The 72,089-nt window shown below is 42.2% G+C and overlaps 2 protein-coding genes across 11 annotated transcripts in view; one reads left to right on the top strand and one right to left on the bottom strand.

Moving 5' to 3' along the window:
• The first annotated feature begins 12,190 nt into the window (after positions 1-12,190).
• Positions 12,191-50,830, top strand: Atf7ip2 (activating transcription factor 7 interacting protein 2). 10 transcript variants are annotated; one of them, XM_048789176.1, is made up of 12 exons: positions 12,191-12,252; positions 17,057-17,889; positions 18,818-18,898; positions 19,506-19,630; positions 23,420-23,554; positions 25,785-25,883; positions 28,408-28,568; positions 36,184-36,257; positions 37,410-37,471; positions 38,178-38,244; positions 42,760-42,845; positions 43,437-44,475. In XM_048789176.1, exons 2-12 carry the CDS (start codon positions 17,067-17,069, stop codon positions 43,848-43,850), a joined length of 2,127 nt encoding a protein of 708 aa, XP_048645133.1. In that variant the 5' UTR covers positions 12,191-12,252; positions 17,057-17,066; the 3' UTR covers positions 43,851-44,475. The 10 variants fall into 10 exon arrangements, 9 of the variants coding, with proteins under 9 accessions (XP_048645133.1, XP_048645136.1, XP_048645137.1 ...); XM_048789179.1 differs by lacking the exon at positions 17,057-17,889 and having other exon boundaries at positions 12,202-12,252; XR_007342595.1 differs by lacking the exons at positions 12,191-12,252; positions 42,760-42,845; positions 43,437-44,475 and adding exons at positions 45,043-45,229; positions 45,444-50,830 and having other exon boundaries at positions 14,859-17,889.
• Positions 50,831-66,886: 16,056 nt separating this feature from the next.
• Positions 66,887-72,089, bottom strand: part of Emp2 (epithelial membrane protein 2) — a 31,272-nt gene continuing 26,069 nt past the window's right edge. The window contains exons 4-5 of the mRNA XM_015490725.2: positions 71,543-71,689; positions 66,887-69,971 (exon numbers count right to left, since the gene is read on the bottom strand). Of these exons, the coding sequence (XP_015346211.1) occupies positions 69,784-69,971; positions 71,543-71,689 (335 nt within the window). The 3' untranslated portion in view covers positions 66,887-69,783. The remainder of the gene's footprint in view (positions 69,972-71,542; positions 71,690-72,089) is intronic.

The raw sequence follows: 72,089 nt of genomic DNA, 5'->3' as shown, positions 1-72,089 counted from the left end.
TCTACGTCCCCATCCCCCATTTACTTTTGAAACAGGGTGTCACAACATTGCTCAGCCGGTCTTGAACTTTCAATCACCCTGCCTTAGCCTCTTGAGGCTTTGGGATTACAGGTGTGCTGTACTGCATGTTTCAGCCTTGGTTGGACAGATTGTCGTCAGGTGATATCTAGAGAGAATGAATTCTTAAGAGTGAGGGGAGATAATTAGAGATAACTTTGATTTTTGAATTTCTGATCAAGCATTTATACTAAATGTAACCATTAATTATATACAGGCACTTTTTAAGTGTGGCAATTTCTATTAATATATTTATGAGGCTCTACTGTGTATGGTGCTGTTGATGTGAAAAATCTTTTTTTTTTTTGAATTTTAATATTTTATTTTTTAGTTTTCGGCGTACACAGCATCTTTGTTTGTATGTGGTGCTGAGGATCGAACCCTGGCCGCATGCATGCCAGGCTTGAGCCACATCCCCAGCCCATGAAAAATCTTATGTGATAAAAATGACAAGTTGCTAAGGCCTGTTCTGGTATTCTTTATTAAGGAGAGGCCCTGGGTTCAATCACCAGTACTGGGGTGGGGTGGGAGGAAGGAAAAAATAAATAACTCTAGGTGGTTTTCTACAGGTTCATTTTTATAAGTAAATATTTATTAAACATCATTTTAATACTTTGAGCCTAGTGCTATAGTATACACCTGTAATCCCAGATACTCCTGTATCTGGGATTACAAATTTAAGGTCAGCCTCAGCAACTTGGCAAGATTCTGTCTTAAAGCACCTGGGATATAGCTCAGTGGTAAAGCACCCCTGGGTTGAATCCCTAGAATCCACCCCACCCCCAAAATCATTGTGAAATGTTTTTCACTGAGGATATAAAGACACATCTCTGCCCTGAAAGCTTGCGAATAAAAATGCATTTGTAACAGGAAATTTAGATAAGGAAGTAGTCCTCTTGGGGAAGACATTTTTGAAGGGTCTTAAACTTGACCATTAAAGGAGTGTAGCATAGGGGGACGTGTTAATATGTGACAGTTCTGATCAGTTTAGAAGAAAAGGAAGATTTGGTCAGTTCCAGGAAAAATGAAATATTATGTAAGAAATAAAATGCAATCATGATATTGTCTGGTTTTATAAAAAATAATTTACCGTAATAAGTATGGATGCATCTGAAAGTGTGATGAGCTGTAACAGGCATGTGGAGTATAGAAAAGAACTAAATCATCAATTTGTCATTGGATTAGTTCCATAGTTTTGGTGGTAGTTTGGTTATCAGACTCCCACACAAATACTCAAATCTGCAAATGCTCAAGTCCTTTAAATAAACATGGTGAAGTATTTGCATATAACTTACACACATCTTCCTGTATGCTTTAAATCACCTCTAGATGTCTTATCTAATACTATGTAAGTGCTATATAAATAGTTGTTATACTAAGGGACTGTGGCAGAAGAAGGACTGCTTACATTCTGCACATGTGCAATTATTTTCCATCCATGATTGGTTGAAACTATGGATATAGAACCTACAGATATGGAGAACTGGCTGTATTTAGAAGTAGGTAAATTTTTAACTCAAGAAATTTGAATGTGAACATATTTAAATCAGATTTAAAAAATAAGTTGTTAAAATTAATTGAAAGTGATTGCCATTAGGCATTAAGGTTATGCTAGCAAACAAATGCTTTGTTTATTTTTTAGTAGCTGGGTTGAACCCAGTGGCACTGAGCCACATCCCCATCCTTTTTTTGTATTTTATTTGGAGACAGGCTCTCACTGAGTTGCTTAGGTCCTCACTAAGTTGCTGAAGCTGGCCTTGAACTTGCAATCCTCTAGCCTCAGACTCCTGAGATGCTGGGATTACAGACATGTGTGACCATGCCCAGCTTACAAATGCTTCATTTTGTTATGAGCATTTTATACTAATTAATTTAATACTATTACATTGATAAAATTTAGCAGAAAAGGAACAATTCTGCTAGTGCTCAGGTGACACCAATGCTACAATTCTATGGACCACACATAGTGTAGAAAGAAATAGCCTGTGCTCATGAGAATAGGAGTAGGTCATACTCATGAATGTCCCCTGGCACAAGTTGACCCCTAAAAGGAGCTTTGTCGTTTTGTTGACTCCCTATTAATGCAGTCCTGTATCTTAACAATACCTTATGTGGTTAGATTAGTTGGGTTTTTTTTTTTTTAGCTTTTACTTTTAAAAATTAGGAAAAAGGTAGATTATTGCCAGGTGTGGTTAATTTATGGAATTTTCCATTTAAACTTACTGGACCAGGGACAAGAAAGGGACTGTTGTATAGATCCATCTCTCTTGTTAGCATTATATAAAAATTCTAAACAAAATATTAGCAAATCAAAGACATTATGATCAAGTGAGGTTTATACCAGAAATTAACTAGAATTAATATTTTAATATATTAATCAGTATAATACAAATTAGTGAAGAAGTGAAATCTATGGATCCATCTCAGTAGATATGGAAAAGCATCTGATAAAATTGAACCTGCATTTATGATAAATTCTTAGCTAGAAATAGAAGGATAATTCATTAATACAAACCATCTAGAGAAAGACAAGCAAAAAGTGTAGCAGAACAATGAAAACCATATATCTTGTCTATGGTTGGCAATGAGAGAGGGATAATCATATCAGATTGGAGGTTCTAATGCAATATGACAAGAAAAAAATGAATGGGAGGATTGGCAAGAAAACGTCATGGTTTTCAACATATATAATTCATTTGAATTTAATGTATTTGTTGAAGATGTGATTAATACAAAAAGCCCTGATTACATTTGATCACATTACATGTATATAAAGTTTTAAAGTTAAACAGCAGTGAAAGAAAAAGAACTCAGTGAGGCATGTTAAACTAAAAGTAAAACGAGTCGAAGCCAGGCACTATAGCACATGCTTCTAAACTCAGTAACTCCAGAAACCAAAGTAGGAGGGTCACAAGTTTAAGGCCGGCCTCAGCAACTTAGTGTGATCTTATCTCAAAATAAAAGTTATGAAAAGGGCTAGAGATGTGGCTCAGTGGCAAAGTGCCCCTGGGTTTAATTCCTAGTACTGTATTTTAAGAAAAGTACACTAGAAGACATGAATGCATTTATCAATAATGTCAAATATAAATGAATTAAACAATCCAGTCAAATAGAAGAAATTGTCATACTGGAGGAAAAAATGGCATCCAACTATATACTGTCTAAAGGAAACCCATTTTAGATTCAGAGTTACAAAAATTGTAAGTAAAGTGACAAAGATGTGTTATCAGCGACCATTAGAAAGCTAGAAAGGCTGTACTAATATTAAAGTAGATTTTAAAAAGTATTTCTAGTGACATAAAGAGGGACCTTTTATAATAAGAATGTTCTTCAGGAAAGTGTCACGATAATGTATGCACCTAATAAGAGCACCACAATATATATAAAGCAGCTGTTGGTGGAATTTAAGGGAGAAATACACAATTTAACATTTTCGTAGTGGAATGGAAATCTAAATCTATCAGCAAGAAAAGAGAAGAATTGAACAACCAACTAGAATCAAGTGACATCTTTTGAGCACTCAGCGCCTTTAACAGTAAAATACACATTCTTTTCAAGAATACACAGAATTTTCTCCATTATAGCCATGCTAGGCCATGAAACCAAGAAATTTGAAAAGAATACAGTGAAAAAAATAAAGTACATTATTTGACCACAATGGAATGGATTTATAAAATAGTGCCAAAAGGAATTTGAGAAATTGACAAATGTGTAGAAAATTACAGACTTAAATCCCTAGGGGAATTAGAGAATACTATGAGATGAATGAGGATGAAGACACAAAAGACTCAGGAGTGCAATGTGACAATCCTTAGGAAATTTAGTGACAAATGCCTACATTACAAAAGAAGAAAAATCTCAAATTAAGACCTATTTTTAACCTATAATTCAGAAATAGGAGAGAAAACATCCTTGACTCAGCAGCACAAAGAAAAAAAATCAAAGATTAGAACAAAACAATAAAATAGAAAATAGGAAAAATAAAGGAAACTTAAAGCTGTGTTTGGGAAAGATCAACAAAATAAACCTTTAGCTATACTGATCAAGAAATCATTAAGGAGAGTAGATTTAAATTACTAAAATGAAAAAATGAGAAGACGTTGCTACTGATTTTCTAGTTCTTAGAATTGTTGACAAAGGAATAATACAAGGGGCTGGGGTTGTGGCTCAGGTAGAGCGTTCGCCTAGCACGGACAAGGCCCTGGGTTCGATCCTCAGCACCACATCAAAATAAATTAATTAATTAAAGATATTGTATCCACTTTTTGAAGGGCAAGAAACTGGCAAAAAAGAAACAATCGAGGAATGAGAAAAACCTTGGCAACTTTTGACAGCTTGTTCTAAATAAAAAAATAAAACAACTCTTTATCAAGTCCACTTTACCAAAACAGCAGCATTGTTATTACTCCCAGGAACTGTATTGTATCCTAGTGACTACCTGATTTTACCCCCACAATTAAAGTTGAAGGAATTCTGAACAGTTTATAAAAAAAAAAAAAAAAAAGATATTGTATCCAACTACAACTAAAAAATAAATATATATAAAAAAGGAATAATACGAAATGATGCAGTTATATGCCAGGGCATTAGATTAGTGAAACAGACAAATCCTAAAAATACACAAGCTACCCAAACTGACTGCAAAAGAACATGTGAGCCAGGCATGATGGCATTGCTTGTAGTTCCAGCTATTTGAGGCTGAGGTAGGAGTATCACAAGTTTTGAGGCCAGCCTGGGCAACACAGTCATGCCCTGTCTCAAAAATGACTGTGGATATGGCTCAGTGGTAGAGCATGCTGGGTTTAATCCCCAGTAAACTACCCCCAGACACACAAGGATGATAAAGAAAATATGAATTGAGCAGGCCTATAGAAAGTGATGAGATTGGATTAAGACACAAAAGCCCAAATCAGTTAGGCTTAATTGATGAGTTCTACCATAAATTTAGAGATTCTGGTTCTTCACAAATTCAAAAGAGTAGGTATGGAACTACCATATAACCTGGTTATCCCACTCTTGGTATCTTAGGTAAAGAACTAAAATCTGCATTTTATAGTGATACATGTATGGATACCAATATTTTTAGCAGCACAATTCAATAGCCTGGGTGCTTCTCAACCAACAAATGGATACAGTAAATATGATACACACAAGCGGAAGTCTTACTCAGCCTTAAAGAAGAATGAAATTATCATTTGCTGATACATGGGTAGAACTGGAGAATACCATCCTAAATAATAAACCAGACTCAGGAAGTCAGGGTGAATGTTTTTTTCTCATTTGCAGAAGCTCAAGAGAGAAAATCAGGAATAAACAAAAAATGGGTATCATGAAAAATAGCAGAGAAGACCAACAGAGTAATGGAAGGGGGGAATCACGAGGGAAGGAGGAGGAAGGGCATGGGGAAGTACTGGGGAATGCAATCTAGCAAATGATGCTGTGTTCACGTACAGATGTCACACACAGACACACACACGCACATGTATGTATAACATGTACTGGTTAATAATAACAGGGAGATCAGTGGAGCAAGCGGATCAGGGAGAGGGAGTGGGGGGGGGGTAAAGGGAAGGTACAGGGAAAGCAGATTGAGCCAATTATGTGCATGAATGAATATGACATGAATCCCACTCTTATGTATAATCATAATGCATGAAAATAAGTATTTAAAAATTAAGGACTACTTGCCATCCCATCAAGTTTATCCCAAGAATGCAAGGTTAGTTTCACATTAAAGAATCTCCTAATGTAATGAACCATGAAGCCACAAAACATTTTTTAAATACCAGATCTTGTATGTCTTCATGATGATAAACACTCAAAAGTAAGAAAGGTAAGTTGTAGGTTAAGAAAATCAGTGTACAAAAACCTATCATTATTGCATATATTAGTAGCATTCTACTTATAGTAATCCAACAATGATTTTGTTTTTATTTCTGGTTGTCAATGGATCCTTATTTATATGTGGTGCTGAGAATCGAACCCAGTGTCTCATACATGCTAGGCAAGCTCTCTACCACGGAGCCACAACCCCAGCCCCCAACAATGATTTTCTGACTTCATAATGAGTTTATTGGAAAGAACCTCATAGAAAGTAAGCATCTATCTACAGTTTTTCAAGTTATATAGTTGAAATATTATGTAATTATAATGTAATATAATGATATAAGTTTTTTAAATTATAGCAGGTTTATCAAAGTATTAAATGTGTTTTCTATTTACAAGTGGTTTATCAGAATGTCCCATTGTGAGTGGGGACCATCTGTATACAATGAATAAAAATGATATTAAAACAGTTGGATTTATAATACTATTAAAAGGAAGTGTAAAACATTCTGAATACTATAAAATGTTACTGAAATATTAAATTTTTTTTTTGGTACCAGGAATTGAACCCAGAGGCATTTCATCACTGAGTCACATCCACGGCCCTATATTGTATTTTTTATTAGAGACAGGCTCTCACTGAGTTGCTTAGCACATTGCTCTTGCTGAGCTGGCTTTGAACTCTCCATCCACCTGCTTCAGCCTCCTGAGCTGCTGTGATTACAGGTGCATGCCACTGCCCTCAGCTAAAATTTTTAAAAAATGAATGACACACCATGTTTAAGATCAGCAGACTAGAGAGTATTAAGATAACTATATTCCCTTATGTGCTGAACATTAACTCCTTATCAGATACGTGGTTTTGAATATTTTTTCCCATTTCATAGCTTGTCACATCACTCTGTTGGTTGTTTGCTTTGTTGAAGCATTTTGATTGATGTCATGCCTTTGTCTATTTGTGGTTTTGTTGCCTGTGTTTGGGATCGTATAAAAAAATCATTGCTCAGACTAATGCCATGGAGTCCTCCTCCACTTTTTTCTAGTAGTTTTACAGCTTGAGGTCTTAACATTTAAGGTTTCTTGTTTTTTTCCTCCCCATCCCTCTCTGTACTGGATTGACATCAGAGGCTCTTTACCACTGAGCTATGGTTGCTCCTTTCTGGTTTTTGAGATAAGGTCTCCATGACTTTCCCACGCCAACCTTGAACTTGTGATTCTCCTGCTTTCGCCTCACAAGTAGCTGGGATTACAGGGATGTGCCATCACACTTGACAGTTGATGTATGTGTATGATAAATTGATAAATTGATGTATGTGTGTGGTATGAGAAGATAGCATAATTCTGTTTGTGGATTGTCTATTTTTACCAATGCTTAGTGAAGAGATTGCACTTTGTCCATTGTGCGTTATTGCCTACTTGTCAAATTTGTTGTTTACTGTCCATGTGTGGATTTATTTTGGGGTTTTCTATTCCATTTCATTGGTCTGTGTGTCTGTTCTTTACTGCAGTGCCATACTGTTGATTACTATGGCTTTGTTGTATGTTTTGGAATTAGTGTGATGCCTTTGGCTTTGTTTTTGTTTAGGATGCCTTTGAGTATTTAGGATTTTTAAAAAGACTTCTGTGAAAAAATGTCATTGGAAGTTTTGAAAGGCTGCATTGATTCAGGAGATCACTTTGGACAATAATTTTAACATTTATTATTCCAAAAATTTATAAGGAACTGAAAAAACTCAGTTGAGAGAACAAAAAACCCCAATAACCTGAATAAAAAATGACTAAGGGACTCGAATAGACATCTTTTCAAAGAAGACATATAAATAACAATAGGTCTATGAAAAGCCCTCAACATCACTAGTCATGAGGGTGAGAAAGGAAAAACATCACTAGTCATGAGGGTGAGAAAGGTATCACCCATACCTTTTATTTTGGGTATTATCAAAATGATAAAGGATGAACTTGGGCAGGGTGTTGACAACATGGAACCCTGAACAGCACTGATAGGACTGTAAATTGGTTTAGCCATCATAGAAAGAAATATGAAATTTCCGCAAAAAAATCAAAAGTAGAACTACTACTATATTAACCCTATAATCCCACTAATTGCTATACATCCAAAGGATGTGAAATCCCGATGTGAAAAAGAAATAACTATACTTTTGTGTTCATTGCAGCGATAACAATAGACAAGATGTGGAACCAGCGTAAGTGTCCATCAGTAGCTGAGTGGATAGAGAAAGCCTGAGCCAGCTGCAATTCAGCTACTCAGGGGGCTGGGGCAGGAAGATCACAAGTTTGAGGCCAGGGCTGGTCATCTATTTAGACCCTGTTTCAGAAAATAAAAAGGGCTGGAAATACAGCTCTGTGGTAGAGAACCATTAGGTTCAGTGCTAAGTTACTAGTAAGAAAATAGAGAAAGAAAGAAAATTTGGGGGATGTGTTAGTGTATATATTTATTACACAGCACATATCAACATAAATTTAATGCAATATAAATATACATATGAATACATATACCACTGTCTTAAAAAAAAGAGAAGGAAATCTTATGATTTGTGACAACATGGATGAGCCAATAGGACCTTGTGTTAAGTGAAATACGCTATATGTATACAAATACTGTACGATCTAGCTTACATATGGACTCTAAAAATGTTTAACTCAAAAGCAAAGAGAAGGTTATGAGGGGTTGTGGGAGAGGACAAAGTGGATGATGTGGGTGAGAAGATATATCATTAAACTTAGGAGGAATAAGTTCAAAGGCTAGGTACAGTGGCAAGCATCTGTAGTCCCAGTGTCTCTTTGGAGGCTAAGGCAGGAATTTACTTATAGTTTGAGACTAGTCTGGGAAACAGCTAGACACTGTCTCAAAGAGAGAGAATGGGAATTTCAAGATCTATTTTATAACACCATGTTACAAGTTAAAAACAATGCATTCTTGGGTCAAAAAATAAACAAAGGCAATTAATGATAAAATTCACAAATAGCGAAAATTTTTTGTATGTGTTTGTGTATGTGTGTATTTGTGTATGTGTATGTGTTGCTGGGGACCGAACCCAGGGCCTTGTGCACACAAGGCAAACACTCTACCAACTGAGCTATATCCCCAGCCCACAAATAGCAAAATGTTAATTGAAATAAAAATATAATACTCCTAAATTGTTTTACAAATTTAACATAGTTCTTTGTTCTTTATCTTCCAATGTTACTGAGGATTGAATCCTGGGACTCAAACATGCTAAGCAAACTCTCTATAACTGAGCCACATCCTCAACCCTTTTTATTTTCTTTTTGAGAAATTGCTGGGTTTGGCCTTTAATATTACATCTGCCTACTCACCCTCCCAAGTAGCTGGGATTGCAGATGCGCACCTGACCTCAGTACAATTCTTACCAAAATCTTACCTGTCTGTGGGCCCAGTGGTGTATGCCCGTAATCCCAGCAGCTCGGGAGGCTGAGACAGGAGAATTGGAAGTTCAAAGCCAGCCTCAGCGGTGGCAAGGTACAAAGCAACTCAGTGAGACCCTGTCTCTAAATACAAAATAGAGTTTGGGAATATGGCTCAGTGGTTGAATGCCCATAAGTTCAATCCCCAGTACTTCCACTCTAAAAAATCCTACCTATCTTTGCAGAAAATGATAATCTGGTCCCAATTTTTTTATGGGAACATAAAACAATTCTAAAAAGAATAAAACGTTAAGAGAACACACAGAGATCTTGAATTCAAAACTTAGCACACAGCTGCAGAAACCAAGACTGTCCAGTAAGTATAAGGACAATCCAGAAACAAACTTGCACATTTATGGACAATTTGTTTTTGTGCAAGAGTATCCAAACCGTTCAATTGGGGAAGGAATGCCCTTTCCAAATTGTGCTGAAACAACTTGCTGTTCACATTGCAAAAGAATGAATGTGGACCACTACCTCACACCATATACAAAAATTAACCCAAAATGCATAACAGATCTATACATAAGAGCTAAAAGTATAGGCTGGGCGTGGTGGCACCTGCATGTAGTCCCAGCGGCTCGGGAAGCTGAGACAGGAGGAACAAGAGTTCAAAGCCAGCCTCAGCAATGGTGAGGCGCTAAGCAACTCAGTGAGACCCTGTCTCTAAATAAAATATAAAATAGGGCTGGGGATGTGGCTCAGTGGTTGAATGCCCCTGAGTTCAATTCTGGTTCCAAAAATAAAAAGTAGAAGGTATAAAAAAAAAAATGGGCAAATTATCACCATCTTGGATTAAACAGTGATTTTTTTTTTTAGATATGACACCAAAAAAAGTACAACCAACATGAAAAAAGATGAACTTGTATCAAAGTTTAGAAGTTTAGCCTGTGCTGCTGGTGGGAGGTGGTGGAACTCTTAGGAGGCGGGGTTTAGGGGAAGGAATTTAGGTCATTTGGATGTGCCCTTGAAAAGGACGTTGGGACCTTAGCCTGTTCCTGTCTGTGTCTTTGCTTCCTGGATGCCATGAGGTGAGCACTTTGCTCCACCAAGTTCCCCCTGCCATCATGTTCTGCCTTGGTACCAGCCCAAAACAATGGCACCAGACAGCCATGAAACTGTGAGCCAAAATAAAACCTTTCCTCCTTTTAAGTTGTTTATATGAGGTATTGGGCCACAAAGACAGAAAGCTAATAACATCAGTAGCCATCAGAGAAATGCGGACCATAATGACATCGAGGCCCCACACCGATTGCACTAGGATGGCTATATGAGAAAGATAAATCTTGGTGAAGAAATGTTAAAACTGGAACTTTCAGTCACTCCTAGGATAAATGCAGATTGATCGAAATGCTTGGAAATTTACTCCTGTGGTAAATGCAGATTGATCCAAATGCTTGGAAAAAGGGGAGGGGCATGGGGGCAGGAATGATGGTGGAGTGAGATGAGCTTATTACTCTAGGTGCGTGTATGACTGCACATGCGGTGCGATTCTACACTGTGTACAACCAGAGGAATGAAAAGTTGTGCTCCATTTGTGTATAACTAATAGTGTGCTCCATTTGTGTATAACTAATAATATAACTCTCATGTTTAACTAACTAGAACAAATTTAAAAATGCTTTGAAAAACATTCTGGCTATTCTCAAAAGGCTAAATATTGAGGCACCATAGTAGGTGAATGGGTTAATAAGTTGTCTCAGGATTGGGTTTGCTGTAAAAGCCTGTTGGGCTGGGTCTCACATTGATTCCCTGTCTCTTGCCACTTAATAACCTGCAGCACCTTGGGATTCCAACAGCTACAAGGACTCTTGACCTTGTATCATAACTGTGAGCCAAAATAAACCTGATTATAGTTTGTGCAGTGCCGCGTCCGGCCAAGGGAGCCGAGTCCGGCGAGGGACGGCGAGGTTAAAAGACACACAGGACACCAAGGTTCTTCATCCAGGAGTCAATACCCTTTATTGCTAACACACTTTTTTTATACCCCAAGCAGCAGAAGTGGAAAACAACCCAAAAGCAGGAGGGAGAGGGGAGAAATTTAGTTTTAACATCTATTATTGTCAGGTACCGAAACCTCCCTTAACAATAAGTCCATCAGACCAGAAAAGGTCAAGGCATTCCCGTGGGATACATATGTCTCAGACGGACAAGCAGGAACAGAAAAACCGCAAGTTCGCCATGGCCTTGTGAGCTGGCCACACTGGCATGCAGAACAAACTAGTGGAGGTAGGGCTCCAGGGGCCAGGGTGGACCTGCTGCCAACAGTGCAGTCTGTGGTATTTTGTTATTATCAGCAGAAAATGTAACAAAGAGAATATATAAATTATGAAGTATAATAACATTAAAATCTTTGAACCAAAAATGGAGAATACTACCAATCACTTGAATTTGCCTTCTTGTTTCTCCATACCATGCTTCCTATACCTCTTTGCCATATTGCATTGATTTTTTTTATAAAGAGTAATTTTATTATAAATGTCACACATAACATTGTTTAATTGTATTTATGAGTTGAATATAGTTTTCTAATAATTTTTTTTTTTCATAAATATTTCCAAAATTTATCCATGTGGTTTTATATAGTAATAATTGATTCATTTTCATGGCATTGTACTGATCCATTGGATTAATATACCAAAGTTTGTTTATCTGATTGTATCTAAAGTTTGTTTGCATAATGTGCAGTTTTTGTTGTTGTTGTTATTGTTATTGCTGCTGTTGAACTGTTTTTTTTTTTGTTGTTGTTTTGTTTTGATTTTTGCCCCTTATAGTAATGGGGATTGAACCTAGGGGCATTCTGCCCCTGAGCTATACCCCCATCCCTTTTTATTTTTTGAGACAGGGTCTTGCTAAGTTGCCCAGGCTGACCTCCAACACATGATTCTCCTGCCTCAGCTTCCTGAGTTGCTGGGATTACAGGTGAGCAACACCACACACAACTGAACATTTTTGTGTTAAGGTACATAAGTATAAGCTTTTGTTGTGTGGGTTTGTTGGGCATCAATAAGGTATACAATGCTCAACTTTTTAAGATAGCCAAATTGTTTTCTGAATTAGTTTTTTTCCAGTTCACACCGTAAAAAAACAATGTGTAAGAATTACCACTGATCCATACCCTCTTGAGCTTCGGTACTAACCATATTGGGTTTTACCAGTTTATCTATTTGGATATAGAATTATATCGGTCTTAATTTGCCTTTCCCTAGTTCATGGCATGTCTTCATTTATTTTTTGTCTATATGTTTGTATTTCTATAAAACTTCCTGCTATGTCTTGTTCATTTTATCTTGAGTTGTCTTATCTCATTTATTATTTGATTGGTTAGCAAACAGATTAACCCAGGCCTAGCACATGCTAGAAAAGCTCTGGACTGCATCCCCAGCCCTTTTTATTTTATTTTGAGACAGGGTCTTACTGAGTTGCCAAGTCTGGCCTCAAACTTTTGATCCTCCTGTTTCAGCCTACTGTGTTGCTGGGATTACAGGCACGCACCACCACACCCCCTCACCCCACCCCAGGACTCACACATTAGGCAAGTACTTTACCACTGAGCAACCCCCCACTCCCAGCTCTCTCATTTAATTCCTGTTCAATACTTAATGAACAGGAATTACAGGTATCTCTGTGCATTTTTGGTTTCTCTTTGCTCTTCCTAACTTCAGTATTGTCAAATTTATTCTCTCTCTCTCTTCCTCTCAATGTTGTTTTTCTTACCACATGATGACCTGTGAAGTATTCAGGCTTGCTGTTGGTACAGAAGCACTTACTGATCTGGTTTATCTGAGGTTATGTTGCTATATATCATGGCTGTGCAATGACAAAAATATATAGTAATGCAGAATGTCTGCTAACTTATAGTTAGGCCAAAGTTCACAAACAACGTGAAATAACTAATCATTAATGTGTTTATACTTGATAGTTGATCAAATTTAGGGCATTGAGGAGAGAGGTAAGTCACTTGGAAAATTTTGTGCATGAGATTGCTTACAGAAGATAAGCAAAACTGCCAGTAAAAGCATAGGGAATGTAAATATTGGTAACTGTTGCATAACATTTAGTAAAATTCAGCTTATTTCTGGAAGAATAAAAATCAACTAGTTGGTCTAATTTTGCGCATCACCAGAATTTCTGATTCTTTTCAGCCAGCTTAAATCCTTTGCTGTCACATAAGCCACATTTTCGGAGATCTTTGGAATCAGGATACTCTTCATGTGGTACTTGGTGTAAAAGATAAATTTCCTATAATTTTTCTTCAAGTTTAAGAGGTTTGTCTTAATCATCTAAGAATTCATTTTAGCATGTAGAAAGAGGAAGGGATCTAGTTTCATTTTTCCCCTTAGGTGTGTAATTGTTTTGCTGTATTCTGTTTGTTTTTGTTTTGATATTGGGAATTGAATCCAGGGATGCTTTAGCCCTGAGTTACATCCCAGCCCTTCTTTGAGACAGTATCTCACTAAATAGCTGAGGACCTTGCTAAATTAATGTAGTCCAGAAGACGCCTACCACAATCATAACAAGTTTCTCTCCTTGTAAGCAAGATTGTTAAACCAAAAACAAAACAAAGAATATCAACAGGATTTTTGCAGAGAACTCATTGTGGATTGAAGCTTCCTCTTTTTTGTAAAAGCTTTCCCTTTCTATTTTCCTTGGTAGAAATTTGTGAAACCTCTGTCCAATGTAAGAATATGGAACAAAGAGTCGCTGTTATGTAACCAACCCCTAAGTATAAATGTCAAAGAATTTCCATACCCTGGGTCCATAGATTTTTTTGTCAGCAGCCCCATTGGAACACTGCAGCATAATTAAGCCTGCTTCTTGAAAGTTCCTTGGGTATCCAGCTGCTGGGTTTCTGTTCTCTCTCCAGGTAAACTGGGCTGACTAGGCTGCACGAAATAACCACACAAGAGACACAGATACGGACAAATGAATGTCAGTAGAGGGGGCAGAGAGAGAAGAGGCGAGGGGAGGGGAGGGGAGGGGGGATAGCAGAGGATACGAAAGGCAGCAGAACACAACAGACACGAGTATGGCAATATGTAAATCAATGGATGTGTAACTGATGTGATTCTGCAATCTGTATATGGGGTAAAAATGGGAGCTCATAACCCACTTGAATCAAAGTGTGAAATATATCAAGAACTATGTAATGTTTTGAACAGCCAACAATAAAAAAAAAAAAGAGACACAGATACCTTTTTCTTTGGGGTCACTATGACGGCTCCTCTGACTTTAAGGGTCCACAGAAAGAGAGAGCGAGAGCATACACTGACCCCTTTTATTGAGAGAGAAGCTATTTAAATGAGGCAAGGGGTCAGATTTCAGGGGGCTGAGTCTATCTTCATGATGTCCACTGTCAGCAGTTGACTGACACCTGGGTAGGCCACACCCAAGGGCACAGTAAGAGAAGGGGACACACACAAGGCACTTCCATGGAAGATTCTATCCTAAACAGGGCAAGGGGTTATATTACAGACGAACAGGTGAGCCTAGCTTCACCCATGGGGCTGTAGCAAGACACACCCATGCACCCTCGAACCCAAGAAGGGTGGGGAAAGCTCTACCACATTTCTGTGACTGAGCGCCTAAGCACCCAGCCGGGGAGTATGACTCAGTCACATGTAAGGTTGGTCTCCCACATCCAGCCCTATCTGTCCTGCATCAGAATGACTGAGGCTGGCTGCAAATTTGTGGTCCTCCCACCTTAGCCTTCTGAGTTGCTGGGATTACAGATGTGTGCCACTGATTCAGCTTCACCATTCATTTAAAATTTTAAAAACATAAAGTAATATTAATTAATTTTGTTTTATCTGCTGAATATTAATATTACCCATCCTTTTACCTTTTAACGTTTTTATCAGTTTGCTTTTTTAGCTGTCTTTTGTAAACAATACGAATACTTTAACCTCATGTTTTTTAGTAGAATTTAACCCATTTACATTTATTAGAAATGACAAAATCTTCATCTTTGATTTTTATGCCTTCTGAGTTTTATTCACTGTTATTTTTTTGTTTTACTTTTTTCAATTGTTTTTATGTTAATTTCTCTATTACTTAATACAATAGTGCCATTTATGTGTTTATTCATTCATTTATTTGTTTATAAAGGCATAGACAACAATTTATTGAAGAAAGTAGGTCTATATTAAAGGGAGAATGAGGGAAGTCCCAGGATATGCCTTTAGGGTAAAGCAAGGAGTAGATACTCAAGAGAGAATGTTTGCTCTCTCCAAAGGGGGAGAGAGCAACTCTGTGGTGTGTGGCCTCAGTGTTATAGAGATAGTTGTTGGGGTCGCTGTGACAACCCCAACACTAGAGGTGGATGCAGGGTGGAGCTACACAATATCATGCCAGTTTTCCCTGGACTTGAGCTTTGTCCTGTGTTACAAGGGTGTGGGCAAGGGCATGTGGATCAGGGGGTGGGCAATTGTTCCCAGGTACTTTTGCATCTCAGTGGTTCATGGGTTTTTCCTTTGAGACTCAGTATCTTTTTCTTTATTCTCAAATTCCTATCCCATTCGTACCTCTCAGACATTTATCCCTTTATCTTAAGGGTTGTTGAGGGGTGAAGATTTATTTACTATGGGAACTTGAGACTGGCATGGGACGATGACCCTGCTTAGTGTAAAATGTTTCATTTTGACTTATCTAAAGGAGGTAGACATTGCTCTCAGCTGTGTGGATGGATTGTAATTCTTGGGTTGCCATCCACTTAATGTAGAATTTGTAATCTGGAAGATATAAACCCTGTCTCTAAGTAAGAATAAAAAAGGGTTGTAGCTCAGTGATAGAGTGCCTGTGGGTTCAATCCCCAATGTGAGGCAGGGGGAGATTTCCTAAAAGCATTCTTTGAGAGCATTTCGCTAATGATTGGGGTCAAGAGTGAAACAGTATCATCTGACTGTATCCTTATCTGAAGTAAAGAAAGCTACCTTTTCCTTACTTTCAACCTTATCCTTTTTTTGCATCTTTGTTCATTTAATTTAGAATTTTCTGCCCCAGATTTTACCTTACTTTTATATTACATACACATTCAAGAATAGCTTTGGATATATTTAGTTCTGCTGTAGAGCCAAGTCTACAATTATTTTGATATGTGTTTTAAGTCGCTTCAGAGCAAACTATCAGATTTTCTTTTTCTTAAATGTTGTACATAATAAGAAAGTACACAAATTCTCATTGTGTTTGATAATTTTCACAAACTGAACACATTCATAAAACCTGCACCTATATCAACAAACAAATTTTCCCAAAACTTAAAGAGGTCTAGCTGGTTCTCTTTCTGGTCGATATTCACTTTGATTTTTTTTTTTTTTTTAACACAACACGGTAATTGTTCTTGATCTTTGTTAAGATGAAATTGGGCAGTGCACACTGGTCTAACTTATTTAAACTCTAGGCTTTTGCAACTCATACTATTGTATATAACGAAAGAGCAGTTATTGTTGATTATACTTCACTGTGCAACTATCCTATACATCAGTGTTCCAGTGTGCTACTGATTGGCATGTGGATTCTTTCTATTAATGGGGTGTTATAATGTTGCCAAAGAAAACTCATACTTGTTTTTTGGACTGTAAATAAATATTGAATTCATTTTTTTGTTTTCATTGACAGGTGAAAATGTAATTAATTAAATCTGTAGAGATAGTCTTTTAACACTATTTTAATATTGTAAATAAACTTAGTGGAGAAATGCATTTGAATATGATATCTTAAATTCTAGGATATGAAAGATGGCAAGTCCAGATAGAAGTAAACGGAAAATATTAAAAGCCAAAAAAACAATGCCTACAAGTTGCCGGAAGCAAGTAGAGATCTTGAATAAGTCTAAGAATGTTGAAGCTCTGAGAACAGCAGAAATTGGGAGTAATGTTCCGAGTGGTAGTCAGAATTTAAGTACTGGGGTTTTAACTAGCAAGTGTAAACATTCTGAAAATGTTGATTCCTCACTCAATTCTAACAAAAATTCAGTGTTCTCACAGAAAAGTATAGTGGTTCCTAAGAATTTAGTAAAACCAGTAGAAGAAATTGTTGATTCAAAAACAAGACTGGAACATAATGATGAACAAGTTGTGTGTCATTACCAAAAGCCAAGAAGAACATTAGATTCTCCCAGCAGATTGTTTATACAAAGGGCAGAAGATTCCCAGAACACTTCTGAAACTCATCTTGAATACCAGACAAAAGTAAAAGGATCTTTTTTTGAACTGGAAGAGAATTATAATCTAAAACCTATTTGCTGCCCGCCCGACATATTGAGTGATGTAGTTCAAAATACCTTGAATGATAAGAGAATCGATAAGATGGTTTCCAATTTAGAGGCAAACTCCAATTCAGAGTCACTTGATAAGAGGCAAAATGACATCTTAAGTCCAAACTCACATTTTCTGCCTGTTGAGAAAACATCTTGCATCGTAAATTTAGTTAATTCCTCCAGCTGTATTGCTGACATTTTGAAAACAGAAGAATCCAGTAGAACCTGTCATTCCAGCATTTCATATTGTGAAAGTACAGACTCAAAGTGGCAGTCATTACTCGACACTGATGGTAATAACAGTAAGTGTATATTTTTGCCTCTTTTATAGAAATTAATTTTTCTTTGGGGATTTTAAAACCTCAAATATACAAATAGGTGAGTTTGTATAGACTATATTTAAAGAAAAAGTGAATGATGACTATAATTATTTCAGAGTAACTTGTTTATGAACTCTTTTTGTTGGGGAGGAGGAAGAGTATTGTGAAAAGAGACTATTTCAACAAATCTAGCTTTGCTGTTGCTAATTGGCTTTATTTCCAGTTCTTGAATTAGGCAGCAGTCAGGACCAAAAATGTTTCAAGAAGCTCTTTCCCACTACACAACAGGTTGTATTTATAGCCAAAGAAAAGGCAGCAACATACAGAAAAGGAAGTGAGGTACAAGAGACAGCCTGATCTGATTGGTTATAGCTCATTTCCAGTTTTGATCAGGTGGCCACTTCTGGTTTCCAGACAGGTACTTTTTACATGAGTAGGTTGCTGAGTATTCAACACATCAAGTTAGGTTGTAATTCACTGCACATCCAAAAATGTTCAGGCCATCTTTTAACTACACAAGTGGCTTTAGACCAAAGTTGATTCATTTTAACTGTATATAAAGGAAGTTATTTTTGCTGGGCATGTTCTGCTGGGCGAGTTGGCTCAAGCCTGTAATCCCAGCGGTTTGGGAGACTGAGACAGGAGGATTGCAAGTTCAAAGCCAGCCTCAGCAATAGCGAGGCACTAAGCAACTCAATGAGATACTGTATCTAAACAAAATATAAAATAGGGCTGGGGATATGGCTCAGTGGTCAAGTGCCCGTGAGTTCAATCCCTGGTACCAAAAAAAAAAAAAGGAAGTTACTCCTGACAAGGAAGGAATCATTTTCCTGTGAGAGCAAACAATCTGAAAATGTGGCTTATGGCAGTTGTTTGGTTCATTTCAATCATGTCTCTTGTTATTTTGAAGTTTTGTTTATTAGAAAGAGTGGATTTTCAAAATTGTTGGTGAACTCATTTCCTTCCATGGACTTGGCCTGTGAATTACATGGTAGGTAAAAGATGATAGATAATGTTATATACACACATACATATATATGCTTGTGTCTGTGTGTGGAGAGAGGAGAGAAACACCAAATAGTTAACAAATGAAGTCCTAGGTTGTAAAACTATTCAAACAGCAAAAGTAAACTTGAATATTTATGTTGGTTATTGAAATACAAGAAAATACTTATAGAATTTCGAGATTTTTTTTCTAGTCTCAGAGTAATAATTTAAAGGATGAATTTAAAATTGTTTAAAAATGATAGGTTCGCCTGTTAAAAAATATATAGCATTAAGTAATTGTAAAAGTAATGTAGGATCACTGAATTACCTAAGCAAAGGATTAAATGATGTAGTTTGACTGGTTTTTGTTGGTATATGTGTATTACATAAGTCTGGAGTGGGAGTGTATCTGAGATCAGAACCATACTTTATCAAAATAGTCTTTTTTTTTTTTTAAACAAGTTTGTGGGAACATTTTTATGCATCAAATTTTCTTAAAAATTTTGTTACATTTTAGTTTTTCCATTTGCTTAGAGTGTCCCCAAATTAGGGATTCCCATTTTCTTCTCAAGAAAGAATATTTTTATTTCTAATCTTTCCATCTCCCCAAGGCCATAATCAAAAGAAGAGGACGCTTTCAGAAAACAAAGAAAATGTTAAACGCATGAAAACTTCAGAGCCAATTAATGAAAACATTTGTGTAGCTCTGGAAAAGCAAACAGCAGTACTGGAACAGGTAAAATATTGGGGTTTAAATATTTGCCTCAAAAACATTTTTTGATTAGTTACAAAAACATTAAATAAATACATTTTTAAAAATATTCAATGTTAACTAACATCTCTCCACAGCGACATGGTACAGATGATTTTCACTTGATGCAAAGCTGGTGCATGAAAATCAAATGAGCAGACAGATTAATTATGTCCCTTACCAAAATATTTCTAGGTTCTTGAAAGTGGGGGAATTGTGTAGATAGTCTAGTTGTAGGAAAAAATTCTTTTTTAGTCAACCTTACAGTCAGATATGTGTGAGTCTGACATTGAACAATCTTGAACTCTGCGAAACAACAGGAGCTTTTCTGCTGGTTATGGGTTCCTTGGTGGCAGGTGGCTGTTTGTAGACTTCATCATGATTGTTCAGTTGAGATCAGACTGTCCAGAGTCCATTGCAGAGTTCTTCTGAATTCAGGTTCACTTACTGAGACTTCCACAGCAACGTGGATGTGCTGCTCTCATTTCTGCCCCACTCATCTCATTGTTTTGTGGCCTCCACACGTCTTCTCAGCTCTGAAATGAGGTTCATTGAGCTCTGATTCTGTGGCTGTAATGAGATCCTGTTTTGATGATCCGGCTTTGCTTTTTCACTATCACTGGCATCTTATCACTATCAGAAAGTATGTGGTAGAGCAGATGTTTCAGCCATAGTGAGCCAGAATTTTCCACACCACGTGATCGGTGTGTTTCGGGGGGGGGAGAAATATATATTATATATTTTATCTCAATAAGCACTACTGCATTCTAAAACGGACCATCACAATTATATCGATATATGTCCTAGGACCATGTATTACCTATTAAAGGAAAACTTTTTTAAAAGATTGATGCAGAACCAGCTTCAAAGGTTAGTTAGCAGTTTTCCTCTTTCTATCTCCTATTTTCTTCCAAGAAGATCAAAGTAGACACTAATTTTAAAAAGTATGCAATAGCTGGGCAAGGTGGTCCACTCCTAAAATCCCAGCTTTTGGGAGTCTGATGCAGGAGGATCACAAGTTTGAGGCCAATGTAGACAACTTAGCAAGACCATGGATATACCTTAGTATCAAAGCACTTCTGGGCTCAAGCACCAGGAACACCAAAAGAAAAAAAAAGGTGATTGTTCTTTTGCTGGCAGAGAAGGGCAATCAGACCTAAGGACCATGTTATCAGGAAGAAGACTGAGGCTTCCCAGTGATGGGTGGCTGCATTCAGAAACAGTGGGAATGGACAAAATGTATCCCAGACTTTGGACATTTTAATTTCACTGGCATAGAGCTGTCAGTACCCTTGTCTACTTCACAAAACGGTTCTTCTCAGTGAGTTGAAGGCATCTGGTTTCTTTACATTCTCCAGAGAAAACTTGGATTTAGCAGTCCTCTTTTCCTAGGTCAAAACAGCTAGCTTTCCCCTCATGTTATTCCTGTCCAGACATTTCTCTCTCTAAACCTGTCTCTATGTTTATCTTGTTTGAATCTCATAGATATAAGGCCCTCCCATCCTGACATTCTTTTTCCCTGTTGAGAGTCCTAGAGCTGTTGTCTCCTGAGATCTAGGAAGGATCTGGACCTAGCTGACTCTGTTAGGTTAGAGACTTGGAAGGTTTTTCCTCCAGAGTCTAACTGCCCTCTTTAAAAAAGTGAGGGCAGATTGTAAATTTACATTTTCTACAAACTTGTGGCCAATTTGGTTGCCACTGCAGGTAGACCTTCCACCAGATTCCATAATGGTGCATACATTACCATTGGTAAAACACATTTAATAGGCATTTTATGGAATCCATTGTGCCTTCCATCTGTATAATAAACATCACAAAGTGAGGACAAAAGTTCACTCTAAAAAGAATTACCCCTTAATGGGCAAGTCATCAAGTTTAAGGGTCTCCCTCAGATAGAGGTTTTTTGAGCTCATTAATAGTTGAAGATCATTGTTTTCGCTTACGGAACCAGGATGAATCATTGGTGGTGCCTGTTAATTGTACAACTTTCTAAGCCTCTTTCCTGGAGATTCTATTTGGATCCAGGATGAGGCCAAGTAGTTGTGATTTAAACATATATTCCATTTGATTCTTCCTTTCCAAGGAAGTTTTTCAGAAACACATGTTCAAAGCATTTAGATATGTTTCTCTTAAGATTTATCTGAGCATGACCTTCACATATTACCCCAGCCAATGAACTGGCAAGCACATAGTAACCCACACTGTCAGTAAAAATAGTATGTGTTTCTGAGAAGTTTTTTTACAATTATATTTTGAGTGATATGTGTGTGGATAGACATATATATATATACATACATATGTATGTGTACGTGTGTGTGTGTGTGTGTGTGTGTGTTTAGTAAGCACTACGGAAAAGACCAAGCAGACATAGACAATGTTGAATAATGAAAACAACTGAAAATAAAAACGAAAAATCTTGGAAATAATCAAATAAAATTATAGACTAAAACTAATCATCAGGTGAATAGCAATATAAAAGAATTCAACCTGTGAACTATGCATTTCAGTTGAGCACCATGTAGCAAGATATTGGGGGCAAGATATAATTATCGCTAATAAACACCTTAAATGTATCGTGACTGGTGTCTTTATTAAGAGAGTCTACCTACTTTGTAATGAAATTTGTTTACAGGAGAATATACACTGAAAAACTGCAGTGTTTGTGAATGTATTGTGCAGATCAGTGGCCATTGAGATTAATTATGCGTCCTGAAAATAGGCCAATCTATTTTTTTTTATTGAAAGTGCAGATTATATAAAGTGCATTAATCTTTCATGTAATAGCTACTACAAAGTGTTAGAATAGCATTCATTTTTCCAGATAGTGTGAGTCATTGCATATTTGTCCCTGGCTTTTTTCCATTTTATCATAACAAAGCTATCCCCTAAAATACTATGGAAATAATGGTGAATTTTTTGCATATTTATTCTCTCATTTCAATATGGAACTACTTCACATGTTATCTTATTTTGTTCCTATAAAATCCTTTAAGTATCCCTTATTCAGCAAACATTTTTCTATGTCCTCTATCCATTTTGGACAGAGAAAACGAAGCCCAGAGGTGTTGTGACTTGTCAAAGACCATATGGCTTGTTAATCACAGGGTCAAGTTTCAAACTTGGGCAATTTGTTCTGTATCTACTGTAGACCACCCAACCATTTTCATCAGGCTCTGGTTTTCAGATAAGTAGAGCTGCTTTTTATGGACTACGAACTTGTAAGTTTGATAATTAAAAATCTAAATGGAGCCGGGTGCTGAGGCACAAGATCTTGAGTTCAGAGCCAGCCTCAGCAAAATCGAGGCGCCAAGAAACTCTTTGAGACCCTGTCTTAGGACTGGGGATGTGGCTTCATGGTCGAGTGCCCCTGAGTTCAATTCTTGGTCCCCCCAACCTCCGAAAAAGTGTGTTTGTGTGTGTGTGTGTGTGTGTAATATAGCTCTGTAATTGTTTCTACAATGGATATTATAGAATAATAATCAACTGGAACCACAAGAAGCTAAAATTAGCAATTTGAGAATAAATTTAATTTCTAACACCTTTATATATTGTATATGGTATTTTTTTATTCTAATTACTTATACATGACAGTAGAGTGCTGGATATGTTCTATTGAGATTAATATTCAAGTTTTATATAACTTATTGCTACAGTAATATAAATGGAAACATTAAAAAGTTAATCCAGAAAAAGAGCAAAGCTATTTTTAAAAAGTAAAAAAGTTATTTGAAATTTGAAATTTGAGATGTTTTTGATTTTATTTTAAAATTCTAGGTCAGACATTTGATTCGGCATGAGATATGTAGTATAAATCACAAACTATTTGATAAAAAACTGAAAGAATTGAACGAACGCATTGGGAAGATGCAGTGCAGGAATAAGCATGAAGCAACAGCTGATGAACTCTTCGTAAGTTTTATTTCATTTGAGTCCTTTTAAAACAGTGAAATTTGGTGCTCTTATGTGTTAGAAAAGGCAAACAGTGAAGGAAGAAGACCCAAATTTGATTCCTAGCCACAAGCCTATTTAGGACTATGGCATGCAAAAGATGAAAGAACTTATACTTTTCAGCAGTATTGGCCTTGGAGAAGTACTCAGAGCCATCAACATCCTGGGTTGCTTTATGGCTTAGTTCTCAGGCACTGTTTCTTTTCATTTTAAGTATGTTCTGTGTTAGAGTTAAACAGCCTATTTCATCCTCTTGGAATCCCCCCGCCCCAGGGTCACTTGCTGATTGGTGTTTTTATCAGCATCAGTTTTATAGTGGACCAGTGAAAAGACTGATTGTTGGGAGTCTCCCTGGCTCCAAAGACTAACTTCCTCATCCCCCCCAGAAGAGCCACCCAGTGGTGAGCCCTGCTGACTCACATGATCCTTACCCACCAATCAGAAGGCACCCCGTGCCAACTGTCAAACCATTAAACCGTTAAAACTGTCATAACTGTCAAACCACCCCCTGCTCTATAAATATGCAGAGCTGTTCCTCAGTAATCCGGCACTTGTTCTGAACCTGGGAGGGGGAATGCCTCACTGCTCGAGGGCCCCTCTCTCAAGGCTGGCCGTCCTCATCCACTCTTTCGAGCGCTGCTACTCGCACAACAGCGGCTCTTCAGTATGTGAGTTCCCCTATCGGGTATCCAACTTCAGATGGGCTATGCAGGGGCTTTGACTGTGAATGTCCAGCAAAACTCTGACGCCCAATCTGGAACCCAGTCTGGAACCCAGTCGCAATTCTCAGAGATCTGTTTAACTTCTGCAAGCACTCGAAAAAGTGGAAGGAGATCCCCTATGTTGAGGCTTCTTCTCTTCTTCGTTCTCACCCCGACCTATCCGGTAGATGAACCCCCTTCCCTACCGACTCCCCCCTCGGTTCTGTCCAGCCCCTCAGGTGCTCCCCCTGACTACGCCGACACCTTTAGTCCCCCCAGACTAGGTCCTGCTCCCTAGTCCTACAAACCAGTGCCCCCTTAAGAGAGGTTGCTGGACCTGAGGGCCTTGTCCGGGTAGTGACCTCACACAGCCCGAGCGAAGGTTGGGCTCCTTCACCACAGATCCCACCACTTACATAAGAGAGTTTCAATGGGTCCTCCAGGCTTCTAGCCTCACTCACCATGAGATATATATGTTATTGGCTAATAGTCTCCTTCCTGAGGAACGTACCAGAGTCTGGGAACTTGCCAGAGCCCATGCGGATGAAACTCACCCAGTTAATTCCAATCACCCTCTGGGGCCACTTGCTGCCCCAGATCAAACTCCCGACTGGGATTATGATACACAAGCTGGCATACAGAGTAGGGACCGATTCTCTGCATTTATTATTGCTGGGCTCAAAACAGCGGCACATAAGGCCATCAGTTTCCAAAAATTACAAGAGATTATTCAAAAGCGAGAGGAGACCCCATTGGAATTTCTGCTTTGGCTTACAAAAGCTCTTCAGCAGTATACTAACCTAGATCCCGAAACCCCAGATGGCCATCATGTCATTATGACATATCTCCTCTCGCAGAGCTACCCTGACAGCCGGGCCAACTAAAAAAGCTCAAACACGGCGCTGCCACCCCCAAGACTGAGCTCTTGGCGGTAGCCTTTCAGGCTTCTCACAAGGCTGAACACAGTGATTTCAGATGCTCACCCAGGCCCTGAAGGGTGCTTCCTCGGGTCGCCGCCCCTCACAGCAGGTCAAACCCCACCCCACCCCCGCGCACCTGCTTCAAGTGTGGCAATGAGGGACGTTGGGCCAGGGCATGCCCCGCACCAGGCATTCCCGCGTACCCCATGCCCTAAATCAACAACATGGTCATTGGGGCTCTGAGTATCCTAGATCCCGTAGGAGGCCTATGGCCAGGGAACCCTCTGACTTTCTGGGCATGTCAATCAATTGACGGAACCTTGGGTCATAGCCCCCGACCATCATGATCAATAGACAGGAACCCTGGGTGTGGATTCAGGTGGATGGATGCAAGTTTGACTTTCTCCTTGACACCGGGGCTCGGACCAATTCCCATGATACCAGGGGATAACTAAATAAGAACTTCTTATTTGATTATATGCCTAAGTCTCACAAGACTACTTTGAATGATTTTTCTATATATTATCTTAGCTCTTTGGTTTGGTATTTACTTATTTTTCTTTCTTCCAGGCAAAAATAACAAGACTTCAAAGACGTATTAGAACAGTATTATTATCTCAAAGGAAAGCTTTGGAACCAAACACATTATCTAATAATATAGCCTGTCAGGTTGGTATAAACACACAGGAGTTTTAATAACCTAGATGACTCCTATAAGTAGTTGGACTGTAAGAAATGAATTTATTTCCTAACTTGGACATAGATTAATTTATACTTAGAATGTTCTTATGAATTGTCACTTGCATTTCTTTAGTTTGAAAAGGGTCCATATATACAGCAAAGTTGAAAGAATTTTACAGTGAGTATTCATATACTGAACACCTAGATTTTAACTTTAATATTTTGCTAACTTAGTCTTGTCATATATATTCATCCCCAGTAAGCCAGGTATATTTGATACTTTCAGAATGCCAATATATTTTGTATCAAAATAAACTTTGAAACATACATTTCAAAATATTACATATAAAATGATTAAGTACAATTTAGTGGCTGTTTTTGTGTGTATTTATTTGGGGAGCAGATACTAGGAATTGAGTCCAAAGGAGGCTTTACACTGAGCCACATCCCAGCTCTTTCAGTTTTTATTGAGAGGCAGAGTTCATTAAGTTGCTTAGTGCTTAATGAACTAAGTGCTGAGGCTAGCCTCAGCCTCCCAACATGTTTGTACCACCGTGCCCAGCTAGCTGTTTATATTTTATATACAACTTATAATTTGTGCATGTACCCTGAATTATTTTTTTTTTATAATGTATGTTAGTATTTGGCTTCATTTCTGATATGGTTAATCTGCTTTTTTTCTTGACGAGTCTAGAGCTTTTGGAGTTTTACTCTTTCATTTTTCTCATTGATTTCTGTTCTTCATTCTTTCTTTACATACATTAGATTTCTGCCCTTTTTTTGTGTGGGCATGTGTGGTACTGGGAGTTGAACCCAGGGGTGCTCTACCATTGAGCTACATCCCCAGACATTTTTTTATATTTTTATTTTGAGTTAAGATCTCACTAAGTTTCTGAGACTAGCCTTGAACTTTCTGTCCTCCTACGTTCAGCCTCCTGAGTGGCGAGGATGGTAAGTGTGCACCACTGCAGCCTGCTTAGGGGATTGTTTTTTTATATATAAGGTCAGGGTATAGCTGAATAGTCTACAGTTGTCATGGGGAACCAAAGTTGTACGCAGTGGACTTTGATGTTTTTTTAAAGTTGGACCCAGCACATGTATTCATTTACTTATGTGGTGCTGAGGATCGAACTTAGTACCTCACACGTGCTAGGCAAGCAATCTACCACTGAGCCAAAACCCCAGCCCCCTGGACTTGGATTTTTATTAGGTTGACAAGATTTCTGAGCAAGTGTTGAAGGAAAGTTTTGTGTATTTCTTCTTGCTTCTATTAAAGTACAACATGAAAGAAACAATTGTAAGGAGAAAGTGCTGCACACTGGAAAATTTTCAACCTATCCAGATCGCAACAGATCCTAAAATTAGGAAGTTTATTGGCAAAAAAGCATGCTCTGAAGAAGAAACCAAGGACATGGTTGGACAACCTTTTGCTTCTCCCAGAGTAGCAAAACGTGACAGTGTTCAGCCAAACCAAGGGCTCTTTGAAGAGATGTGGCATGTAACTTTTCAGTAGGCAGTTCCCTTTTAGGTTTAGTGAGTAGGTCCTGCTCTCCTCTCTTAAGCTGTATTTCAGATAACAGTGTGTTTTCCCAGAGATTTTGTGTGCTGTTTGCGTTGCCTTCATTCCTGTGGCTCCCCTGGGTGTCTGTTCATTTCGTACGGGTTCCCAGTGCTGTTGGATGGAAGTTCAGGAGATGTTGGCCCATGGACCCTGTCAGGCAGTGCCCTGGGCGTGCTGTTGCCTGGGCGGGGAGCAGGGGTGATGTTGGTGTGTGAGTAGTGCAGGCCCTATTACTGTCCCTCGTGTGGTGCGCTGACCATCCAGACATTGAAGTGGATTGGGCCACCTTTTCCTGATTTGTAATGTTGTTTAAAACTACTCTTTACATAAAATCTGTTCATTTAATAACAATAATATTGCAGAATTGTGCTTTAGTGTATCTGCATTTTTTGTGTGCATACTGTACCAGAGAATGGTTCCTGAGTTAGACAATCAGTTGATCCTTTCCTATTGGGTAATATGCAGACATATTATAAATGCTGCAAGTTCTCAAGCCAGAACGCAGACTAAATGTTTCAACTCCAAGTTTTAAACAGATTCACCACTTGGAAAAGTGAGTTTGCAATCTGATTTATTTCTGGTCTTTATTAGAAATATGGCAGTAGTAAAAAGTTATTTTTTTTTTAGTTTCTAAAACTTCAGCTGGTAGAAATAAAATGTTGTCTACAGTACCTAAGTATTTAATATCCCTCCTTGTCATCCAACCTAGGAAGTTGAATGCTGTATGGTAACATTATCCTTATTTCCTTGAAGTTTTGTTTTTTTTTCCCTCAACGTTTTTAAAAGTTTATTTTGGCAGAGAAATCACAATCGTGGTCATCAGTTGTTGAAATACAGATTATCTAATACGTTTTGTCATGTGAGAATATTTTGAAAATAGTTTTAAGTGAAATTTTGACTGACATAAATTTTACCCACTCCTCAACTGTTTTTTCCTCACCCATTTAACAGATCACAAATTCAGAGACCATGAATTTTGGTAGGAATCAAGAATCAATTAATAATCCAAACGAAAGAGTAACTTCAGTGAACTCTGAATCTTCTAACCCCTTCAAGAAAGCAAATGAAAACATTAATTTGTCACCAGATTGTGTTGAGTTTGTTTCTGAAAGGTAGGTGTTTCTACAAAAATGAGCAAACTTTCTTGTCTAAACAAATACTTTGTAAAAATATACCCTTTTCTCAATTAAGCATAAAATAACTTGTAACTTCATACATGAAGACTTTGTCCATTATGAAAGAACAGGATTGGTCTCTAAAGCTTTTTTGACTTAGAATTGGTTTGGCTTTTCTGTGTCTTTTATTCTTCCAAATGAATTTTAGGACTGTTTTTTCTAGTTCCTTGAAGGATGCCATTGATATTTTGATAGGGATTACACTGAATCAGGGTATTGATTGTATAACATGACCATTTTAACAATCCTGCCTATTCATGAACATGGGACGTCTTTTCATCTTTGTGTCTTCTTCAGTTCCTTTCTTCAGTGTTCTATAGAGATCTGTCACCTCCTTGGGTAGATTTCATTCCCAGGTGTTTTTATTTTTTTGAGGCTATTGTAAATAGTATTTTTTTCTTGATTTCTTTCTCGCACTTTTGTGTATGGAAAAGCTATTGATACTTGTATGTTGGTTTCGTAACCTGATATTTTGCTGAATTTGTTTATTAGCTCTAGAAGTCTTGCTTTTTGGATCTTCTCTGTAATTTTTATTTGAAATATTAAATTTTAAATCTTTGAAGAACACCACTTTTTCCAACTAATTGCTATTCATATTTAAGGTTGCTATAAAACAAAGGAGAATGGCTAGGGTTGTGGCTCAGTGGTAGAGCGCTTGCCTAGTATGTGTGAGGCACTGGTGTTTGAGTCTCAGCACCATATGTAAATAAATAAAGTCCATTGACAAGATAAAAAAAAAATATTAAACAAAGGAGAAAAACAAATACCATTACTGACAGCACTAATTCACTTCTAGGGCATCAGAAAACAACAATTATATAAACTCCTGGCTTGGGCCGGGGTCGTGGCTCAGTGGTATAGCGCTTGCCTAGCACGAGCGAGGCCCTGGGTTCAATCCTCAGCACCACATAAAAATAAATGAATAAAATAAAGGTACTGTGTCCAACTACAACTACAAAATAACTATTTAAAAAAATAAAATAAAATGTCCTGGCTTTCTCTAGCATCAGGATAATAATGAGGAACCATGCATTTCTTTTTTCACTTTCTTTTTAAAGAATTCCTTTATTTCTTAAATCCTTTAAGAAATAAGTTATGTGTGTGCAAAGTATGTGAACTGATATGTAGAAAAACTATGATGGAGGCTTCACACTCCAACAACTTTGAAAAGCTGTATTTAGAATCATTTTTTTTTTTTCCCAGTAAGGAAAGAAAAAAAATTTGTTTAAATCATCCTGGTTTCTGAAAGCCAGGAGGTTTTAAAATTGTTGATTTCTGATGCCCTAGAATTGAATCAGAGGTGTTAGTAATGATATTTGTTTTTATGGTATCTTTTAGATTTAGAAGTTTGAGCACTTTTCATTTTATAATGTGAAGAAAATTGAAAAGACAGTAACAACTGACCTGAGAAGCTTGTAGAACAGAAGGCTTATGACTGTAATATCTATTTGATAAAGAAGAATCTTGCTTAAAAATTGGACGAGAAGGGCTTTATGTACAGTCCTTTCCAAAAATGAAGATAAAACATGAAGGACTACAGTACCTAAGAACAGACCACTTAACAAATGCTGATTAAACAAAATGTCAATACTGCCCAAAATGTCTTAGATTGAATTTCATATGAATAAGTGTTTACAGAGACACAAAGGGGGAAAACAAGTTACTGGCTAATAGTAGTCTAGAGAAATGGGCATGTGTTTCATCCTACTTATTCTTTGTTGAAATTCATCTCATCTTAATAATAAATTTATGTCTTTTCTAGTCAAAGCCAAAGCAGAGTTTTTGCTCCAAAATACTCAGCTAGTAAATGGCATAATCAGAACGTAGATCCAGCCATTGTCTCCAGAATTCATCATCCTTTTTTTTTTTTAAAGAGAGAGAGAGAGAATTTTTAATATTTATTTTTTAGTTTTCGTTGGACACAACATCTTTGTGTATGGTGCTGAGGATCGAACCCGGGCCGCATGCATGCCAGGCGAGTGCGCTACCGCTTGAGCCACATCCCCAGCCCCAAGAACTCAGCATTCTTAACTGCTCTATCATTACCTGAATTATTAATTTTATATGCAAGAATTTTCTCCAGATAAAATCTAAGCAGAAATCATGAATAGACTTCACTTTTCAGAAGGCTCAGGAGATCACAAGTTTGAGTCCAGCCTTGACAACTTAGTGAGACCCTGTCTCCAAATCAAAAGGGCCAGGGATGTTCCTAGGGTAGCGAACTTGCCTAGCCTGTATGAGGCCCTGTGTTGATTCTCAGCATCGGGAAAATCATTACACACATTTGCACTACGATGACAATCATCAGTTTATCCAATTTCCTTCCAATATGGTCTATGATAAAAGAGATGTTGTTAGTAGGAGTGAGTAGAGCAGTTTCATAAAAGTTGCATATCATTAAGTGAATTAAAGTGAGATACCAAAAGTCCTTTCATTTTCAGATTTACGGATGGATTTCTTAGGATAAGCATTAATAGTTTTATAGATTCAACTGTCATAACTATATAGGCAGCCACCTCCTCTGTTTCATTGTTTCTGCCTGCTTTTCACAGTTACATATGTGGAATCAGACTTGGGCAACTTTTGTGTGTTGTTGCTTTTGCCTACATTGTTTTGTGAGACCCACCCGCTGTTGCCTGGCAGCAGTAGTTCGCTCGTTCTCGTGGATGTCTTATGTACATTATATCATATGCCACAATCAACCCATTCTGTCCATGGGCACTGGAATTGCTTTCAGGTGGGGAAATTATAAGCAGTGGTGCTACAAACATTATTTTGCATGTCTTTTCATGAATACACATATATACACACATCGGACATATTCATGGAGGCTAGGGGATACATGTATTTCTAGATTAAATAGATATTACAACCAAAGCAGTTGCATCAAGTTGTACTCCCACAGCAGGTGTGTGCGATTTTTGTTACCACATGTTCTTGCCAACACTTGGTATTATCTGTCTCTGATTTTAGATATCCTACTGAATGGTATCACAATAAGGTTTTAGTTTGTTTTTCCTTCTAAGAATGAAGCCAAGTACACAGTCTCATATTTGTTAGCCACTTGTATGTCCCTCATGAAGTGTAAGACCTGGGATTGAACCTAGGGCTTTTTGCATGCTAGGCAAGCTCTCTACCACTGAGCTACATCCCCACCCCTTTTTATTTTGAGACAGGGCTTTACTAAGTAGTTCAGGCTGGCCTTGAACTTCTGATCTTCCTGCCTTAGCCTCAGTAGTTGGGATTGTAAGTATGTACCACCATACCTGGCTTCCCTCCATTTTCTTAATACTGGTAATCATAGTTATTTGAATGCCTTTGTTTTATAACTTCCGTATTTGGATCACCTGTGTATCTGTTTCTATTCTTTTTCTGTCAATTTCCAGTCATTTAGTCTGTCTGTTGGCATATTGATAATCCCTGAAAAATTGTTAAGGCTCTAAATAATATTATTTTGGTGTACACACATTCATCCTTTCTTCTGCTTGTCAGATAAACTGGTCTAATCCCCTCGTCTGTTGAAGAGTAGTGTGACTTGAGGCTTGTTGTGATCTGAGTAAGTCTCTTTCTCTTTCTCATTCTCCATGGTTCCTGAGACTTGGACTTTTTTTTTTTTAAACCTTTTTTTTAAGAGAGAGAGAGAAGCTTTTAATATTTAATTTTCAGTATTCGGTGGACACAACATCTTTATTTTTATGTGGTGCTGAGGATCAAACCAGCACCCCACGCATGCCAGGCGAGCTCGTTACTGCTTGAGCCACCTCCCCAGCCGGAGACTTGGTCTTTCATAGATTCCCCCTGAAAGCTTGACGGTTCACCGCGACTCCCTGACCTTCATGGGTGTCAGTGTTGATACTTAGCTCCTACATACAGGGTCTTTCTGCCTTTAGTTTCTCATACACCTAAATAGCATTATAGTTGAAGTACTATATTACCAAGTAAAGAAAACTTTACTGAAGAATTTTGAGATGGATAAGGGATTTTGACAGTAGTGTAATGAACCTCTGAGAAGATCTACTTGAAATTTAGATAAGAATGTTAATTTTCTTTCTTACAAATAATAGTAAACACTAGAATCCCTCATTGATAAATTAGACATAAAATTGTTAAGTCCACATTTTAAAATGTGCATAAAAACAGTTCATTTCACAGAATGAAAATAAGTATGTAGAAAGTTCTGCTTCTGCCCATGAAACATTATGGTAAAAGCTCAGTTCCTGTAGCTGTTAAATACCTTGAAAAGCAGTCTAAAAACGGGGAGTCTGTGGGGACACACTGTCCAGTAGGGACCTCAGGGCAACAGTGAGGAACCCTACACAGGCCTACTGCCTGGAGGCTCTTTCCAGGGGGAAGAGCAGAGAGGGGAGTCACACAGAGCTGGGTGGTCCTGCTGAGGTCCACCAGAGACGGAAAGTTGGTAGAATTTGTGGCTTAGAACAGCCAAGAGAAGAAAGTGCGAAGACAGCGCTCTGAAGGTCCATGAAGGACATTTCTTGAATCATTGCCTGAAAATGGATCCATGTACATAAGACGGAAGCAACCAGAGGCCACAGAGAGAACCACTGGAAAGAAGACCAAACAATTTCTGAAAGTCCAATATTTTGATTTCCCACTAAGATGAATAGACTTAAGAAGCCATTGGTAAAGTCCAGAGATGGCTATGTCTCAGTGGGGCTAAGTTAGTCCTAGACTAAAGACTGCAAAGGACCTCACACTAAAAAGCTAAAAGCAAGTTTCAAAAGATTCGCCATAATCCCCCAAAGTTTAATTGCCTGCCAGAAGAAAATCCAGTGCTGAGGAATGAAACAACATCCCCCGCTCAATAGCACACAGCTACTAAAAACATGGCCAGGAATGCAAAGCTGCAGAAGTGGGACCCATTAACAAGCAGGAACATGAGTGACCGACCTGAGCCACTGCACATGGTGGGTTGAGCAGACAGACAGCGCCACAGCAGAGCCCTCAGTTTGCTCTCAACACTCGACAGTGTAGAGGGGAACGTGAAGATGTGAGAAATGGACGAAAGACACAGAACCCAGCCGAACTCTCAGAAATGAAAAAGACAGTGAGTCAAAAAGTAGACTGGATAGAATTAACATCAGAGTAGTTAATTATTGTTTCTAAAAATCAATGAAATAGGAATGGAAACTGTTCAAACTAAGGTGCAGTTCTAGTAAAAAAATTGCCCAAAATGTAAAGCTGCAGAAATGAGACCCATTCATGAGGAGGAACATGAGTGGTAGACCTAGAACCAGTGCATGTGACGGATTCAGAAGATGGTGCAGAGTCGGAGAAGAAAAAGACCGGAAAAGCCATGAACAGCGCTTCAGAGAGCTGTGGACAAGAGTCCGCCACCGCCTCTGTGTACCTGTGTTTGGAGTATCACTAAGGAGGGGCAGAAAAGGCAGTCGAGCATACAGTGTCTGGTGGAAACTTTAAACTTTAAACAACCAAAAAGCTTAACAGACCCCAAGCGGAAGAAATGTGAAACCACACAGTGACAACCTGTCGCATATTTCAGATGGCTGGAACTCTGTTAAGAGAAAACGTTAAAAAGCAACCAGCGATAAAAGACATCACATAGAAAGGAACAAAGATTTACAGTGGCAGCTGACTTCAAACTAGAAGACATCTATAAAATGTTGATATGGAGAAGTATCTTAAAAATCTTGGGGCTGGGGTTGTAGCTCAGTGGTAGAGCACTCATCTGGCACATGTGAGGCCTTAGGTTTGTTCCCCAGCACCACATAAATATAAATGAAATAAAGGTATTGTGTCCAACTACACCAAAAAATAAATATTAAAAATAAAATGTTTATATCCAGCCAAAATAGAAGCATAGGGGAAAAACAGACATTTTTAAACTAAAAAAGTTGGGAGAACAGATCATCAGCAGCCCTGGACTAATGGAAATTTTAAAGGAAGTTCTTCAGGCAGTAGGAAAATAGTACTGGAGAGAAATTTAAATCTATGTAAAGTAATGTAAACTTCCAGAAATAGTAAATATGGGTAAGTAAAAGTATCTTTCTGTTTCTATGTATGTATTTCTCTCAAGTATTTCTTTATACAGACAATTAACAATGGGGATTTAGAATATCATCAAAGAATGTGATATACTTGGTAAACCAAAATATGTATAAAACCTAACTTAAGACTACAAAGTGGGCTGGGAATGTTGCCTACTGGTAGAGTGCTTGCCTACCATGTGCAAGAGAGGCCCAGAGACTATAAAATATTGCTGAAAATTTTTAAGGAAGATGTAAACAAATGGTGGGATATACTACATTTTTTGAATCATTATTAAGAGAATCCATTATAAAGATGATACTCCCACCCACCACAAGTTGTTCTGTACATTGAATGCAATCCAAAACTCCCAGGAACCTTTATTCTATAAAGTAACAAACTGGTTAAAAACATACATGAAAATGCAAAAACCCAGATGAGTAACAGTGTTATTAAAAAAAAAGTTGGAAGACTCAACTACCTGAGTTCCTGACCTGCTGTAAAGCTACAGTATTTAGACAGCGGTATTGGTCTAGGCTAAGTTTGTAAATCAACAGACAGACTGAAGAACACATACAGATGTCATCCGTTGGTTTAGTGGAAAGGTGTCAAGAGAATAGGGAAAAGATTTTATTTTCTACAGATATGCCTGGATAACGAGGGGGGACAGAATAAACCTCAACTCTTCACACCATATATAAAAATTAACTTAAAATGAATTCTAGACCTAAACACAAATGTTAAAAATACAAGACATGTACAAGAGAATGGTATAATTCTGCTGGAAAATTCCTTTAGCATTTAATTAACTTAATGCAATTTGCCTCAAGGTTTTCTTAAGAAAATTCTGATGTAAAATGTGGAACTCATAAAATTGGAGTGAAAAGGGCAGAAAAAGATGTTCTGGCCTAGATATTCTCTAACCATAAACATCAGTCACTATCCTTGCCTGAGTTTAGAACATTTTTTGGTAAATTATGGCTTAATATAGAGTTGTTGCTGTTATTTTTAAAATAATATTACTTATTATAGTCCTGCATCTTCAAAAGTCTGAAGTGTCTTTATGAGTCTTAATGGGGTTCGTTTAGTTATGTGTTTTCATTTTTAAGAAAGTACCTACATGTCTAGAGTGATAATTACATATTCATGTAGAGAGTATCTTTATGTAGTCTACTTATATATATATATATATATATTTGGAGTCATTTTGAAAAGATCTCAAAAGTTTATTTGTTCAACCCAAGGGCACTTAACCACTGAGCCACATCCCCAAACCTTTTTTATTTAGAGGCAGGGTCTCACTGAGCTGCTAGACCCATAAAACTTATTATGGGTCTATTGTATTGAAGTTCTATGTCCTTTTGTTTATATAAATGAATTGGAAATCTTGGGTTCCTTAAGTATTTCATTTTTATCTCCTCCATCCAATGGTTGGTCACTTAAAACATGTTATGAAATAATAACTTAAAGGAATTCTAACCACTAATTGCATGCTTAAGCCTGGTAATGCATGTTTAGTTTATTTTTAATTTTTTTATCATTTTAGTAACAATGATGATGTTATGTTGATTTCTGTGGAAAGTCCTAATTTGACAACTCCAGTTACATCAAATCCAACAGGTATCTTAACATGATTAGAATATGATCTATCAAATTAGAAAGCTTAAAATAGATATTTGTTTAAAATAAAGAACTGAATAATACCTTTTTCTAAAATAAAAAATGTGTCTACTCTGGAAATGTTTTGATTTCTGTGATTAATAATAAATAAATACATGATTCTTTAATTTAATTGATGTTTCTTTTTAATCTTGTATTTTATCAATTTCTATCCTTTTGTTTCTTTACTGTGTTTATCTAATGATTTTCAAGTTTAAAAATTACATATAATTTTTTAAATCGTTTGCCTTGACCTTCTGTTGGTGCTGGTGGTGTTTTATTTCTTGCCTTTTTACCCATTAAGTTGTCTTACACTTTATTTTACATTTAAAGTTTGTCAGCTTTGTTTTTTAACTTTTTTGTTTTTTAACACTTTTTTATTAGTTTAAATTTCTCTAAACATAGCCATATTTTTCAGCCCATAAGTTCTTATCCAAAATTCCTGTTTTTACTTTATTAGAGTAGTGAATCTTAATTTAAAAAAACTTTGCCTCCACTTATGAAGCTACTTAATTGTGTCCACAGTTTGTAAATCAAAGAGCTACAAAAGATGCTAAGTATTATAATTGAGTCTTCCAACTGGTTCCAGGAAGAATGCCTTTCAGCCATCTGGGCAGTCTATTTTAACAATATCATGAATTTAAAAACAGTTGCAGCTGAGTGTGGTGGCACACACCTGTAATCCCAGCTCCTTGGTAGGCTGAGACAGGAAGATGGCAAGTTCCAGGCCAGCCTGGACAAAATTAAAAATCTGTAAAGATTTTTAGGGTCTGGGGTGTAGCGAGCTCTCGCATAACTTGTGTATGAGGTTCTGGGTTCGATCCCCAGTGTTAAAACAATAAATAGTTACATAGTCAAGTGTAGGGTTTCAAATGCTGAAATAATTTTCAGAGCTACTATTATGTTGTAGAGTTACAGAAAGAAAAGATTCTTTTAACACCCAATTAACTTTTTTAACTAGATTATCAGTTTTGGGAATAGGTAAAGTCAATACTTACTTTTTATGATTACTTAATTAAAAGTTAATCAGTGTCCCCATTATTATTGTTTCATAATTCACATATTACAAAGATACATGTGTAATAGTTTAAAAATATAATAATTTTCTTTCAGATATTAGAAAAACAGCATCAAGAAATTTCAACAATTCACCTAATGCTACACCAGAAGTCAGGGTAGGTAATAATCATTGTCTTAGATTATTCACTTAAATTATAATTTGTTCTAGGATCTTCAGTGTTGCTCTGTGTTGGATACCTTAGTGTTTGTCATTGATTCTTGTGCAAAGTTGATGGGAATGTGGTAGTATATCCCATGTACCCTCCCCCTACACCACCTCCACGTGTGTGTGTGTGTGTGTGTGTGTGTGTGTGTATGAGAGAGAGAGAGAAAGAAAGACAGACACACAAATCAATATCCAAGTCGTTCTTATAGTCAGGTTCCAGGCCAGCTTGTACTTTGTATTAGTGTCTAACTAACTAGCCTAACCAGGTCCCAGTACAGCTCACACACTGAATAACAGACGGCTAGTGATAGACATTTGTCCTGACCATACCCATTTACCCATTTACGAGTGCATGTGGATTCTTAATCATATTCTCAGAAACCATGCAGTATTTTATAAGGGCTTCTCTTTTATTGTGTATTTAAGTTAAACCATAAGAAACTCAGAGAATGTTCAGTTTCTAGCTTCTAGATGATAATTTAGGTCTTTGGGTACACCTCATCGTAGGATACTTCCAACATGCCCAGACCTTTCCATCTCCTGCACTGCCTAAAGGTGGGGAAACATTAGTTTAAAATTTTGTTTGATCTTTTAAAAATGATTCTCTGCTTTTAAAGCAAAACCTTACTTATTTTTTTTTAACAATGACTTTTCAGAGTGTAAAGAAGAAACTTGATTTTGTTATTGATTTGACCAAAGAAGCCCTGTCCAACTTCAACACAGGTAAAGGTTTTTTGTTTTTCTTAAGAAAGTGGGAAGCATAACTCAAAATGTCCTTTTGAAACTTATGAAGTTTGTTTTAGTGTGTTAATGTACATATATTTGTAGTTTTATACAGTTTATCACATGTGTAGATTTGTATAATTGTCACCATCAGACTTCCTCATGGTCCTTTTTATAGTCACACCTGCCTCTTGCCCATAGTCCCTAACCCTGGCAACCACTTCATGACTGTAATTGTCTTTTCACAAATGTTATGAAAATATGAAAGATATATGCTAGATACAGAATTTCAAGTGGACAGTGATTTTCCCTGGTCTTTTAATGATGCCATTTGATTTTATTTAGAGACAGGGTCTCACTGTGTTGCTTGGCACCTCATTTTGCTGAGGCTGGCTTTGAACGCTTAATCTCCTGTCTCAGCCTTGAGCGGCTGGGATTACAGGCCTGTGTCCCTGGGCTCAGTGGTATGGTTTTCTTGATGTTTATCTTCCTTGGAACTTCCTGGGCTTATGACTCATGCTTACTAAAATAACACTAATTCCCAGCCCCAGATTCACTTTTTTTTGCTTAAGCTGGAGAAAAAGGGCACTGCTGTCACTCTCCCTAAATTTCCACATTCATTTCCTGTTGTGTTATGTCTTTCCAACCCCTGCTGTCAGGGTCAGGGAAAAGGTATGTGCCATGAGGAGAAGAGATCCATAATGGCCGCCAATAAAAAAGCATACAAAGAATAAACAAGATTAATAAAGAAGAGAAGGCAGAATGGTAGATTTAAAGCTCTGTTGATAATAAATGGTCTACACACTCTATGAAAAAGCAAATGCTGTCAGACTAAATAACAAATGACTCATCTATTATAGTCATGAGAGTTGCAGTTTGTATATAAACAGATATGTTAGAGGTAAGAGGGTGGAGGGTGAGCCATGGGAGAGCATGGAAGGGCTAGTCCTAAGAATGCTGGGGTGGTGGTGCTGTTATGGGCAAGTAGGTAAGGGCTGCTACCAGTGAGGAGGAAGGCTGCTGATCATTGTAAGTATGCACACCCCTTGCCTGAGGAACAAAAGCATAAATAGGAAATGAACAATAATGATTATAGAGATTTCAACAGTCCTCAGTAATCAATATGTAGAAAGAAAGTAAGGCTTTAGAGAAACCTAAACTGTCAACATTTCTACAATATTTAACCCAATCCAGAAATACACATTCTCTGTGTGTGCAGGGGTACTGGGTAGCTGAAACCCAGGGCCTCACACATGCTAGGTAAGTACTCCTCAATCACAGAGCTACTTTCCTGGCCTTTTACAAATTTGTTACTTTATTTTGAGACAGGATCTTGCTGTGTTTCCCAGGTTGGTCTAGAATATATGATCAAACACTCATTCTTTTAAGTGTATGTAACATGCATTAAGAGATCAGATTCTGAATCATAAATGAGAAGTAAATAAGTAATCTATAATGGAAATGTAGCTGGAAAATCCCTGAATATTTGGAAACTAAACAGACTTCAAATCTATGAGTAAAAGAAGAAACCTTAAAGGAATGTTATAAAATATTCTGAACTGGATGAAAATTAAAAGAGAGCATATTGGAATGTATGCAATACAGGTAAACAGTGCTGACAGGGGAAAGTATTAGGATTAAATGTTCATATTAGAAAACATAAAAGGTCTAAAATGATGAACAATCTAAATACTTTTACCATAGATGCTGTGGGTAAGCAAGTATACTAAGAAGTAGTCAGGCAGTTTCTTGACCAACTATACTCTTATCATAACTCTGTTAATCCATTCTTTCACATATTTGCCAAGAGAAACAAAAACCTACATCCACACAAGTTATCACAGGAGCTTTATTCATATAGCCCAGAGCTAGAATCAGCCCAAATCCATCGACAGATGAATGCACAAATAAGAGTTCACATCCATACAACTGAACACTCAACCAAAAACAAACAAAATATTGATATATTATTAGTGTATAAGTTTCAGAAAAACCAGGCTGGGTTAAAAGAATCCAATGTGCTATGTGAAATGCTAGAAAAGGCAACCTTAGTTTTTTTCTTGTTTAGTTGGTGGTGGAGATTGAACCCAGAGCCTCACAGATGCTAGGCAAGTGCTCTATCACTGAGCTTCATCCCTAGCCCCAGCTCTTTTTATTTTATTTAGAGACATGATCTCAATTAGTCTGGCCTTGAACTTGCTCCTGATCTTCCTGCCTCAGCCTCATGAATAGCTGGTGTTATAGCTGTACACCCCCATGACTGGCCCTAAACCTGATGTTCAGTGACACAAACCAGTGGTTTCTTGGGAACAGGTGTGGGAGGAGGATTGAGAAGGGATGCTAGGGGCTGGGCTGTAGCTTGGTTGGTAGAGTGCTTGCCTAGCATGCACAAGGCCCTGGGTTCCGTCCCTAAAACCGCAACAAAGAGGCGGGCGGAGGGTTACTGAGGAACCTTTGGGTGTTTGAGTGATACAGTATTGTGTCTTGATTTTGGTGATGGTTTATTAAGTGCATACATTTGTCAAAACTTGAGAAATATGCTTAAAAAGGATAGATTTTACTGTTTGTAAAACTATATTTCTCAATCGGTCATTTCAATATAAAATAGAAACTTTAAAAATAATTCTTTTTTTTTTAAAGGAGAGAGAATTTTTTGATTTTTTTTTTTTGTTGTTGTTGTTGTTGTTGATGTTTTTGTTTTTGGCGGACACAACATCTTTGTTTGTATGTGGTGCTGAGGATCGAACCCGGGCCGCACACATGCCAGGCGAGCGCGCTTGAGCCACATCCCCAGCCCTAAAAATGATTCTTACAGTGTAAGTAATAATGTGGGTGGGGATGTGGCTCAATCGGTAGCGTGCTCGCCTGGCATGCGTTCGGCCCGGGTTGGATCCTCAGCACCACATACAAAGATGTTGTGTCCACCGAAAACTAAAAAATAAATATTAAAAAAAAAAAAAAATGTGGGTGGATGTGCGTATCCACACAGGTACCTAATGCAGTAGAGGATCCAGCAGTCAAACAGTTGAAAGCAGAGGCCAGTTTTCCCCTCGCACTTTAATGGGTTTCTAGTCCTGAAGATCCCATTAGTTTTTCATGATAAGAATGAAAGCTGGAGAGTGTAAGACATCAATACTGGTATCACTTAGGACATCAGCGGGATTGGGATAAAAGTCCTTTTTGTTTTTTATCTACACAAAGTTGAGAGTCTGTTTTAATTTGCTAAGGACTTCTTGACTTATTTTCCTGAAGGAAGTGATATCATGCATGGTAAATTGTGTCTCTTAGAATCTTGTCTTCTTGTTAAGTTGTTTCCTTGGAAATTTAAAGGCGGTTGTTTCACCTCTTACCTGTTGACTGATCTGCAGGTTATGTTCTCACAAACCTAGTTCTGTTTGATTAAGTCAGTGTAAAGTCTGTACAGACTCACTTAGCATTCAGACCATGAAGCCATTACCTATTCCTAAAAGGTTTTTAACACCAGTAAAAAGAAGGGACTAATAAATGAACTTTGAAATGTAGTGCAGAGTTTTATTCTTTAAATTAAAGAAAATAGTGATTTCATTTGGAGGATTCATTAAGTATATTACACAATTATACCACGGACACAACAGACCTAATTGGTTAGAACTCTTAGACACGCAGCCCTAATGCTCCAGTGTGGGCCCCTTTTCTTCCACTCCCCCAGGTGTTCTTTTTCACTCTCACACCCACCACACCCTTCCCTCCACCCCATCTCCTCAGTCCCCTCCCACCCTCTTCCCGCCCTCTTCTTCCTCTCCTCCCCCTTTCTCCATTCCACAGTTTATAACTGATTTCTCTCAGTTCAACACAGACCTCATTGGTAGAGATTCCTCTAATCCCAGCCTCGGAGATCTTTTAATTTGGATCCCCAGGCCTGGTGGGTCTTACATACTCAGTGTTCACAACGAGCTCTAGGTTTGCGGACATCCTTGTCCAACATCATCCCTCACAGCCATCCCTCTCCCCTGTGGAAATGTACCTGCCTCCAGGCACATCGCAGGTGTCCCTCAGGAGGGACATTTTGAAGCTGGGTGTGATGGTGAGCTCCGTTTTTCTGGATGGTGGGAGGAGCATTTGAGCCCCCAAGTCCAGATTCAGCCTGAGCTTCATACATAGCAAGACCCTGTGTTAAAAAAAAATAGTGGAAATATTTGTCAACGGAAAATTACATTATACCAGAAGTCTCTTCATATTTCACAGTTTTATAATTTTAATTCATATTTACCACCTAAAATGTAAACTGCTTAAAAGCCATGGAATTGATTATTGCAGGTAAATTTTTTTTTTTCTTGTAATTCTGGGCATCAAACCCAGGTCCTCACACATGTGAGGCAAGCTCTCTCCTTCTGATCTACTCGCCCAGTTATAAACTTCACTTGGTGTAGGGGGGCAGTATTGCTGGGGCTTGAACCCAGGGCCTCACATATATCAGGCAGATTTTCTACCAACCAACCTAAATATTTCTTCTTTTAAACCTTGTGTTGTTCACAGAAATTCCAGCACCTACCCAGGAGTCACGTTGGAAAGCTGCTTTAAATTCAGAAGAAATAATCCCAGTGGCAGAAAATACAGCTGAGGTACTAATATAAAATGCTCTGTCAGGGACTTTCCTTCCAAATTGAGTGGGAAGTATCTGTTTTACTCTTGAAGAAACATGTGGCTCACATTTCAACTTAGATAACATTTCAGTGGGCTTTTAAAATGTGCTATCATGAGTCTACTTATTTACTTAATTAAAATAATTCAGTTAAATTTTACAGAAACTATAGATATTAAAATCCTTTTTTCATCTAACAAATTAAGAAAGAATTGTTTTGTCATAGCCATTGTTGAAAAGGGTTGAGGCTAATTGGTTTTCTCATACTAATACTTTCATGTAAATCAGTTCAGTGTTTGGAAACAAGATGTGATATTTATCCAGAATGTTTGAGACCTATCCCATTCTGAATCAGTGATATTCCAGAATGTAGACATCTTAACTGCAAAAGAGCCTCATGCTTAAAAAGACTGGATTTAGCCTCACATATTCTTGAAATATCCTGTTTGTTATTTCAATAAAAGGAGTGAAGAATGGGAAATATATATTTGAACAGCTGCAGTAGACCACTTTAAAATAGTCAGTTCCCAGCCAACTGGCTTGCTAAACTTTTTTACAAATATGCTTTTAGGATTTTGATTCCTTTGAGCACCTGCCACCTCTCCCAGAACCACCACCACTACTCCCTGAACTGGTGGACAAAATCCAGGACACACTCCCTCCCCAGAAGCCAGAGCTCAAAGTGAAGCGTGTGCTGAGACCCATGGGCATCGCCCTGACTTGGAACATCAGCGAGGTCAACCCTGGGTGTGCTCCTGTGGAGAGCTACCACCTCTTCCTGTGCCACGAGAACTCAACTACCAAATTGATTTGGAAGAAAATTGGAGGAATCAAAGCTTTTCCACTCCCAATGGCCTGTACTCTATCTCAGTTATTGACTTCCGACAAGTATTATTTTACTATCCAGTCGAGAGACATTTTTGGGCGATATGGACCATTTTCTGACATAAAATCTGTCCCTGGGTTTTCTACAAATCTTACCTAAAAGAAAAATCTTCAAAAACTTTGTTGTATAGTACATATTTTCCCCCATATTTGAGTTGATTTACAATGTTACCCTTAACACTATTTGCCATTTTACGTGGCCATTTCAGATTGTGAATCCTTTTGTATGGGGACAGTTCTCTCTTATGTATTTGTAAGTGGCTTATAGCTTCACTAATTTTCTATTTGCATTCAGTGTGTTCTTTGTATGTGTTCTCAAACATACACTATGGTGGACCCATTTTGCTAAGGTGTGTTATGAACAATTCCTTTGGAGACTGGAGCTGCTGCTTTTATCAGAAGCTCTATAGCACAAGTGATCACCATTTCCTCTATTGACAATCAAGTCTGATGACTTGCTTGGGTCATTTTAGGTACAGAAAAAATTGGCCCTTTATTGAGGCCAGATCATCTTTGGGGCATATCCCTGCTAAGGTTTCATAAAAAATAAATGTCTTTCCATTCTGTTTAAATTCTAAGGGCTATGAATTTGTGCCCCTTGTATTTTATTTTATTTTATTTTATTTTATTTTATTTTATTGACTATGTTAGTCTTTTGGAGAAATAGTCTGGAGGTTTTCCCTAAGTGTATTTGTATACTTATATACATAAAATGTGTTAAACATTGTGTGCTGTGTACACAAAATCATAGAACATCTCTTATAAAAAAACATTGTCTAACCACACTGGTTCAGTTGTGGAGTTGTCCACTGCAGACTAAGGCTTTAATTTGCTGATTCCCCAAATGCTGCCCTTACTACTCAGAGGACATAACACCAAAGCCCTAATGGCTAGGTCTCCTTGTGCTTGTCCCCAAGGGCATACAAGCACCCCTGAGATGGACCGAGAGAACAGACTTGAGAAGTGGAATTCAGGCTCAAGGGAGACCGACCTTGTGGACAGCTAATAACCGGGATGTCGGGAAAACAGGAAGATCGTCTGAAAGAGAGGCATTCTTTCCTGGCAAATAGTCAAAAGTTCCAAAAGTAAATAACTGAACAGGGCAGGAGGCTGAGCAGGAGAATCACAGGTTTCAGGCCAGCCTGGGGAACTTAGCAAGGCCCCATCTCAAAAATGGAGGGCCTGTGGGTTCCATTGCTAGTACTTTGTATAAAAAACACAAACAGGTTATGGTTTCCTTGGCATTTTGTGGATGATGCCCATCTTCAGTAATATCCTGTTGTGTTTTTCAGTTGCCTGTGTCTTAACAAAACATTACAGTAGAAAGAGCCACATTCTGAAGTGCATCTCACTGGACGAGCTGCTCGCTGAGAGGTCCGTTTAGAACTCAGCAGCAAAGGATGTCCTGCAGCACAGAACAAGGAGCTCGCCGCACGTGAATCTGTCACCCTCAGGTCGATGGAAACTAGATGTTCGCTGGTAAGTGAAGCCCAAAGACTTGACGTCCTATCAAGATTCTGGCGCCCTTCGCCAACGTGAAACTGCATGCCCCTGCAGCAGGCCATCTGGAAAGTGGGGTGTGCAGGCTCCAGCAGAGAGCGTCAGGCGTCAGGACCAGCAGGGAGGCTGATGTGGAAGCAGACATCTGAATGTGAGTGGCTCAGACAGCGTTGGTATTTCTTGCCTTTGGCAGAGGCAGGGACAAAATTCTCAGCTGTCAGTGACACCAGAAGATAGCCAGCCCAAGGGCAAGGAAGTCCTGCCGGCCAGCACAGTCACCCCACAAGGTGCCACCTGGGCTTGCAGATTAGTGGGAAGCTTTATGCCTCCATCAAGTTACAGGAGGAAACATAAGCCAGCATCAGATGTGACTCACCTGGCTCGTGGAATCCCCAGGAGTCCCAGAGATCTGGGCTTGGGAACCGGGCAGGTATAATTCACAACGACCTTGGCATTCTGCCTCACCATGAAGCAATACTTTAATAATGCATTTTAATACATTTAAGAAAATAATGCTTTTAAGAAAATAATGCTCTTAATAAAATACTTTTAATAAACTTTAAAGATGGGGAAGTAGGCCCAAGGAGCTTATAAGACTTTCCCAAGGTCACCAAGACCCAAAGAATAAGTGGGGCTGGAATTCAAATCTAGTTCTTGGTTCTGGGGTACATGTTCTTCCTGTGGGGACTAGGTGGACACAGCAGAGTGTACACTGTCCCCGCTGCCTTGGGTCTCCGTGGAAAGCCCTGGCTCACAAGGTGAACTAGGGAAGCAAACCTTTCATTTGTCCTCAGTTAAAGGTGGGTGACTGAAACATCTTTTGCTGCCTGCAGCTCCTGTAGCAGACTTTAGCCACAGGAGGAATAGGCACAGCGTGGGCAGCTCCGTGCTCGGCCATGTGTCTGATGGGAGTGGTGTCAGGGACCGATTGAGAGCCGCTCTCTAGGCGAGCTCTTTGCGGCTCCCTTCGGGTATACCTGGCAGGTGAGGCACGGAGGATGGAGCACAGCCATGGGAGAAATGAGAAGCACTTTATTACTCACAGGTCCACAAGAGAAGAGGCTGAGCACAAGGGCCAGTGAGAAATCCAGACTGCAGGGTGCTCAGCCAGTGCTTGGGAATAAGAGCAAAGGACCTTTGGGCCTAACGTATCTAACGGGGTCCAGTACATTTACCTAAGTAGGTCCCTTGAGGGCCTCTGATTGGTGGCTCCTTTGCTTTCTTGCTCCCCGTCACTGGTTGAGCACCCTGTAGACTCTGCATTTCACACTGGCCCCATAGTCACCCCTCTTGTCTTGTGGACCTATAAGTAATAAAGTGCTTCTAATTTCTCCTGTGGCTGTGCTGCACCTGTGCCTCACCTGTGGGGATTAGATGGACACAACAGAGTGTCCCTCTGCCCAGTCAGGGCTCTCCTAGAGACCAAGTCTCATGGAAGGAATCCTAGCAGGTCAGACAAGAGCTGTAGGATGCCTGGGAGAGGGACGCTTGGTCACGGTTTGGACACGGTTTGGACACTACCGGTCAGCTCTTGGTTGCTATGACAAAATGCCTTAAAACGTTAAAACAGGAAAGATTGGCTTTGTCTCATAGTTTTGAGGGTTTTTGTCCATGGTCCTTCTCCACTGTTTTGGGCCTGTGACAAGACGTCATTATGGTGGAAGCACATGGCAGAGGACACTGCTCACCGCATGGGCCCCACTGTCCCCCTTCCTGTCACCCTCAGTGACCTCACTTCCTTCATTAGGGCACATCTCCTAAAGGTTCCACCACTTCCCAGTAGCGCATGGGTTGGGGACCAGGCCTTCAGTAGTTGGGCCTTCAGGGACATTCAGATCTAAACCAGTCCAGACAGTCAGGCACCGGGCTGTCCCGTGAAGGGCACAGCAAAAATCTACAGGCACCTCTGTGGGCCGCTGAGGCCTGGGCTGGGGTTTAGCCACTCTCCTTTGAGGGAGACCTCAAGACCGAATTAGAGAAAATTGCAACAGTGAGATAATGTGAAATACCCAGGACAAGCAAGTCCTTATTGGTAAGTGATGAAAACCAGTAATGACAATAAAAGCAAGCATAGAAAACAGTGACTAAGGATGAGAAGTACCTTGTTTCCTAACTGCTAATTCACTGCGACAAGGTGGTCACCAGATGTGTCACTCAGATATCCATGGAAATAAAAAATATCCTTTAAAACTATGTTAACAAATTCCCAGTAGAAAAGTATAAACAAGGCACAAATCAAAAATTTCTTTTTACCACCCACTCTAGGAGGTAATCACTGTTAGCGGATTAATGTATTTCCTTCAAGACTCTTACAATGCATGTGTCTATAGGGTCCTGACAAATGGCCCTCAAAGCTGCGCCACCCACATTCCACTAACAGTATGGAGTACACCCTCCCCAACACTGGTCTTTAATTGTAAGGTGATCCAGAAATTCCGGATCTTCTCAAGACTTGTGTTTTGTTTTTTTTTATTTATTTAATTGCATAATAATTGTACATATATGGGATTCAGCATAATCTGACGCATGCATATAATGTGCAATAATCAAATCAGGATAATTAACAATTTATCATTTCTTTATGATGGGAACCTTGGCAATCCTCCCTTCTAATTCTTTATAAAATGCATAGTAAGTTGTGAAGAATCGTCGTCCTACTGGCTACAGAGTAATCTGGTGTTCTGTCCAAGCCCTCTCCTCCCTGCTCCCTTCCTCAACTCTAGTGACTACTCTTCTACTTGGCACTTCTGTGACGTCAACTTTTTTGGCTTGCACATAGGAGTGACCAAATGGGATGTTAATCCCCTGAACTAATGTCCTGCTGTTGATAAGTTGGGACTCACAGGTTCGGGGGGGCGGGGGTGTCAGTTTGGATTGGGAGAGCTGGTTTTCAGTCTTCCTCGTATCATTTAATATGTATCCATAAGTAGGTGGCTTTACCTTTCTTTTTAGTACAGGGGATCTAAGCCAGGGGCAATTTACCACTGAGCCACATCCCCAGCCCTTTTTATATTTTAGTTTGAGACAAGGTCTTGCTGACTTGCTGGTACTGGTGGCTTTACCTTTCTGAATGTGTCTCCTCAACTAAAATGAGAGAATTTATGTAGTCAGATCTCTAAAGTCAGCAAGCCATCTCTCAAGAAAAGGAGGACAGTAAAACCCCATCCCCACCTCTGTTAAGGGGATGGTGAAAGCAAGCCTGGTGCAGTTTTCCAGATAAATATTATCTTGAAAGACACTGGCTTGCTTACGTGTGCTGGGAATGAGGGCAAATTGGTGCTGTCTGCAGAAAGCTGCTCTCTTGCTCACATAGCAGGACTGCTGCTCACACAGGGAACAAAGCAAACTGATGACATCACTGCTCCTGTAGCCTAGCTTATAAAACCCCACCCCTGTGGTCACTCGTGTGGAGTTGAGGACACTGTACAGGATGAGTAACACTTGTCCAGCTGCACACCACTCGACAGGGTGCCATCAGGGATGGAAGCACTATTTCTGGCATTCACCATGACAGCAAAGGTGCTATTTGTCCGACCTGTCACCACTGGACTTTCTGGAGTGGCATCATGAGGGATGCTGGTGCTATCCGGACCTTCCCATATTTTTCAATAAATCCTAACTCACATGCCATCTCCAGGGGTTTTCTTTGGCTTCTCAACAAACTAACCCACTGTCCAAGCACAATTGGATTGTGGACACAACTTTCAACCCTCAAAAATTACAAAACATAAAAATTATATCAGAATTGGAAGACTCAGAATGTGATTTGGAAACTGAGGTTCTTAGGGTCTGCTTCACAATTCATTGATTTCAGTCTAATAGGATGGATCCTGCGAGTGTCTGTTTATGGAGGTTGCTGGAGTGTGCAGCATGGAGACTCATGTGAGCCACACTATTTGTATTTTTTGTATTTATTACCCTTTTTGATGGCTCATTTTTGTCTTTGCCTTCCTTCTGCTGGAATTCTGCTTATCCGAGCAATTGGTTGTTTCTCTGTTCTTTTAGTGACTCCTCAAATGTCAACATATATTACATTAAAACTTTTCATTATGGAAATTTCCAAACATACAAAAGCGGAAGGATTGATACAATAAAATCCATGTTATCTGTCAAATAAAAATCAAATCTAGCCTCAGGTAAGAAGAGAACCTATTAAAAAGTACTCACTATAACAGGGAGAGGCCACAACCACAAGGTCTGCAAGGCCCTCATAATAAGGGCTGGAATGGTTTTCTCTTACAGGGAGAAGTAAAGCAAGTCTAGAAATAACTGGGCCTGGGGGTGAGGTGATTCAGCACTTGACAAAAAAGGTTTCCACTCATGGCTTTTTCTGAGGTGTTGGCAGGGGAGGGACCCCATAGTCCACTGCTTGGTTAAAGACCTAATTCTCACTGAAATTCTCTGGGAGAGAGGCCAGACTACAGCATGCCAAGTCCTGTCAGCCGGCGGTTTGTCTGGACTGGCCAGTGGACACACTTCACTTACCATTTGTGGGATGGAAATCTGGGTAATTGGAGGGTCTGCGTCTGGCCTTGTCACAGGTCACCAAATTGACCTCAGTCTCCCCTAAGGGACACAAGAAGGGTTTTTCTGCAGCCAGCAATATCAAAAGAGCATTTCCAGAAAGTTCAAGAGACTTGAGATATGGGAGGGGTGGGTGGCAGGAACCATTATGGAAATCAGAGTTGCCAACTAAGCCCAATCTAGATTACAGCCTCTTAAGACACCAAGAGTTTGTGGCAGAACCTGGGGGAAAGGTGGCGGGAGCCTGGTGTCAGGAAACCAGAGGAGGGCACTGGTCCTTGGCCAGTTCCTGGTGCTACGAGATGAAGACCCCTTCTGGGAGTGGCTGAAGGACACTGGTGCCAATGCCAAGCAATCCGACATGCCTGCGGGTGCCCTGGGAGTAGTGTGGTCTCTGTGACGTCCTCTGGGGCCCTCAGTCCCAGCCCCGTGTCCGTCCCCTCCCAGGCCTCTAACCTCTAGAAGGTCGCTGTGGTCCTGCTCCCCTCTGCTGTGCTCAGGGGTCCTCACCATTTCAGCTTCTGGGGACTCTCCCTCTTGGATGCATCTCCCTCCTCCTTCCCCTGCCAGTTCCTTGGGCACAGTTGCCATCTTTCCTGCATGGATTCCTGGCTCCTTCCCTCACCCACCTCCACTTCTGGTCTGCGTGATGCCATGTGGCTCCTTTTGGGCAGAACAGACACTTCCTTGTAAAGTTTGTAGCAATAATGTCCGTGGCCTTCGTGGCATTAAAAGAGCATCTCATAATGATCTCATAATGGAATAGAGGCCATTACAGGGCCAGGACTTGGGCACCTTCTGAGCTGCAGCCTGGGAATGTGGGCTTTTGCACTGGCCAGGGGAATGTGACCTTTTGAACACAGCCAAGTCTGCAAAGGCCGTGACCTTATGGTGAACGGTGCAGCTGGCTCTGAGTGCTCCTAGAGAGTCCTGGCAATCCGTCAGGTTCAGCCTCTGTCAAGATAACTTACTGCGCCTGTTCCATTCCTGTCCATGCAGTTTGTGGAATTTTGTCTTCTCCTTCTCCTGCCCTTCAGAAGATTTCATCTCACTCCAGTCAGAATGGCAATTATCAAGAATACAAGCAACAATAAGTGTTGGCGAGGATGTCGGGGAAATGGTACATTTAATACATTGCTGGTGGGACTGCAAATTGGTGCAGCCACTCTGAAAAGCAGTGTGGAAACTCTTCAGAAAACTTAGAATGGAAACACCATTTGACCCAGCTCTCCCACTCCTCAGTCTATACTCAAAGGATTTAAAATAAACATACTACAGTGACATAGTCACATCAGTGTTTACAGCAGCTCAATTCACAGTAGTTAAACTATAGAACCAACCTAGATGCCCTTCAACAGAAGAATGGATAAAGAAAATGTGGTACATATACACAATAGAATATTACTCAGCCTTAAAGAAGAATGAAATTATGGCATTTGCAGGTAAATGCATGGAACTAGGAAATATGCTAAGTGAAATAAACCAGTCCCAAAAAACTAAAGGCCAAATGTTTTCTCTGATAATCGGATGCTGAACCATAATGAAGTGGAGTAGTGAAAAATGAAGGCACTTTGGATTGTGCAGCAGGGAGGGTGGGCCTGTGGAGATGGGAAGGACAATAGAATGGACAGACATTATCATGCTATATCCATGCATGATCACACTACTGGTGTGACTCCACTTGTATACACAGTGTCAAAATGCATTCTATTGTCATGTAGAATTCTTTAGAACAAAATTTAAAAAAAAATTCCAGAACATGACCTCTTAAGAAATCCTATACTGAACATCAGAATAGCTGTTGACTTTTAAAGCAATTGAGCTTAATAATAAACCCATATAAATACAGTAAAAAAAAAATTCCAGCTCATGCCAACCTCCTTTCATCTAAACTTCAGATAACTTCTTGAGCCCCCACTAGCTACACAATTATTGTGCTGCAGACCTGTGACATATAGTTTTATTCATAATATTTTAATATTGACATTTTTTCCAGCATTGACCAAATTTTTTCAATATTTCTGTCATCTTTCCAAACAAGAAAAGGATAGCATGCCTTGACTTCAATTTCCTTACCCTAGATACATGGCCATATAGAGTTTTAGACCCACTTTCAAAAAACAAACAAAAACAGATAATTATGACTGTTTCCAGTGAGTATCTGTTTGATTTCCTGGCATTTTACCCAGTATCTGTCCTCACCATTTTTTCTTCTATTCCTCACTTTTCTTCTTTTGATTAGGGGATACCAGTATTTTATTCTCCCATAAGCCGTGTGTCTCAGACACCTTTACCACCCTGCTCTGGGTTGTGCTCAGCTGGGTATAACATGGCATATGGTAAATATTCCCACTAGAATTCTGGAGACACCATTTGTCGTCTGGCCTCAATTTATTAAAAAGAGGTGTGTTGGGAGTTTTTTTTTTTTCATGTAAGTTATCTGATTTTTCCTACTTATAGCTTTTAATATCATCTCTTTAGTTAGTCAGGGTGATGTAGTAAGAACCATGTAGCACCAATGACAAAGTAGTTTTGCCAAAATGTTCCATCTGGCTGGGTGTGGGGTTGCACGCCACGATTCCAGCCACTCGGGAGACGGGAGCCTGAGGATCACAAGGTCAAAGTCAGCAACATTTATTTATTTATTTATTTATTTATTTATTTATTTATTGATTGGGTGATTCTCCTTAATGCTTTAAAACATTAGAAGAAATATATTGTATTAGATTGAGGACTACAGTATTGAATAATTAGGGAACCCCTATAGATTCAATATGAAAAACAATCTGTCAGATCAAGATGACATTAGAACTATTTGTGGTTTTCTGTGTTGAGCTTTTTGAGGTGGTGAGATTCCTTATTGAGTCTTCCTGGTTTGGTTTCATCAGGATCTGGGACCTTCAGAGGATGCCCAGGGCTTTCTGCTTCCCACTAAGTTTCCGTGGGTGTGGAGGTAGTGATCACACTAGCACATGTTGGGAAAATTCTCTATTGTGCTCAGACACCTACTAGATTTCTGGTGGATCCCAGGAGCTAATCCCTGACCCTGCAGCCAGGTCTCTCCCGGTGAGGTGTACAGTCTCTTGTGCTTTTCTGAAGGGAAGTTCCATGTACCCGAGATGTCAAATCTGGTTTGGTCCCTGTGTGCAGGGAGTCGTCCTCAGCAGTTTTGTGAGACCCTCAACAACTTAGTGAGAAAGTCTTTGTCTCAAAATGAAAGAAATATAAATAAAAAGGACAGGGGCTATAGCTCAGTGGTTAAGTTCTGTCCTCAGTACCCCTCACCCCTGATTACACCTGATTCTGGTAGGCCTTTAGACAACTACAGGGGGCTGGGGAGGTGCTCAAGTGGGAGCACGCTCTCCTGGCATGTGCGGGGCACTGGGTTCCATCCTCAGCACCACATACAATTGAAATAAAGATGTTGTGTCCACAAGATAACTAAAAAATAAATATTAAAAATTCTCTCTCTCTCTCTCTCTCTCTCTCTCTCTCTCTCTCTCTCTCTTTAAAAAAAATAAACGTGACTACAGGTTTACAGGTGACATGGGGGCTAGAGGGGCACTCTACACAACAGCTCAGGGACTCAGTCAAATCCAGAGTGTGTGGAATTCTATATAATAAATTACTCAGTTTCTCAACAAATAAAAAGGGAAGGGACTTTTGTAAACATTTTTAAACACCATAAGAGACTTATATACTAAAAGCATAAAGTAAAAAGGATTTTGTTTAGATCTTGATTCCAACAACCTGATAAGACTTTTGTGAGACAGTTGGGGAAATCTGAACATTGAATAGGTATTTGTTTTGGGTTTAAGGAATCATGGTTTAGATTTTAAGAACTCATTATTGATCTTTTTAGGTATGTGCTACAGTTTGGATCCGGAATGTTCCCCAAAGGCTCATATATTAAAGGCTTAGCCCCAGACTTGGTGCTATTGAGAGACAGTGGAAACTCTTAGGAGATGGGGTCTAGTGGGACATCTTAGGTGATTGGAAGCATGCCCTTGAAGGGAATTGTGGGACCCCGATCTCTCCCTCTCCCAGTTTGCTTCTCAGCCACCGTGAGGAGAGTGGCTTTTGATGCCATGTACCCTTGCCATGATACACTGCTCACTACGGGCTAAAAAGCAACAGGGCCAATCAAACTTGGCCTGAAAACTCCAAAAGTATAAGTCAAAATGAAACTTTCTTCCTTTTAAGTTGATTGTCTGTGGTATTTTGTTATAGTAACAGAAAACTAACTAGCATAGTATAATGGTATTTTGGATATGTTTGTTAAACTTACATATATATCTATATCTATCTATCTATCTATATTATCTCCTCCCTTAGGATAAAAGGAGATGACTGTACTGTAGATGACTGTACTATTACTGGATAAAATATCATATCTAAAAATTATTTTAAAATACACTGGGATGAAAAGAGAATCAGTAAGAGAGGCATGTTGAAATCACCTGTATCATTGTACTGTGGTCTATTTGAGTCCTTTTGTTGAGGAGGGTCTGTCTTATGTAATTAGATACACCAACATTTGGGGCATAAATATTTACATTTGCTATGTCTTTTGTTGGATTATTCCCTTTACTCTTATGAAGTGATCTTCTTTGCCTCTTCTGATTAACTTTGGCATGAAGTCTACTTTGTTAGTAGAAGTCCAGTCCTGGTTGTTTGTAAATACATTTTGTCCGTCTCTTTTAATTGGAGAATTGAGATAATTTGGCTTCAGTGTTACTGTAGAGTGATGTTTATTAATTCCTGCCATTTTGATTTACTTGTAAAGTTTGATTTGGTCCCTTTCTCATTGTTTAGCTGCTCTTCAAATGAGATTTGTTCATCTGTGTGCTTTGGGATTTGTTTTATTTCTTCTGTGGATTTCTAAGGATTTTCTGTAGTATCAGCTTAGTAGTCTTTAATTCTTTCAGTTTCTGTTTATCTTGGAAGTTTTTATTTCTTCTTTGATGCTGAAGGATAGCTTTGCTGGAATAGCAGCAGTCTTGGTTGACAGTTATTTGAAGCCTTCGTGGATTTTAGTGTTTGTGTAGAGAAATCAGAAGTAATTCTAATTTGCTGCCTAAATGTGACCTGATATTTTTCTCTTGAGTCTCTTAGAACCCTATTTTTGTTCTGTACATTAGGCATTTAAACTATAAGACGACATGGAGAGGCTCTTTCCCTACCTTGTCTATTTGGGGTTCTGAGTGCTTCCTATATCTGGACGTCCATCTCACTCCAAGTTTTGAAAAATTTTCTTTATTTCCTTGAAGAGACCATCCATGTCATTAGCCTACATCTCAACTCTCTTTGATTCTGGGGCTTGAACTCAGGGCCACTCAACCACTGAGCCCCATCCCAGCCCTATGTTGTATTGTATTTAGAGACAGGTCTCACTGAGTTGCTTAGGGCCTGGCTGTTGCTGAGGCTGGCTTTGAACTTGCGATCCTCCGGCCTCAGCCTCCTGAGCCGCTGGGATCACAGTCGTGCACCACCGCACCCGGCTCCAGTGAGTCTTTTTTTTTTTTTTTGATATTTGCTTTTTTGTAGTTGTGCACAATAACTTTTATTTATTTTTATGTGGTGCTGAGGATTGAACCCAGGGCCTGGCACATGTGAGGCGAGGCTTCTACCGCTGAACCCTAACCCCAGCCCCTCCAGTGATCCTTAAACTTGGTCTCTCTGTGTTTTCCCAGAATTCTTGTATCTTCTGGTCGTGGTTACTTAGTTTCTTTTCTTGAATGCTGTCTGAATGTTCAAGGCCAGCCACTGTGTTTTGCTCTGAGATTCTGTCTTCACCATCATCTACTCTCTTAGAGAGACTTTGAACTGACTTTTTAAAAAACCTTTCTTTTTCTAATACACACACACACACACACACACACACACACGCACAGTTGCAGATGGACACAATACCTTATTTTATTTGTTTTTATTTTATGTGGTGCCGGGGATCAAGCCCAGTGCCTCACACATGCTAGGCGAGCATCTACCACTGAGCCCCAACATCCTGGCCCCTCAGCTGACGTTTTATTTGATGTTTTTGTGTCTTTCTTTTCAAAGATTTCTGTTTGGTTCTTATCAGTCTCTTTCTCCTTATTGAATTTCTCATTCACATCCTGTACTGACTTCCTTAATCATTCAGTTTTACGGTGTTCTCTTGGAATTTATTAATCATTTTATAATTATTCTTTTGAATTCTTTATCTGGTATTTTACCACTTCAATCTCTTTGGAGCACTGGTGGTGACTCGTGGACTTTAGGAGGTGTCACGTCACCTTGCGTTTCCGTTTCTGTGTTCCTGCATTGGGTCTTCTGCCTCTGCCGGGATGCATCTCTCTTACTCAGATGCGTGGCCTTTGGGGCACAGGTGTCCCTTGCCATTTGTGCTTTGATATCAGGTGGTCCTGGTTCAGATAGGAGGTGTCACCGAAAAGCTCATGTGTGGGACGATCCTGAGAGGTGTGGCCTAGCCTGCACTGACCCACTGATGGGGTCAACTAGGGGCAACGGGAGCAGGCCAGCTGTGCCTCGAGGGCTTCACTTTCCACCTGAAGCCACGCACTGAGCTGCTTTCCTGACTCTGTCCTTCTGCCCAGATGTTCTACCTCAACTGGGGCCAGAGCAATGGACTTGGTGGCCTTGGACTGTGACCTCTGAAGCCGTGAGCCCCAGATGAATTTTTCCTCCTCTAAAATTGTTCTTATCAGCTCTTTTGTTCACAAAAATGAAAAAAAAAACACAGGTTTTTGTTAATTTTTCAACATATTTAAAAAAAATTTTTTTGTACCAGGGATTAAACTCGGTCACTCAGCCACCGAACCACATCCTCAGCCTGCATCACCCCTAAAACCCTGGTTTTCATTTTATTTAGAGGCCGGGTCTCACTGAGTTGCTTAGCACCTCACTTTTGCTGAGGCTGACTTTGAACTCACCATCCTCCTGCCTCAGCCTCCCAAGCCTCTGGGATTACAGGCAAGCACCACTGCACCTGGCTCCAGTGGGTTTTGTAGTGTAGTTTCTTTGTTAGTTCTTTGGTGATGGTTCGTGTATTTTGATACAGTTTATATTGTGTCAGAGCTTGAGATTCCACTTTCCCTGTAGGTCTCAAAGAGGAGGATCCTTCCTGTAGATCTGGGAATTGTGTTGTACACAGCAGAGGGTGTGGGGTGCACATTCTGTGACTGTTCTCCATTTACCAGCTCTGAATATTCTAAAGGGGTATGGGCGTAATCTAGATTGAGATTCCTCTCGGGTGAGGTGCCCACGTCTGTTAGTCCTCTCTGGTTTTGCTGTAGGAATGGATGTCCACAAGTGGAAATGCAGGCCCTCCGTAGCCGTTCCTACTTGGGATCTCGTTGGTAGTTAGTTTGGGGTGCACTGTCTCTTGACTGGGTTTAGCTCAGCAGCGGTCCCTACCCTGAGGTGCGCTACTCTCACTGTTTGAGTTGTAAGGCACAGAACACCTGGAAATAGAGCCTTCCTCTAATCCACCATCTTGAGTTCCCTGGGGATCTTTAAAACACCAACATGTCTTGGACCGACTTTTAAAAATACCTCTGCAGCTTCAGGCATTCATGATTCACTTCTTCCTCTTGCCATTTTTACAAAAACTCTCAGCTTTAGAAATAATTCAGGAATATATTTTGGCTATATTTTGACATTGTGATTTATGTAATAGACGTAGAGATCTGAATGAAGTCAGCTTCTTACATAGTCCATTTGGGATGATGAGTGATGAAGGATTCTTGACTTCTGACCTGGCCTTTGCTAGAATCGACCACAAAACCAACTGTTAACCTAAAGCATATTGTACCAAGGAGGGTCCTTTGATTGCAAGCAAGTGTGTTGGGGAATGTTTTCTAGGAAATCAATGGCTAATTCCCAGAAAGAAAAGAAAATCTGGGCAGAGTCTCTTTGGAATGCTTTCCTCCAAAGATACCAGATAATCTGTGGGGACTTACCTAAAGTTGAAATTCTCTGTTGATGGACTTTCCCTCTTGTCTGTCCTTGATTAGCAACTTGCTGTGGGATGGGATAATGTGATTGACATTCCCACCAGGATTGTGTGAAATGTGTGAGTTCCCTCTAAGAAATGCTGGGTCCTGCTACCCAAGAGTGGGGAAGGAGATGCCAAGCAGCTAGGAACTCTCCCACTAAGCTCATCCCCAGCCATTTGTATTCTTTCTTTCTTTTGGGGGGTGGGTACCAGGGATTGAACTCGGGGGTACTCAACTACTGAGCCACATCCTCAGCCCAATTTTGTATTTTATTGGAGACAGGGTCTTACTGAGTTGCTTAGCGCCTCACTGTTGCTGAGGCTGGCTTTGAAGTCATGATCCTCCTGTCTCAGCCTCCCAAGCCACCGGGATTACAGCTGTGCACCACCATGCCCAGCTTTTATTCTTTACTTTGAGACAGCATTTTGCCAAATTGCCCAGGCTGGCTTCAAACTTGTGATCCTCCTTTTTCAGCCTCTGTAGTTGTTGGGACTACAGGCATGCACCACTGTGTATGACATATTCTGTCTATTAAGTGATATATCACTGCAAATACCCAGGAAAGCTTAACCGTATCCTCTGTCCTTCTCTGGGAAACTGGATATCAGTTCAGGAGCTGAGACCTTGAACTTGTGCCTTTAAGTCGCCTCTAAGTAGGACCTATGCTGACTGTGTTCTTGGCTGCCACCTGGTGGTGGTGATGATGGGGCCACTTCTATACCTGATTCTGAAGGAGGGAAGAGATGTTGCTTAGACAGGGACTGGAAACGGGACAGTGGAAGGGAACACTATTCTAAAAATGTGCATGATTTCTGGCCAATCAGAAGAGGCTTTCTCTGGGACCTCTCACCATTTATCTGTATCCTCTTCCTCCCCTGAAAGATATGTCCATGACCTAGACTATGAAGGTGCCCTTATTTGGACAAAGGGTCTTCACGGGTGTAATTAAGTTAGGGGTCTCAGGATCATCCTGGATTATCCAGATGGGCCCTAAAGCCAATGACAGGTGCCTAAGAGACACACAGAGAAGACCCAGGAGATGGACAACAAGGGCCCGGACTCCCTGTTCCATGGAGGTGGGCCTCCTGGGCACGGCTGGACTCTTCACCCTGCAGGTGTTCACCCTTCCAATAAGGAGGGTGCAGAATTCCATCAGTCCCCCCAAGGGCCTTCCCTCCATGAGATGTGCTAGCATCAGGACTCGGGCTGAGCCTGACCTGTGGCTGACAGAAGGAGGCAGTCGGAGCAGCCGCTTTCCATTCTACCCCTTCCACAAATCCAGGACGACGGAAAGCAAAAGAATTAAACTTGAAAAGAAAGAGCCCTAAAAAGCATACAGATCCATTCAGTCAGTCCTACCTTTGCCCTTATAAGACTGTTGGAGATAAGGCACCTACAATATGGACCCTTTAGGTGGTAGAGCCATATTGGGGTGAAGGGCCCCAACCACAGGGCCCCAGACATCAAAAAAAAATTTAGAAAAAGTCAAAAGAGATGGTGATCACAGGAATCCCAGCAGATGGGTGAAGATCTCCACAGAGAAGCTATGTGGATGGCACTGGTCCACAAGCAGAAGCCTTCCATGTAGACAATGAAACCATGACCCAGACACCAGCATAGAACATCTTTCTCAAGTCTTTGAGAGGAACAGTCTCCTATACTTTCAAAATTAGGGCTGGGGGTTGTGGGAGGGATGACCATTTGTCAATGACAGTGATTACAGTAAGTTGAATGGATAAGGCTGATATTGAGGGGTTTATCTATAGATGCTCTTACTGATCCACTGGGGCAAAAGCAGCGATGGAAATTCTTTAACGGAGGTACATGACGTCTTATCTGTGAAGATGGTCTTTCTACATATACTAGATTTGTTTTTTTTTTCTCCTGCACTGGCATATGGAACCCAGGGCCTGACATATGCTAGGAAAGTACTCTACCACTGAACTACATTCCCAACCCTTTGCATTGTTTGAGACAGGGTCTTGCTAAGTTGCTGACACTGGCCTTGAACTTGAGATTCTCCTGCCTCAGCCTCCTGAGTCGCTGGGATTACAGATATGCACCATAGCACCCAGCTTAAAACTGTTCATAACTCCCCACGGTCTCCCTGGATTAGGCTCCAGGGAGTATCATCAGTGCACGTTTTACTCACTTTTTCACTGCTGTGACCAGAAGACCTGACAACAACAATTTTAGAGGTCGAGAAGCTATTAGGGGCCCAAGGTTTCAGTCCAGAGATGGCTGACTCCAGTGCTCTGAACAGCCCCAGGTGAGGCGGAACAGCCCCAGGTGCAGGAAAACAGCTCAGAACCTGGAGCTGGGGAGCAAAGAAAGAGCTCCTCACCAGGAACAAAATATACATCCAAAGACACACCCCAGTGACCCTCCTCCCCCAGCCACACCCTACCTGCCTACAGTGACCACCCAGTTAATCCCCAACAGGGCATCAAGGCACCGATTAGGTTAAGTCTCTCATGACCCAAAGACTGTGCCTCTCAACTCTCATGTCTCTCACACATCAGCTTTCGGGGGACACCACATATATAAACCGTAACAATGCAAATGGCCAAGCTGGGAAGGATCCAAGCAAATGACACATGGTTTGTGGTGCAGAGTTTTAATTCCCATACAAGAAAGCATGGGGCTTGAGCGTGAAGGAGCAGTTCCTATGAGTGATCTGTGGGGCTGGGGTGAGTGATGGCAAGGGGACTCAGGTCCAGCACAGACGTTCTGTAATAGTAGCAAATGATCAATTCAAGCCTAGCCTACAATAAGCAGGGAGACAGGCACATTTTTCTGGCCAAACTAAATTGAAAATTTAATTGAAAACAGAAATACACATAATTGAAAAAGAAATGTACACATCTCAAGTCAAGATCAGGGAACAATGAAGCCAGATTTAAAGATAAGTAGTTAGTGTAGTTAGGTAAATCAGGTCTAATATCAAGTAAGATAAGGAAAATGGAGACCATTATCACGAATGGAGACCAGGAAACCAGAACAGCACCAGGGGAAATTGAAATGTTAATGTCCCCAAGGCCCCAGGCCCATCCTAAGGAACTGTTAATGAAGTAGCTCCCAGCAAACAGGGAGGTGCTAATCAAACCACCCCAGGCCCTTCCTGCCCAGACTACTCCTCCAGTCCCCCCTCTGTCCCACCTTCCGGCCTTCCCACCTGCATTCTATCACTGCAGGACAGAGGGAAACCAAGGGCCGGGATGTGGGAGGACTAAAAGAAGACCTCAGATACAAAAAAGGGAAGACCTCTCCTTTATCCTTTTGGGTTCCCTTCTTCTCTGGGAGGAAGTCTTTTCTGCTATCCTTTTTTTTTTTTTAAGTATTTATTTTTAGGTGTAGATGGACACAACATAATGCCTTTATTTTTATGTGGTGCTGAGGATTGAACCTGGGTCCCATCGGTGCTAGGTGAGCGCTCTGCGGCTGAGCCAGCATCCCAGCCCTCTGCTGTCCTTTAATAAAGCTTCCACTCTCCACTCGCCTGGACGTGCTTCTCTGGTGGTATACTTCAGCTTTCAGGGAAGCAAGGACTCGTCACCAGTCCACAGCGGCAACAAGAAGACCCAAATGTGGAGGGGGTTGGCGCATTTAACCTGAACTCAACGTCACCAAATTTTATCCAGTCCTGAACTAACAAGCTGGAGAAGTGGCCACCAGGTGGCAGTGGTGCCTCTTGTAATTTCTGCAGTTGAACTTAAACATGCTCTTGTCCTTTTCAATGTTAGAAGAAGAGATTTGCACAAAACTGCTAAATAAGATATTGTGCAAATGTGCCAAGTCTTCTAGCTACTATCAGAACATAATGTGACCTTCCTTCCCAGGCTTCCATGTTGGTCTCCGCTGCGTTGGGTTCTTGATTCACCAAAGTCTTCACTAGAATTGCCTTACAGGTCAGACTTGAAGTCCCAAGCTCTTCCATGACTGATCCCAGAGCCTCGGTTCTACCTAAAATGAAAGTCCTTGCTAGTGGATCTTATCAGCAGGCACATCGTTCCCTTCTTCATGCATCCTTTCATCAAATCCCCAAATTGGAATTGAATGACAGATTAAAACCAATTTGTTTGAACATCCATCACAAGTGGGAAAAACCTCAAATCTCACCAAGAGCGTAGAAGCCATTAGCTTCGGTTGTCCTGGATGAACCTGGGAAGTTTCCTCGGGATCGGTTAGGGTGTGCCCCTCCCCCAAATACTCAGCACCCAGGTAGGACCCACTTTGCCGCCCCCCTCTCCTCACGGGAAATAAAAACAGGATGAAAGTTTCCAGAAGGTGGCGGCAAGATGCAGACTTAGATTAAGAGAAAGAACCTTCAGAGTTGTCAAACGGCCAAAAGTTAAACAGGAAAGGGATTCACAGGAAGCACAGAGAGTGACCCACAGAATCTCTGCTAGAGCAGGGTCAGGATGGACAGGGGCACCAAAGGCGGCCCAGGAGGAGCGTGGACAGGATGCAGCTGCTGAGGGTCTAACTGCCAGCGGAGCCGGCCCCTGAGGTCCTTCTAGTCACTGGGGGCCTGGCTCCAGTCACTGCTAGACTTGGCCCTAGGGGATGGCTCCCGGGGAGGGAGGTGGATTCTCCAAAGGGAAGGCGGCCTGGTGGCCAGGGGCCGAAGGTGACCTACACAGGAAACGAAGGACAGGATGGGTGTGACCTTTGGAAATCCCTGAACTGAGAGGTGACCTTCTCAGCTGGACGTGATCCTTTCCCACCTCCTCTGAAGTCCACTGGGCTCACGTTCAGAGAGGAGCAGTCCGGGCCACCCCTCTTGGGGGACTGGCCTAGCTTGCCCACTTGGTGGCCCACCAAGGTTCCCAGTCGTCACCGGCACCTGGGGGACTTGTTCAGGTGGCCGGTTCCAGGGCCCAGCTCTGGAGGTTCCGATTCACGCAGCGTGGGTGACCCCGGAACCTCGTCCCCGACACGTCCCCGGGGATTCCAGTGTCCAGGCCCGCGCTGTAAGAGCGTGTCCCCAGCCACCGCACCGCAAAGACCCAGCCACAAGGAGACGGAGCGGGAGAAAGCGCGTCCCGAGAAGGAGCCGGTCACCCCCTGCCCCAGGCGGTCACCCGCGGCACCGGCCTGGGCAGGAAGGAGGTGGCGCTAGGCTGGGAGCCCGGGATGGTGGCTCCGGCTTCCAGCGTGGGCTCCAGACCCTGCCGACTCTCCACAGCCGCCTCGCTCCCGTTAACCCCCCGGGGAGACCCGGCCAGCGCCTCCCCTGGGCGAGACCAGCTGCCACTTCCTCCAGGAAATAAAGAGATGGTGTCCACCTACACCGTGAAAATAACTTATTTTTTAAAAAAAGTCACGTGTGCCGTAAGTTGACTCTGGCAGGACCCCGAGCAGCAGATCCCTAGAAGTCCCTCCCTCCTGCCCAGCTCCCCTCCGCCCGCCCGTGGCCACTCCACCCTGCTCTGTCTCTAGGAGTGTACTCCTTTGCACACGTTTGTGTAAGTGCAGTCAGAGGCGGAAATGACCCACCTGTGCATCGATGGTGGGTGGAGAGAATGAGGTCCATCCCGCGATGGAATGTTCTCAGCCACAAGAACGAGGGGGATCAGACACCAGCTGCCACTGACCTGGAGGACGTTGTGCCCACTGACAGAAACCAGGCCCGGAGGGGAGACACTGCCTGCCCCTGACCCCCTGGACTGTCCTCGGGTTGGAACGTGGAGTGGGACAGGCTCTCCATGCCGGCTGTGTGTTAGAACCACCTGAATTTCACTTCACAGCTCTGCTGCCCAAGCTGCTTCCCAGACAAATCCAGTCTCCACCTCTGGAACCTGGGAATTGCCAGCTTCCCAGTGGTTCCAGCGTGTGGCCATGTGGAAACCCAGGATCTGAATTCAGGAAATCCAAGTCTTAGCCTGGAATCTGCCACTTACCCGTAGGGGACTTGACAGTGATGAAAGATGAACAACCTTCCGTGAGCACTGGCGGATTGCCCCTGCAGATGCTGCCATGGTGATTCAGGAAGCTGAGGCCCAGAGAAGCCATGCAATTTGTCTCAGGTCACACAGCAGGAAATTATGGGGCCACATTTGCTAGGCACTTCCCAAACACAATGGAGAGGCAGCTTAGTGGGCAGGATTTGCCAGGGAGTGGAGGTCCTCTGGTTCTGGGAGGATAGCTCCTTAGGTCCCACACCTTGTCTGAAGTTTCCGGCATTCAGGGTCCTCTTCTCGGGCTGGAAAACCATGGTCTGAGGCTGGTTTACAGGGCACGGAAGAGAGGTGGACTTCAGAAATACCCAGCCTGGGTCCAGCCAGGACAAGGCTGTGGCCCCAGCTTGGGGTCAGCTCTCCTGCCAGGCTCTACCTTAGTGGCACACTTCCTACCTGATGAGGCACCTGCTCCTCCTGCCCCGTCCCCCAAATCTGCTGGTGAAGAGGCCCAGGCCCAGGGCAAGTGGCAGTTCTCTTTGCTCACCTGTGTCCCGCCCCTGCTGAAATGACACTTCCCAAACACGGAGCAGCCTCTTCCTGGTCCCCTGGCCCCTGCTTGTTCTCGCTGACGACAAACCTGAGCAGCCTGCCCCTTCAGCTTGGGGTGGGGGGGACCCGTACCCTTCTCCTGGGTTCAGATGCCCAGGGCCATCGCTGGGGACGCTGGGCAGCCTTCCTCCTGTTGTTCCCCCGGGGGTGGGAGCCCAGCCATGCTGCAGACCAGAGGACTGTCAGCTGGAATATCCCCAGGGGTCAGTGTGGAGTTGCTACAAGGAAGAAATTCTAAAGAAAACAGTGAAATGTACTCTCCATGATACGGTCTACTTCCAATGACTTCAAAGGGAGTTTGTACTGGAAACACCTTTTCTCCTGTGAGCACCCTTGTCCCTTGGTACTGGGGGACGGTTCCCACGTAGGAAATGGCACCGTGCTTGCATACAGCCTGTGCACAGCCACCTGCAGGCCTCGACTCCTCTCTAGATGGCTCATAGTACTGCACACTGGGAAATCAGTTGTTGTACTACTTTGTTTAGGAAGTAATGACAAGAAGAAAAAGCCCAGCAGGTTTAGTACAGATGCGATTGTTGTTTATGAATATTCTCCATCATTATCGATAGAGTCCAGGACTCAAAACTCACCAACACAGAGGGCACACTGTGCAGTGGACTCACGCCGAGGTCCCGTCCTAAACTGTAAGTCTCTCTTGAACAGTCACCAAAAAAGGCACAAAAATCACATGACTAAGAATTAATAAACTGAGATCCTTAAAAATCACCTAGTGGTGTTCTGGTAACGGGTTAAATTAACGAAGACTAACTCCCAGGAGCCTTCATGGGCTGCAGGTTTGAGGAAGTGGACGGGGATCGGTGTCAACGCTGAGTCCCAGACACCCCATCAGGGGCAGTAGTATCTCCTGCTCCTGTGCTGTCTGGGATATTTTAGGTTTTGTGGTTCACACACTCTGTCTCCTATCCGGAAATGACTCGACTCTGCTTTTGAAAACAGCCGTGAACACTGTGGAAGTGAGCAGGTGTGGGCTGGGCCTGGCCCCTGGGTGGAAGTTTTGACTTGGCTTAAGCTTTCCCCTTTTTATTTTATACCAACCATGAACTTGTGGATGTTGTTGCATCAGGAGAAACTGTGAAAACACACCAGGATGTTGGCATGTCTCATAGCCTTCAGCGAGATCCTACAAGGAGCAGATCTTGGACCGAGTGGTCCGCTAATAAGCAAAACTGAAACAGAGTGTGGCTTTGCTGAGCCCATTTCTGCCTGGGACCTGCCATCTACATTGCTGCAGATTCGTGGCAGCTGCCTTGTGATCTAATGATTAGAAGCTTTGAAGGACAGTGAATTCAACTCAAGGGTCAGAGAACGCTCTCAGGAAGGTCCAGGCAGGATTTTCGGCTTGTTAGGCCATGTGGTTGCTATAGCAACTCTCCCACCCAAGCGGGCAGGCCCCAGCACAAATGGGCGTGGCTGTTTCCAACAAAACTTTATGGACACTGACATTCGAACTTCAGACACTTCCACAGGCACCAGGCACTCTTCTTCTCACCTTCCCCCAACCACTTAGAAATGCAAAGGCCATGTCCAGTTCATGGGTCAACAGAAACAGACAGCCGGGCAGATCCGGCCAGTCGGGCTCTAGTCTGTGTCCTGGATAAGATCAGCACACAGGATGTCCCCTGTGAAAGGCCGTCGCAGACCCTTCCCACGGGTTTCCCTCCCTCCATCTCTGGCCTCGGGTTGAGACAGTGGGGTCTCACTCCCTGCTCCGGCAGGAGCCGGGTGCAGCCACCAGACACTAGCTCTGGGGTGCTGGAGTTGGGTCTCAGACGGTGAGATCAGGCCAGAGACCAGGGTGGTCATGACGCACCTAGTGCCCAGTGCAGTGCGCATCCACATAGCTACACACACACTTGGTGAATGAATGAAGACAGAGGCATAAAACTCAGGCTTCTGCACCCATCTGCCACATGCATCCAAGAAAACAAAATTGACACCAGATAAACCAGGGCACGGTGTGTCTCAGAGGTGGGCGCGGCTCAGCGTGCACGAGGCTCTGGGTCCTAGCCAGCAGCAGAACAGAGAAACAAACAACGTGAACAGTATCCCCCTGGGAACTCCAGGTCACAGCCTCGTGGAGGCAAGGAAATGGGGGTCCCCTAGAGAGAGGGGTGCCTTTGACTGCCTTTGGCTTCCCTTAAAGATCAAAGAGATCTTGGGGGGGAGGTATGAAAGGCCCTGTGCACGCGCCCTGGGTCTCTCGGGCTGGACCCTGCAGCACAGCACGCTCCCGCGACGATCTCATTTCCATCCTGACCCACCCTTTAAAGCCAAGGTCTTCATTAACATCAACTAGAGAACCGGACCAATCACATATTTCCCATCTGCAAAGTGGACACGGGGGCCACTTGCTCAAGACGGTGCTAGGAGATCACCCGCCAGGCAGGGGCGTGGGATCCTGTGCCCTGCTGAGGTGGCCACCACGCCAGCCCCTGAGGGAGCAGGAGGAGCGGAGGTGACCTCCTGACGGCTGTCCGTCGTCAGCGGCTCTCACCTTAACGAGACACCCACTGACCCCGCTGCTCCGGGGCGGCATCTCTACCCTAGATATCATCACGCCAGGGAACACTCGAGTCTGCTGCTCTGAGCAATTCGTCTTAAATTTTATTTTTCATGTACAGTTTCAGATTATACAAAACATAGAAAATGGACTATTTTAAAGGCACAGTAAGCAGCAAGTCTCTAACTGCCCTAAATTCACATGTGTCCCCAAAGCAAGCTTCTTCAGTAGCCTCTCAGCCTTCCCCTGGGACCTCCCCATCACCGGCGCCTTCCCATGTACAAAATGGCCGAGTTGCTCTTTGGTGAGTAACCTGTCAATCACTAGCGAGTTTAGTGATTCACTCCCCACGCAGGAGGCCGCCACAGTGGGTCTTCACCGTGGGGTACTGCGGAGCATCCTGGGGTCCGCCTGGCCACACACAGGCCCGACCCCGCAGCAGGGGGCGGGCGCAGGGGGCCCCACTCTCCTGCATTCAGACGTCCCGCAGGGTGACGCGCCAAGCAAGCTCCAAACTCGTTTGAACAGAGACCCAAAATAATTTTAATGCAAATAACAAAACAAGTTAGTCTGTCCCCATCACGTGCCCTCCATGAAAGAATTACAGTACTTTATAAAAATGTCATAAGATGCGCAGGCTACATTCCTTCCAACACAGTGGCAGATTTGGTCCTGACATTGGCTTCTTGGATGTCCAGCTAATTTGGTGGTGGTTCTCGAGCCAATGACGATGAGCACCAGGTGGGTGTGTCTACCTGCGGGAGGACGAGGGGCAGCCGCCCCACCCTCCCGACTTCCCACACGCCTCACCACAGTCGTGTCACAGATGGAGGGACCCAGTGCAGCCCGCTGGGAGACCCCGGGCTGCTCCAGATCAGGGGTGACAGATATACTCTGTGGCCCCAGAGTTATTTTGTGGGGGGAGTTCGTGCCTTGCATGGGGGTTGGGCTTTCCACAGCTCTGGTTCTAAGGAGTTTTGATTGTTTCTATTGTGAATATCAGAAAGTTCTAGAAAAGCCACCTGGGGAGAAAGCCTAGGGGAGGGCGCCCCAGACCCAGCTTCCTCCTACAGCATCCTGCCGACCCCAGGGGTGCGGCTCACGTCCTTGCCCACAGTGAGCCTGGTGACCCTTTTCCATGGGGTCAGGAGGGGACCATCGTCCTGTCTCTGGCCCGTGGCACTGGGCTGACGGTGACCCCTCCACAGAGAGTGGGTCCTGCTTCAGAGACGGCAAACTCCACACGGGAGCCCCCCCCAAGGCATGGAACACGGAAAACACTTAATACAACTGTGGAAACCAGCGAATGAGTGAACAGACACTGCTCTGCACTGAAGGGGCCTTGGTGACCCTGAAAGTACTCACACCGGACGGACGTCTCCCTAGCTCCACCTCCACTGGGCCGATGGCAGACCACCCGGTCAGGGCCAAGGTATTTAAACAGCCCACGATCCCCTACGCCATCCCAGGGTCACCTCCCGGGGGGGATGCTCAAACACAAGAGGAGAAGGGTGCTGAGGTACGAGGTCGGGCTCCTGACGACCCCTCTCGGAATCACCAGGAGTGCTCACTCCCCGGGGGGCCCCTGCCCTGGAAGCCTGAGGACTATGGCCCTGGGGGATGCGCCTCTGCTTGCTGGCTGGGGACCCAGGACCCTCCATGGAAGTGTCCTCTGGCCACAACGCAGACAGGTACTGGGCAGAGCCCCACGTGTCGGAGTCAAGTGGAGCTATGTTTAGAGGGAGCTGAACGCCCGGAGCTGTCAGGACAGGTGGGCACCAAGCCCGCTCCTGCCCGGGCCTCCGCCTGACCGCTCGGTGGCGTCTGCCGCTCTTCGTCACGGCTTGTAACTAGCTCTGACTGGTTTCTAGTCTTTCTTCTCCACCTGATGACGACCCTGTGAGGACGCAGGTTGTCTAGACAGGGTCCCCTGCGCCTGCCACGTGGCAAGCATGCCGTCACTTATGTTGACGGATGAATGGATGAAGGACTGGACAGTGGCAGGTCCTCTGGGCTCCAGGACAGAGGTCAGGGAGGCTCGCCAGCCTCAGAATGCAGGACAGGAAGGGAGGCTGGGGAGGAGGCTGCACAGCCTCTGGAGGTGTCAGGGCCTGGGAGAGGAGCTCGGTGGCCCAGAGTGAGAACCAAGAGGGGCCGGGGGCTGAGGTCTGGCCTCAGTGGGGCCATCTGCACATGACCAGGCCACGGACCTGTCCAAGACGGCTCTGCCACCGGCTCCGGGAGGTGGTCCCCAGCTCTAAGCCATCTAAGCATCTCCTAGCCCACTAGAAATGCAGCTCGCAGGCCGTCTGCTGGACGCTGGCTCTGCGGGTCTGGGGGCGTCCACAGTCTGCATTTGAAGATGCCCTAAGGAACTTTTTGCAGCGATTCTTTGCCTTCATCTGACACAGGTTACAGACCCCTGTCCCTGACGCAGGCAGAGATGCTGTCAGCAGCTCTGGGCTGTGGCCCAGCCTGCTGCAGGAGGCGGGGGCCCGGCTCACTACAGACAGAACGCAGCCCTGATGCCGGTTCTCACCCGCGGCTCGGGCCGACGTGAAGGTCACCCCTCGCCTGGGCCCTTTTGGGAGGAAGCTGAGGAGGAGCCCGGCCAACCCTGCAGGAAGCGTGTCCCCAGGGACTGGCTGCCTCCTCCCTCACGACCCCCCACCCTGCCCCGCTTAAGAAGCAGCCGCCTGCCTTTCCTGGTCTCCGCGGCTGGATGGGCCTTTGTCTTGCTCAGGCTTTTGGGTGGGCAGCAGTTCTGAATGCCAGCCGGAATGCCAGTCTCCTCTCTCATCCCAAGAATGCAAAAACGCTTCTCTCTCCCTCTCTCTCTCTCTCTCTCTCTTTTTTTCTTTTTTTGGCTTTTAAAGGAAACAATATGTTTGCTAGAAAAACCACAAAAAAACGATTATATACAAAACGGTTATCTGAGTGTGGACTCTGAGGTGCAGGGAGGGTGGCGGGCGCCTGGAGCTACTTGCGCTTCCTCAGTATCAGGTACATGATGCCGCTGATGAAGGTGAAGGCGAAGGCCACCCAGGCCAGGATGAAGGCGTAGCCGTACCTGCCCTCCGACGTCAGGGAGTAGTAATTCTGGTTGCTCTCGTGAAGGTCCTGGCGCCGGTCCGTGTAGATGGCAGCCGCGATCATCACACACAGACCTGCCAGAAAGAAAGCGGGGGCTCGATGGGGAGCCGCGGGAGCTGCGCCCAGGACGGATGAGCCACATCCCCAGCCCTTTCCATATTTTTATTTCAACAGGGTCTTGCTCAGTTGCTGAGGCTGGCCTTGAGCTTGCGATCCTCCTGCCTCAGCCTCCTGAATGCGCCACCTGCCTGGCTCACAGCAGAATATTGCCATCTACCCTAAAGCCACACTGCTTACTAGCTGAAACCTGTTTTGTGTGGGCAGCCAAGAACCCTGTCCAGAGGACACGTCACTCTTGGTCTAAGCCAGAGGTCAGCAAACTTGTCCTACAAAGGACCACGAAGTAAATAGTTTAGGCTTTCAAGGGCTAGAGGAGTCGCCACTGCTCGACTCTGGCCAGAGCGTGATGGCAGCCAGGGAGAGCACATTAAAAAATGGGAGTGGCTGTGTTCCAATAAAACTTTATTTACACAAACACAGGGCAGGCCAGATTATTTGTCACCCCAGTTTACTAGCTAAAGTTTATGGACACAATTGTATGTGACCCTAGTTCTGGCCAGAGAAAATTCTTCAATGAAAAATATTAGCCCCTGAAAAGAGATGAAGGAGGAAAAAGCATATTTTAATTGTTTTCCTTCTCCCCTGCTGAATGCTTTAGATGCTATTAGATCAGGATGAAATGTCTGGACTTACAGTAGCCCTTTTGGGGTCATGAAGAGGCTGTCACTCACAGTCTGAAGATGACAGACTAGAAGGATGGGAAGAGACGGGGTGCTTGATGCTGTGAGCCCTCAAACCAGCTCTGGCACTTTCAACCTACAGGCTACTTGTTATGTAAAAGCAGTGACTATCTTTATGGCTAAAGTCATTGATAATTGGATTTTCTCTCAGGCACAGCCACAGTATTGTAGCTGAACACTTGATGACATTCACAGAGGTCAGTGCCAACAGGAGGCTAAGCTCCCTGATTGTCTTAGGACCCCGCCCTGGTCCAGCCAGGCTGTCTTTGTGGGACTGTCCATCCAGGGGCCCAGACTCCTCTGGGCAGCTTATAACAACGAATAGTCACGTCGTGGAGTGGACGTCTTCATCCACTTTCTGTCTTGCTAAACTTCATAGGTACAAAAAGTGCTGTGCCACCTCCACCTTCTCTAAGTTCCTTCAGGACCGGGACCATGCGGTCATCTCTTACCTCCAGCCGGCAGCAGGGGCTTGGCCCAAGGTGGGCACTTCTGCCACCGACCAGCCTAAACTCTGCTGATGGCTCCCGCCAGCTTAGGATGAAGACCCCAAGTGCTGTCCGTGGCCTACAGGACCCCACGGGTCTGGACCCCCGCTGGCCCACCTCCCACACCTCCCCTCGCCACTGGCCGGCTCTTGACTCCTGGCCACGCTGCTCCCCGGCCAGCGTGCTGCCCCCTCCCCGCTGCCCCAACACAGCACAGGGGTGACAGCGGCTCCTGCACCCTGACAGGTCCCCGCTCAGCTCAGTGCCTTTGGGGGGCCTTCCCTGACCCCAACTGACCACGCTCTCAATACACACTGCCGCGGGGACCGGAGGGGACCGCTGCCCGCCCTCACTCACATGACAGCAGCTGGATGATGGAGGTCAGCACGAACCTCGCTCCCTGCTTGAGGCGGAAGAGCTGGAGCAGGAAGATGAAGAAGGCCACGCAGCAGAGGGCGCTGGACAGGATCATGGTGGCCTGCACGGTCTGCAGCGTCGCGTAGCCTGCGGGCAGAGGCCGAGGGCCAGGCTGAGGACGGACCCACAGCCACCAAGAGAGCCGCAGAGCCGCCTCACAGGATGCGCCTGGGCATCTGGGCCCAGGGGCAGCAAGGAGCCCCCCGACCCCTCCCGACAGCCACACACACCCCTGACGGGGGGGCCCTGACGCCCTTATCTGGAAGGTGGAGGAGGAGCCCCCTCTGCAGGCCCCGGGCTGGGGCACGGCTCCCACATGCGTGGCTCGCAGGGGGCTTAAAGTGCGATCGTCACATCACCCTGGAAGATGCGATTCAAGAGGCCAGGCTGGGGCCCGGGAGGGTGCGCTTCGGGCCCATGGGACTGCGTAAGGAGCTCCTGACAGCGCTCCGAGGACCCCAGTGTGCCCCCAAGGCACACGTGAGAG

The sequence above is a fragment of the Marmota marmota genome, unplaced genomic scaffold (assembly GCF_001458135.2).
Source record: "Marmota marmota marmota unplaced genomic scaffold, marMar, whole genome shotgun sequence".
NCBI classification, from domain to species: Eukaryota; Metazoa; Chordata; class Mammalia; order Rodentia; family Sciuridae; genus Marmota; species Marmota marmota.
The sequence above is the reverse complement of the archived record's forward strand: the minus strand, read 5'-3'. Positions and strand labels throughout refer to the sequence as shown.

Coding starts and splice junctions, on each gene's coding strand:
- Atf7ip2 (XM_048789176.1), top strand. CDS start 17,067: ATGGCAAGTCCAGATAGAAGTAAACGGAAAATATTAAAAGCCAAAAAA. Junction 17,890..18,817: donor CGACACTGATGGTAATAACA/GTAAGTGTATAT, acceptor GTTATTTTGAAG/TTTTGTTTATTAGAAAGAGT. Junction 23,555..25,784: donor CAACAGCTGATGAACTCTTC/GTAAGTTTTATT, acceptor TCTTTCTTCCAG/GCAAAAATAACAAGACTTCA.